The 71,824-nt window shown below is 38.0% G+C and overlaps 4 protein-coding genes and 1 non-coding gene across 5 annotated transcripts; 2 read left to right on the top strand and 3 right to left on the bottom strand.

Annotated features, from left to right (window-relative positions):
- Positions 1 to 29,757: 29,757 nt before the first annotated feature.
- Positions 29,758 to 29,865, top strand: LOC112788504 (small nucleolar RNA R71). The gene has a single exon (XR_003195864.1). It is a non-coding gene; the product is annotated as a small nucleolar RNA R71 (small nucleolar RNA).
- Positions 29,866 to 45,958: 16,093 nt separating this feature from the next.
- On the top strand, positions 45,959 to 51,217 carry LOC112783842 (protein ENHANCER OF LHP1 1). Its single transcript, XM_025826911.3, has 12 exons — positions 45,959 to 46,708; positions 46,941 to 48,052; positions 48,183 to 48,359; positions 48,533 to 48,646; positions 48,833 to 48,937; positions 49,255 to 49,389; positions 49,495 to 49,550; positions 49,647 to 49,746; positions 49,921 to 50,037; positions 50,148 to 50,274; positions 50,383 to 50,513; positions 50,608 to 51,217. Exons 1-12 carry the CDS (start codon positions 46,429 to 46,431, stop codon positions 51,013 to 51,015), a joined length of 2,862 nt encoding a protein of 953 aa, XP_025682696.1. The 5' UTR covers positions 45,959 to 46,428; the 3' UTR covers positions 51,016 to 51,217.
- On the bottom strand, positions 51,157 to 54,012 carry LOC140183223 (uncharacterized). Its single transcript, XM_072231249.1, has 3 exons — positions 53,488 to 54,012; positions 51,336 to 53,361; positions 51,157 to 51,218 (listed from the first exon to the last, which is right to left on the bottom strand). Exons 1-3 carry the CDS (start codon positions 54,010 to 54,012, stop codon positions 51,157 to 51,159), a joined length of 2,613 nt encoding a protein of 870 aa, XP_072087350.1.
- Positions 54,013 to 55,079: 1,067 nt separating this feature from the next.
- Positions 55,080 to 58,173, bottom strand: LOC112784650 (uncharacterized). Its single transcript, XM_025827940.3, has 5 exons — positions 57,807 to 58,173; positions 57,637 to 57,707; positions 56,431 to 56,534; positions 55,651 to 55,708; positions 55,080 to 55,574 (listed from the first exon to the last, which is right to left on the bottom strand). The coding sequence occupies exons 1-5, from the start codon at positions 57,900 to 57,902 to the stop codon at positions 55,466 to 55,468; spliced, it is 438 nt and encodes a 145-aa protein (XP_025683725.1). The 5' UTR covers positions 57,903 to 58,173; the 3' UTR covers positions 55,080 to 55,465.
- A 6,681-nt stretch (positions 58,174 to 64,854) lies between these two features.
- Positions 64,855 to 68,251, bottom strand: LOC112784674 (pentatricopeptide repeat-containing protein At1g18485-like). Its single transcript, XM_025827965.3, has one exon. The coding sequence runs from the start codon at positions 68,136 to 68,138 to the stop codon at positions 65,280 to 65,282; it is 2,859 nt and encodes a 952-aa protein (XP_025683750.1). The 5' UTR covers positions 68,139 to 68,251; the 3' UTR covers positions 64,855 to 65,279.
- Between the last annotated feature and the right edge of the window lie 3,573 nt (positions 68,252 to 71,824).

Genomic DNA, 71,824 nt, shown 5'->3' with positions numbered 1-71,824 from the left:
ATCCAGTGAGATGCATATTAGAAGTAGAGGAGAAGAAGAGACCAGTTGCAGGTTGGCCTTTTAAATATCGGAGTACACGAAAAGCAGCCTGTAGGTGAGAAGTGGTTGCACAATCCAAAAATTGGCTCAAACGTCCCACAGCATAAGAGATATCGGGTCTAGTGTTTGTGAGGTAAAGGAGTCGGCCGATGAGCTGTCTGTAAACAGTATTGTCTGTTAAAATGGTACCTGATTCCTTTGAGAGTTTCTGACTATAATCAAATGGAGTAGAGAGAGGCTTGCAATCTAGATAACCAAAATCTCTGAGAAGGTCCATGGTGTACTTCCGCTGATAAATGTGAATTCCAGAGTTAGAGCGTGCTACTTCCATTCCCAAGAAGTATTTGAGATCACCAAGATCCTTTATTTTGAATTTGTCATCCAAATCTTGCTTGATGGAATTGATTTCACCAATGTCATTCCTAGTTAAAACCAAGTCATCAACATATACTAGAATGGCGGTGAAGCTTTCAGATTGTTTCTTGATGAAGAGTGAATGATCATCAAAAAACTGCTTATAACCAGCATCCACAAGAGTCTGAGTGAGCTTAATGTTCCATTGCCTGCTTGCTTGCTTAAGCCCATATAGAGATTTTTGCAATTTACAAACCAAACCTGGTTGTGATATAGCCAAACCGGGTGGTATCTTCATATAAACTTCCTTGTCCAAATCTCCATGAAGGAAGGCAGTGTTGACGTCCAGCTGTTTCAAATGCCATTTCTTTGCCGCTGCTAATGCTAACATTACTCGTAGGGTAGTCATTTTGACAACTGGACTAAAAGTATCACCATAATCTACTCCTTGCACTTGAGTGAATCCTTTTGCAACTAGCCTCGCTTTGTGCCTCTCTATGGTGCCATCGGGATTGAATTTTACCCAAAAAATCCATTTGCAACCCACAGCCTTCTTGTCTTTTGGGAGTTCAGTGAGACACCACGTTCTGTTCTGATCTAGAGCTGTCAATTCATCTTGTATTGCCTTTCTCTAACATTCATGTGTAGCCGCTTCCTCATAAGTGCTAGGTTCTTGATTTGAGGTGATGGCTAGAGAAAGTGACTTATATTTTGGGGTTAGTTTATCATATGACAAGTGTTGTGAGATAGGATATAAAGAGTTAGAGTTGGCAACGTTGCTAGAGTGAGCTGTGTGAGTTGTCATACAATGATAGTCCTTCAAATAAGCAGGCGGTTTCTTGACTCTTTTAGACTTTCTAGTAATGCAGTCATGTGTGATGTCAGAGTGTTGTGATGCAGGTGCATTATTAGTGTGTGGTGCGGTAATGGGTGCAATGGTGTGTGAGGAAATTGGTGAGTGCATTGAGCTTGAGAAATGTTCATTTGAATCTATGAGTGTGGTATGTGTGGGTGATTGCAAATGATGTGTGGATGGTGTATCATATTGAAAAAGATCAATGCATTGTGGAGTACGAATGGGTACCACAGAAATGTCAGTGCTAGTGGAATGTAAAAATGGAAAATGAGTTTCATAAAAAATTACATTTCTGGATATGAAAATTTCCTTTGATTTTAAATCAATAAGTCGAAAACCCTTTGTTCCTAATTTAAAACCAAGAAAAGCTATTTTTCTGGCTCTTGGGTCTAATTTTGTTCTTGAATTTGTTAATGTAGAGGCATATGCAAGAGAACCAAATACTCTTAAATATGAAAGGTCAGGTAAGTTACCATACAAAAGCTTATAAGGACTAGCATTATCCAGGTTAGTGCTGGGCAGCCTATTAATTAGGTGAATGGCGTGAGCAACTGCGTATTGCCAAAAACAATGTGGAATTCCTGATTGAAATAGCAGTGCTCTAGCAACACCTAAAATATGCTGGTGTTTTCTCTCTACAATCCCGTTTTGCTCTGGTGTTTCTACACAAGAAGTTTGGTGTAAAATTCCAATTGATGCAAAAAAGGATTTTAGAGTGAACTCTGGCCCATTGTCAGTCCTTATACACTTAACTTGTTTTTCAAATTGTACTCTGACAAAATTCACAAAATTAATAACCAATTGTGATGCTTCAGATTTGGTTTTCATAAAAAAAATCCAAGTGAATTTGCTCTTGCCATCCACCACAGTCAAAAAATACCTATGTCCTTCATTGGAAGGGACAGAAATAGGACCCCAGATATCCATATGAACTAAGTCAAAACAATCTTTTATTTTAGTTGTACTAAGATTAAAAGATAATTTCTTTTGTTTTGCAAAATGACATGAATCACAAGGAAATTTTGAAGCAATACAATCTATAAAAGGATAATACTTCTTCAGAAAAATCAATTTATGCATGGTTATGTGTCCTAATCTAAGATGCCAAATGTTGTTGTGCTCACTGTGTGAAGGTGTGGTGGGATGAGTAGTAGTCGTAGTTGCCGCCAATGAAGCTTGCTTTGTTGGAAGAGGGGGAAAGTGAGAGAATTCTGGTTCTCTACTCATTGTATATAACCCTTTTATACACTCAGCAATGCCAATCATTTTTGATGTGGATCTATCTTGTATCTCACAACACTTATCATTGATTAACAGTTGACAATGTAAGTTTGAGGTTAACTTTGACACAGATATCAGTTTAAAATCAAAAGAAGGAATGTATAAAACATTTTTGAGAAAAAAATTTTTAGAGAATGTGATTGTGCCAATGATGGTGCTAACAGTTTTGGTCCCATTTGGCAATATCACATTGATTGGATCAATATTTTGAAAACTTGCAAAATCTTTTAAGTCAAAAGTCACATGATCTGTTGCACCGGAATCAATGACCCATAGTGCAAATTTTGGAGTGATAATGCTCATAATTCTCGCATTAAAATATAATGCAATGGTTTTACCTGGAGTGGAAATTTGAATGGAATTAGTCAAAATTTGATTTGCATTATGAGGTTGTTGCTGCACACTTTTGTCTTTGATCAACTCTAACAAGGCAAATCTTTGCTCTGGAGTGAATCCAGATCTTGATATTCCAGTGTTCTCTTGGAGACAATTGAGCTGGAATTATTTGTCACTGAGTATATCATCATGCCCCTCAGTGATCACGTGATTGATGGTGGTGTTATGTTGTTGCCATTGATAGAAATGGGAGGAGTACCCATGCTTCTTATAGCATACATCTTCTGTATGGCCTTGCTTGTTGCAATGAGAGCAAGCCAATGTAGCTCCACGACCTCTGCAATGGGAGGATCTGTTTGCCATGTTTGCCATTTTGAGAAATCAATGAATCACAGAGTAATAGAGATTCAGATCTTCTTCCTTCCAACTCGTTGATCGGAACAGCTATGTTCACCAAGAAAGAATCTTGCGAAATAGCCTCTCATCAAACTCTATTGGATGAGTTTGAAGGAAGAGGTAAGAATGGGAGAAAGAAAATGTCGAAAGAAAAATTAGGGATAGAAAGAAAATGGCAAAATTGGATTGATCTCAATTCACAACTTTATTTTTTTTTTTAATAATTTCATTCACAGCTTGGTTGCTCTCCACGCTCACCGCACCATAAAGAAAATCTCATGCCCTAAGCTGTTCAAGCTGTGATGTTGATGGTTTGATGAACCAGAAGGGATTAAGAGAGGGAGAGAAATAATTTCTTCTCATTGTTGGAGAGAATGAAAATCCCCTTAGAAAATATTTGTTGAGTTATTACACCTTATATACTATGTACTTTTTATGTACTTTCACTAAAATAATTACAATGGTAAACCTATTATTGATAAAGAAATAATCTAGGTAACACTTTGTTAATTAATAATGTTATACAATTATATAAGAAAAGTGAAAAATAGAATGAATACTTTTGCCTTAATTGATATGATTGAAGACTTCAGTGAGATCGTGACAGTGAGGGCCACAGGGGTGGATCTCCAGTACTTCAGGATGACAACGAGACAATGCATCGTTTTCTTATCCCAATCACTCTTTCTAGTCATTATAACGAGTGAGATCAAATGGTCCGAGCAAAACTTAGCATTATAACATTGAGTCCTTTTTCCACTATGAGAAATTCCCGTGGATCTGATCCATGCCATTTTCTGATGAGCAGGGTCCTCCTAAAGAGGCAAGCTCAGAGCATACTTTTATGGCACTGGATTGAGGAAGAAGGAAATAACACTAGCTAAGCTTTCAGAGAGAGAAAGAGAATTCAGAACATTTTGAGAGATAGGAAAAGTGGATATATTACAATGTTCCTTGAGATCTGATTACAACTGAGGTGAGCACCTCCTTATATAGAGGCCTCTAGATAGAAGTGAAATCTAAACAAACCTATTATACAATGCCAACTGGAGGATAAGGATAAGCCTTATCTTTTTTGGCATTTTCTAAGCATGTGACTGAGGTCACTTTATTCTAGCACACTCATAATTATACATAGTGGGAACAACAGTGTTCTAATAAAGAGACGGTTTGAAGTAGTCTTCTGGTAGGGTCCCATCACCGTCTGAGAAGGATGAGTCAGAAGCTAGATTGACAGCTCTGAAATCTGTATCTGGGACTTGGAGGTAGAGAAATGGGTCTTCAGTGTTTTCTTCATTTGGATCTTGGGCATCTTGCAGATATGGGTCATATGGGTCTGATTTTGGACCTTCAGCATCATCGGGTATTCCTGCATCAATTCTAGTTGGGCTTGGTGGTAAAGCATACACTCTTCCACCTGGATCTTCAGAATTCAGATCTTCTTCAGAATTTCTGCTTGGAACCTGTGTGGACGTACCGGGCTGGTCTCTTGGAGTATAAAAAGAGTATTGTCCAAATTGATTGATTATTCCTAAAGTTATGAATCTGGACTGAAATTCTTGGAGAGTTATCGGTGGAACATCTTATTGAAATGGGAGTCCTTCAACTACATCTTTTTCTCCATATAGTCCAGGCTGCCAAAGTTGACAAAGGTATTTGGCCAAGGCATTTAGGACTGTCTTTTCATCTGTGGGCCATATGGTAGAATATCCAACAATATCAACCTTGTTCATGGTATGTGCATTCACAGTATGTGCCTTACATCCAGTAAAATAATCTCTCTGTAGGGTGACAAAACAACAGAATTTCCGCTTTATCTTGGAAGGTTTATCCCATAATTGGTGCTGCTCGATCATGTTATATAACATTCCTCTCTATGCCCCAAGTGGTGCATACATAGCAAATAACCGGGCTAGATGAGACTGGGCTTCAGTGCGGTTACACAGGATATGATATACAGGGAAGAGTCGTATTATGATAGCACATGGATATAGAGAAGACAGAGCCCAGATATACCACATCATTTCCTCTGGTATAGGTCCTTGGATTATTGGTATAGTGCAAAAAGGGGTATCCACGTCAAAGTACTTCGGATTTGGATGTATTTGGGTTATGGTAAGTAGCTGGTGTAGCCAGTAGAACAAAGTTTGCCTGGCTAGACAGACTATTTGAAACACCGTCTGGGGTCTTGCTTTGAAAGAAAATGGACCAATTTTTCTTCTATATGGGTTATTGTGAAGTGGACAATCAGGAAATGGAATGGTGTATGAAGGGTTGTAGGTGCTCATGGTGCAATTGTAATGGATTGGTTTAGGGAGTGATTCTACTGGTTTGGGGGGTGGTTCTTTGGTTGGCCTGGATAGGAAATCTGCAAGTGTGTTTTGGTGTCCTTTGATGTGCCTTACCTCGAATTTATAGCGAGAGAACCAGTCCTTCCATCTTAGCAATTGAGAGTCTGGCAGGATTTTTTTCTTGATTTCCAGCATTGATGGGAAAGAGGTGTTATCCATTTCCACAGTGAAATGATAAGAACTGAGGTGGAAATTGAATTTTTCTATCCCTCTTTTGACAGCAAGAATCTCTTTGTAAGTGGCATGGTAGTGTCTTTCAGATTCTTTGAACTTTCCGCTAGCATGCGCACAGTAGTGTCTCGTCCCATCAATCTCTTCAAGTAGCACAACTCCCCAAAATTCATCACTAGCATCTGTCTGTAATATTCTTTTTCCTGTGCTGGGAATCTTTAAAGGAGGGGGGTCCTGTGCTATCTTCTTCAGGGTTTTGACAGCTGTGGTTTGCTCTGGTCCCCATGGTGGGGGCTTCTTTTTCAAGAGCTTTGACAGCTGACTGGTGTGTTTAGTCACATCTGGGATAAAGTCTCTGATGTAGTTGACGATTCCCAAGAATTGTTAGACTTGTTTGACTGTCATGTTCTCATCTGGGAAGTTGAGCAACTCTTTGGCAATATGTTCTCCTGGTTGGAAAAATCCATCCTCAAAAACCATCCCAAGGAATTCAATTTTTGTCCTAGCAATAGAACTCTTTTTTGAGGATAGCATGATTCCTTGATCTTTGATGATTTGAGTAAATTGGGCCAGGAGTGCTTTGTGGGCTTCACTGTCTTTTGAGAACAGTAAGATATCATCAATGTAGATGAGCGTGGAGTGTAATATGGGCTCAAAGATTTTGGTCATTGCCTTTTGGAAAAGAGATGGGGCTACTTTGAGTCCAAATGGCATTACCGTCCACTGGTATTGGACTTCAGGTATACAGAATGCTGTTTTGTACCTATCCTCAGGATGGAGCCCAATTTGCCAAAATCCAGCTTTTAAGTCAAACTTGCTGAATATCTTTGCTCCACTTAATCTCTGTGTAATAACTGAGATTCTTGGTAGAGGAAACTTGTCGTCTTGTAAGAAGACATTAAGTGGCTTATAATCAATGACAAGCCTCTTTTTTCCTCTATTTTGCTCAGCTCTTTTTTCAACATAGAATGCTTGACATGCCCAGTTGGAGTTGTTTGGTTCAATGAGTCCTTGAACAAGAAGGGCTGCACATTCAGCTCTTGCCAACTTAAGATCTTCAGGATTCATCCCTGAATGTGTGGCCTTTGTAGGATTGATGTCTTCATTCTTTTTGAAGGGGAGTCGAACATAAAATTCTAGATTTTTCCATAAAGGAGCAGGGTGGTTGAATTGATCATGACTATCACAGCAAGTACTGAGGAGTAACTGTTGGATCTCCTTATATTCTTCTGGAGCTTCTTGAATTTCGAGGATACTTTGTATCCCTGTAAAAGGCAAAAACTGCCCTTTGTAACTCAGACCAGTGGGTTTGATATGTAGCCCATGAGTTCGGAAGAAAGCATCAAACCCAAACAAAACATCTTTGTCTGGGAGATAACTTCCCAGTACTCTGAGCCAAGTGGTCTGGCCTGCAAATATCTCCAATCCAACTGGTTTTTTGGAGATGAGAATAATGGTGAAGACCTCACTGTTAGCTGCTGCGAATTTCTTGGAAAAAGGTGCCCACATTTCTTTTGGTAAGACATGTGGTTTTATGACAGTGGCACAGGATCCAGTGTCTATTAATGCAACAGCTTTTATTGGTTTATCATAGACAGACGTCTTGACTTTTAAGTCGAAATGAGGTCGAGGAGTACCATCAATCTGTTTTACTCCTAAAGATCCAAGGTATCCAAGTTCTTCTTCTGGCATATTAGATCCTTTAGGAATTCTTGTGGTGATGGAAGCAATGGATGATATAGTAAAGATAGACCTTTTTGGTGGGAGGTCTTCTTCTGAACTATACTCTTCTGAGTCAGAGTTTTGGAAAACGTATTCAGTTTCATCATCTTTGCTTCTTTGTTCCTCAAGTACTGACTCCAGAGCTTCCTCATCACCAATAGAAGCAGCATCCATTAAAGACTGGAGCATTTTTATTTCCTTCTTTGTCTTGTGAGGGCATGACTTAGCAAAGTGTCCTTGTTTTCCACAAATGAAGCATTTGTTTGACTTGGTATGGGGTTTCCTCCTTTTGAAGTAACGATACTTTTGCTTGCTTTTTTTCCTTCTGAATGCTTTCTGATGAAATATTTTGGCTGGTGATTGCCAATGCGTCTTTTTCTTTGGCTTGCATTCACACGTACTTGACTCTTTGCACTTTATTTTCAGATGGGATTTGCTGCATGCTCCTTTGAGTTTGCCTGAGTTTTTGTTAAGTTGTTTGAACATTTGTTGTTGTTCGCACAACTTGTCTAAGGCGGCTAGAGCCAACTGGTATATTTCTCCAATGGTTGTGGTGGCCACTTCTTTGCGAAGAGTCATCATCATTCGCTGTATCTCTGGCTGAAGCTCATCTGGCAAGGATGCTATAAAGACTTGTTTAAGTGGCGGATTATTATTTCCTCCAAGAGGATAATATTTAACAGCCATCTTCTTGTAGTGTTTCTCCAAGTCCTTTCTGTTGAGTGAACAACACTTCATCTCAAAATATTCTTGAGAATTTCTTTTTTGATAATTGCAATGTCTCCTAGAAATTCTTGATGTATTATTCCCAGAAACTGTGAAGAGGTACCATTGATGAGCTGGAGTCTTTCATACTCAGAAAGGTTAGTCGCCCATTCTCGGAGATTGCCAGTCATCCGATTTATAAAATCTGCAAGGACTTGTCTGCTTGTGAGATTTGGGTTGGCCATGTTGGTCTGGATCCAAGCACTAAATTCATTTAACCTTTCCTTGTATCTTGCTGGTGGGATATCATCAAAAGTGAACCATTTGTTAGGAGTTTTAACTTCAACCGAGCTTATATGGTCGTGATTAGCTGAAGTTTCTGGTTCATCCCTTTCAGAGGTTATCTCTTCTTCTTCTTCTACAGGGTTGACCATGGCTATTGCTGAAAGATCTGCTTCATAGTCTCCTTCAGACTCCTCATCTTCTTGTTCACTGATTTCAGTAGACTCATCTCCTGATTCTTCAGTAATTTCTTCACTGTGTGATTGAGTATCCAGAGTAAGGGTATAAATTGATCGTCCTGGAGCAGGTGACCCTTCTTTGATACCTTTATCTTTTGTAGAAACATTTTCTTCTCTGAAAAAACTTCCTGGTTTCCATGAAGGGTGAGACTTGGGTTGACTAGAGGGCTGAGACTGGGATGAATGACTCCGTCCTTGGGGAGAGATGGATTTTTGGCGTTTGCTTGTCTGGCTAAATGGTAGGTGGATTTGAAAATGGAATCATAATCTGGGGTTTCTGGTGGTGAATATGTTGGAGGGAACAAAACAGGTGAGTATGAAGGATATGGTTTAGGATATATGGATAATGGGTCTATAGCCAGTGTTTGGGGTACAGTCATTTTATTTTTGTCCATCTCGATTTGTCTAAGTTGAGCCTTGACTTGATCCAGTTCTCTGTTTTTCTTTTGGAATTCTGGGCCAAAGTAGCGGTTGTCAATGTAGGCTTTGAGTTCTTGATCAAGTTGAAAAGCTTGTGCCGAGAGTCGATCTCTGAGTTCAGCTACTTGTTCTGCCACAGAATTTAATTGTACTGAGAGACCCTCAGTCTTCTCTACAAGGGTATCAAGAGTGTGATCTATCCGGAGCAGTACTTTATTTTGGCTGACTGCATTATCTGTATGCCAATTGAGCACTTCTTCTTGAGGAGTTGTTGCTTAATGTCCATGTGGAGTGATTCCTTGAGGTATCACATAAGATCTCCTTGTGATTTTCTTTTCATCAGTTTGGGTCACTAAAGGTGGGAATTCTTCCTCATAAGATCTGAGGGTGGCGATACATGGGATTGTATCGACTGGCTGAAAAGGATAATCTGCGAAACTTTTCCGAGACAGTTTCGTCCTCTTGAGCGTTGGTTTCTTTCTGAGCATTGGAGCTGATTCAGCATCATCAGGAGGCTCAGGTCTTTTAAAGGAGCATGGGCTTGCAACAACTTCTTCTTCTTTTTCTTGTTCCTCCGTCTTCTAGCATAATCTTCATCATCAGTGTCACTCCATTGATCAGCACAGTCACAGTCAGAATCGCACATAGAGGGATCAACATCCCAAATGAAGTGGCCATTTATGTGAGAGACGTAAACAGGTTTTCCATTCTCATAGAAATGCACTGGTGGATCATTTTGATCATGATTTGTTTGTACCTGAATAGGAGAGATCATATTGATCCTTCTGAAGGATGATCTTCGCAGTGAAATTTGTTTGGTCATTCCAAGTTTCTGGAAAACAGTCGTCACCGTACCATCACTATTATGAGTAATAGTTGGAGGTGCTGTAGTATGAACATCAACCTGTTCTTTTGGGAAGGCTTTCTCATAATCAGTAATCCATTCCAACGGAATGATAGAAGAAAGTTCTTCAGTAGTGATCATCCTTGGAATGTTTACGATTGCAGGTCCTCCAGCACTATCTGTAAACATGAATAATGCCTCTCCAGTGGTGTTTGGGAGATTAAGATCAAGAGCATGATCCTGGATTCTGTAGAGAACTTGGTGATGTAAGGTGGCTTGTTCAGCATTAGAGTCTTGAATTACTCCTACCAATTGTATTTGGATTTTCAACCTTTGACTTATCGTAGGATCTGATAATCTCATGGTGAAATTAGGAGCTATAGTAAGAATGACACTTCCATTTGAGAGTGTTGTTACTAATGCTCCGATCAAGGCATGTTGATATTCTTTGAAAGTAGTATCTAAAAAAGCAACTTTGGCTGTTACCGGAAGAGATCTCCTTCCATGAAGGGTAAGAATGAGCCTGACAGCCCCTAGATGCATATGAGTGTAGCCTTGGTTTTGGTAGTTTTGGATGAGTTCTTGTGGGATTTCTAAGGTTATGTATTGTTCAGCAGTAGTGGCTTTTAAACCACACTGTTGGAGATTAGAGAACTGGATGACTTCTTTGGGAGGAGGAGAAGGGTTTCTATGGATGAGATGGCGAATAGAAGTAAGGGTTGATTTCTTTTGTCTGTGGTAGAAAGAGTAAGGACTTATGAGAGGGTATTCAGTGGCCGGGGTTCGAGAGTCTTCTGGAACATGAGTGAATTCTACCAACTGATCAATCTTATTTCCAAGAGTTTTCTTTAAACTGGAGGGTAATCGGTCTATACTTAGAGGAGTAGAGTGATGTATAGGTTGAGAAGAACTTGATGAGTCTGTGAGATTCATGATTATGTTTAGTGATTCTCTCTTACTTGCTTTTACTAGTAATACCTTCTTCTTCCTCTTATCAACCTGAGGCTCTAATACCACAGGGGTGGATCTCCAGTACTTCAGGATGACAACGAGACAATGCATCGTTTGCTTATCCCAATCACTCTTTCTAGTCATTATAACGAGTGAGATCAAAGGGTCCGAGCAAAACTTAGCATTATAACATTGAGTCCCTTTTCCACTATGAGAAATTTCCGTGGATCTGATCCATGCCATTTTCTGATGAGCAGAGTCCTCCTAAAGAGGCAAGCTCAGAGCATACTTTTATGGCACTGGATTGAGGAAGAAGGAAATAACACTAGCTAAGCTTTCAGAGAGAGAAAAAGAATTCAGAACATTTTGAGAGATAGGAAAAGTGGATATATTACAATGTTCCTTGAGATCTGATTACAACTGAGGTGAGCACCTCCTTATATAGAGGCCTCTAGATAGAACTGAAATCTAAACAAACCTATTATACAATGCCAACTGGAGGATAAGGATAAGCCTTATCTTTTTTGGCATTTTCTAAGCATGTGACTGAGGTCACTTTATTCTAGCACACTCATAATTATACATAGTGGGAACAACAGTGTTCTAATAAAGAGACGGTTTGAAGTAGTCTTCTGGTAGGGTCCCATCACCGTCTGAGAAGGATGAGTCAGAAGCTAGATTGACAGCTCTGAAATCTGTATCTGGGTCTTGGAGGTAGAGAAACGGGTCTTCAGTATTTTCTTCATTTGGATCTTGGTCATCTTGCAGATATGGGACATATGGGTCTGATTTTGGGCCTTCAGCATCATTGGGTATTCCTGCATCAATTCTAGTTGGGCTTGGTGGTAAAGCATACACTCTTCCACCTGGATCTTCAAAATTCAGATCTTCTTCAGAATTTCTGCTTGGAACCTGTGTGGACGTACTGGGCTGGTCTCTTGGAGTATAAAAAGAGTATTGTCCAAATTGATTGATTATTCCTGAAGTTATGAATCTGGACTGAAATTCTTGGAGAGTTATCGGTGGAACATCTTATTGAAATGGGAGTCCTTCAACTACATCTTTTTCTCCATATAGTCCAGGCTGCCAAAGTTGACAAAGGTATTTGGCCAAGGCATTTAGGACTGTCTTTTCATCTGTGGGCCATATGGTAGAATATCCAACAATATCAACCTTGTTCATGGTATGTGCATTCACAGTATGTGCCTTACATCCAGTAAAATAATCTCTCTGTAGGGTGACAAAACAACAGAATTTCTGTTTTGTCTTGGAAGGTTTATCCCATAATTGGTGCTGCTCGATCATGTTATATAACATTCCTCTCCATGCCCCAAGTGGTGCATACATAGCAAATAACCGGGCTAGATCAGATTGGGCTTCAGTGCGGTTACACAGGATATGATATACAGGGAAGAGTGGTATTATGATAGCACATGGATATAGAGAAGACAGAGCCCAGATATACCACATCATTTCCTCTGGTATAGGTCCTTGGATTATTGGTATAGTGCAAAAAGGGGTATCCACGTCAAAGTACTTCGGATTTGGATGTATTTGGGTTATGGTAAGTAGCTGGTGTAGCCAGTAGACCAAAGTTTGCCTGGCTAGACAAACTATTTGAAACACTGTCTGGGGTCTTGCTTTGAAAGGAAATGGACCAATTTTTCTTCTGTATGGGTTATTGTGAAGTGGACAATCAGAAAATAGAATGGTGTATGAAGGGTTGTAGGTGCTCATGGTGCAAATTTAATGGATTGGTTTAGGGAGTGATTCTACTGGTTTGGGGGGTGGTTCTTTGGTTGGCCTGGATAGGAAACCTGCAAGTGTGTTTTGGTGTCCTTTGATGTGCCTTACCTCGAATTTATAGCGAGAGAACCAGTCCTTCCATCTTAGCAATTGAGAGTCTGGCAGGATTTTTTTCTTGATTTCCAGCATTGATGGGAAAGAGGTGTTATCCATTTCCACAGTGAAATGATAAGAACTGAGGTGAAAATTGAATTTTTCTATCCCTCTTTTGACAGCAAGAATCTCTTTGTAAGTGGCATGGTAGTGTCTTTCAGATTCTTTGAACTTTTCGCTAGCTTGCGCACAGTAGTGTCTCGTCCCATCAATCTCTTCAAGTAGCACAGCTCCCCAAAATTCATCACTAGCATCTGTCTGTAATATTCTTTTTCCTGTGCTGGGAATCTTTAAAGGAGGGGGGTCCTGTTTTATCTTCTTCAGGGTTTTGACAGCTGTGGTTTGCTCTGGTCCCCATGGTGGGGGCTTCTTTTTCAAGAGCTTTGACAGCTGACTGGTGTGTTTAGTCACATCTGGGATAAAGTCTCTGATGTAGTTGACGATTCCCAAGAATTGTTGGACTTGTTTGACTGTCATGTTCTCATCTGGGAAGTTGAGCAACTCTTTGGCAATATGTTCTCCTGGTTGGAAAAATCCATCCTCGAAAACCATCCCAAGGAATTCAATTTTTGTCCTAGCAATAGAACTCTTTTTTGAGGATAGCATGATTCCTTGATCTTTGATGATTTGAGTAAATTGGGCCATAAGTGCTTTGTGGGCTTCACTGTCTTTTGAGAACAGTAAGATATCATCAATGTAGATGAGCGTGGAGTGTAATATGGGCTCAAAGATTTTGGTCATTGCCTTTTGGAAAAGAGATGGGGCTACTTTGAGTCCAAATGGCATTACCGTCCACTGGTATTGGGCTTCAGGTATACAGAATGCTGTTTTGTACCTATCCTCAAGATGGAGCCCAATTTGCCAAAATCCAGCTTTTAAGTCAAACTTGCTGAATATCTTTGCTCCACTTAATCTCTGTGTAATAACTGAGATTCTTGGTAGAGGAAACTTGTCGTCTTGTAAGAAGACATTAAGTGGCTTATAATCAATGACAAGCCTATTTTTTCCTCTATTTTGCTCAGCTCTTTTTTCAACATAGAATGCTTGATATGCCCAGATGGAGTTGGTTGGTTCAATGAGTCCTTGAACAAGAAGGGCTGCACATTCAGCTCTTGCCAACTTAAGATCTTCAGGATTCATCCCTGAATGCGTGGCCTTTGTAGGGTTGATGTCTTCATTCTTTTTTAAGGGGAGTCGAACATAAAATTCTAGATTTTTCCATAAAGGAGCAGGGTGGTTGAATTGATCATGACTATCACAGCAAGCACTGAGGAGTAACTGTTGGATCTCCTTATATTCTTCTGGAGCTTCTTGAATTTCGAGGATACTTTGTATCCCTGTAAAAGGCAAAAACTGCCCTTTGTAACTCAGACCAGTGGGTTTGATATGTAGCCCATGAGTTCGGAAGAAAGCATCAAACCCAAACAAAACATCTTTGTCTGGGAGATAACTTCCCAGTACTCTGAGCCAAGTGGTCTGGCCTGCAAATATCTCCAATCCAACTGGTTTTTTGGAGATGAGATTAATGGTGAAGACCTCACTGTTAGCTGCTGCGAATTTCTTGGAAAAAGGTGCCCACATTTCTTTTGGTAAGACATGTGGTTTTATGACAGTGGCACAGGATCCAGTGTCCATTAATGCAACAGCTTTTATTGGTTTATCATAGACAGATGTCTTGACTTTTAAGTCGAAATGAGGTCGAGGAGTACCATCAATCTGTTTTACTCCTAAAGATCCAAGGTATCCAAGTTCTTCTTCTGGCATATTAGATCCTTTAGGAATTCTTGTGGTGATGGAAACAATGGATGATATAGTAAAGATAGACCTTTTTGGTGGGAGGTCTTCTTCTGAACTATACTCTTCTGAGTTAGAGTTTTGGAAAACGTATTCAGTTTCATCATCTTTGCTTCTTTGTTCCTCAAGTACTGACTCTAGATCTTCTTCATCACCAATAGAAGCAGCATCCATTAAAGACTGGAGCATTTTTATTTCCTTCTTTGTCTTGTGAGGGCATGACTTAGCAAAGTATCCTTGTTTTCCACAAATGAAGCATTTGTTTGACTTGGTATGGGGTTTCCTCCTTTTGAAGTAACGATACTTTTGCTTGCTTCTTTTCCTTCTGAATGCTTTCTGATGAAATGTTTTGGCTGGTGATTGCCAATGCGTCTTTTTCTTTGGCTTGCATTCACACGTACTTGACTCTTTGCACTTTATTTTCAGATGGGATTTGCTGCATGCTCCTTTGAGTTTGCTTGAGTTTTTGTTAAGTTGTTTGAACATTTGTTGTTGTTCGCACAACTTGTCCAAGGCGGCTAGAGCCAACTGGTATATTTCTCCAATGGTTGTGGTGGCCACTTCTTTGCGAAGAGTCATCATCATTCGCTGTATCTCTGGCTGAAGCTCATCTGGCAAGGATGCTATAAAGACTTGTTTAAGTGGCGGATTATTATTTCCTCTAAGAGGATAATATTTAACAGCCATCTTCTTGTAGTGTTTCTCCAAGTCCTTTCTGTTGAGTGAACAACACTTCATCTCAAAATATTCTTGAGAATTTCTTTTTTTGATAATTGCAATGTCTCCTAGAAATTCTTGATGTATTATTCCCAGAAACTGTGAAGAGGTACCATTGATGAGCTTGAGTCTTTCATACTCAGAAAGGTTAGTCGCCCATTCTCGGAGATTGCCAGTCATCCGATTTATAAAATCTGCAAAGACTTGTCTGCTTGTGAGATTTGGGTTGGCCATGTTGGTCTGGATCCAAGCACTAAATTCATTTAACCTTTCCTTGTATCTTGCTGGTGGGATATCATCAAAAGTGAACCATTTGTTAGGAGTTTTAACTTCAACCGAGCTTATATGGTCGTGATTAGCTGAAGTTTCTGGTTCATCCCTTTCAGAGGTTATCTCTTCTTCTTCTTCTACAGGGTTGACCATGGCTATTGCTGAAAGATCTGCTTCATAGTCTCCTTCAGACTCCTCATCTTCTTGTTCACTGATTTCAGTAGACTCATCTCCTGATTCTTCAGTAATTTCTTCACTGTGTGATTGAGTATCCAGAGTAAGGGTATAAATTGATCGTCCTGGAGCAGGTGACCCTTCTTTGATACCTTTATCTTTTGTAGAAACATTTTCTTCTCTGAAAAAACTTCCTGGTTTCCATGAAGGGTGAGACTTGGGTTGACTAGAGGTCTGAGACTGGGATGAATGACTCCGTCCTTGGGGAGAGATGGATTTTTGGCGTTTGCTTGTCTGGCTAAATGGTAGGTGGATTTGAAAATGGAATCATAATCTGGGGTTTCTGGTGGTGAATATGTTGGAGGGAACAAAACAGGTAAGTATGAAGGATATGGTTTAGGATATATGGATAATGGGTCTATAGCCAGTGTTTGGGGTACAGTCATTTTATTTTTGTCCATCTCGATTTGTCTAAGTTGAGCCTTGACTTGATCCAGTTCTCTGTTTTTCTTTTGGAATTCTGGGCCAAAGTAGCGGTTGTCAATGTAGGCTTTGAGTTCTTGATCAAGTTGAAAAGCTTGTGCCGAGAGTCGATCTCTGAGTTCAGCTACTTGTTCTGCCACAGAATTTAATTGTACTGAGAGACCCTCAGTCTTCTCTACAAGGGTATCAAGAGTGTGATCTATCCGGAGCATTACTTTATTTTGGCTGACTGCATTATCTGTATGCCAATTGAGCACTTCTTCTTGAGGAGTTGTTGCTTAATGTCCATGTGGAGTGATTCCTTGAGGTATCACATAAGATCTCCTTGTGATTTTCTTTTCATCAGTTTGGGTCACTAAAGGTGGGAATTCTTCCTCTTAAGATCTGAGGGTGGCAATACATGGGATTGTATCGACTGGCTGAAAAGGATAATCTGCGAAGCTTTTCCGAGACAGTTTCGTCCTCTTGAGCGTTGGTTTCTTTCTGAGCATTGGAGCTGATTCAGCATCATCAGGAGGCTCAGGTCTTTTAAAGGAGCATAGGGCTTGCAACAACTTCTTCTTTTTTTTCTTGTTCCTCCGTCTTCTAGCATAATCTTCATCATCAGTGTCACTCCATTGATCAGCACAGTCACAGTCAGAATCGCACATAAAGGGATCAACATCCCAAATGAAGTGGCCATTTATGTGAGAGACGTAAACAGGTTTTCCATTCTCATAGAAATGCACTGGTGGATCATTTTGATCATGAGTTGTTTGTACCTGAACAGGAGAGATCATATTGATCCTTCTGAAGGATGATCTTTGCAGTGAAATTTGTTTGGTCATTCCAGGTTTCTGGAAAACAGTCGTTACCGTACCATCACTATTATGAGTAATAGTTGGAGGTGCTGTAGTATGAACATCAACCTGTTCTTTTGGGAAGGCTTTCTCATAATCAGTAATCCATTCCAACGGAATGATAGAAGAAAGTTCTTCAGTAGTGATCATCCTTGGAATGTTTACGATTGCAGGTCCTCCAGCACTATCTGTAAACATGAATAATGCCTCTCCAGTGGTGTTTGGGAGATTAAGATCAAGAGCATGATCCTGGATTCTGTAGAGAACTTGGTGATGTAAGGTGGCCTGTTCAGCATTAGAGTCTTGAATTACTCCTACCAATTGTATTTGGATTTTCAACCTTTGACTTATCGTAGGATCTGATAATCTCATGGTGAAATTAGGAGCTATAGTAAGAATGACACTTCCATTTGAGAGTGTTGTTACTAATGCTCCGATCAAGGCATGTTGATATTCTTTGAAAGTAGTATCTAAAAGAGCAACTTTGGCTGTTACCGGAAGAGATCTCCTTCCATGAAGGGTAAGAATGAGCCTGACAGCCCCTAGATGCATATGAGTGTAGCCTTGGTTTTGGTAGTTTTGGATGAGTTCTTGTGGGATTTCTAAGGTTATGTATTGTTCAGCAGTAGTGGCTTTTAAACCACACTGTTGGAGATTAGAGAACTGGATGACTTCTTTGGGAGGAGGAGAAGGGTTTCTATGGATGAGATGGCGAATAGAAGTGAGGGTTGATTTCTTTTGTCTGTGGTAGAAAGAGTAAGGACTTATGAGAGGGTATTCAGTGGCCGGGGTTCGAGAGTCTTCTGGAACATGAGTGAATTCTATCAACTGATCAATCTTATTTCCAAGAGTTTTCTTTAAACTGGAGGGTAATCGGTCTATACTTAGAGGAGTAGAGTGATGTATAGGTTGAGAAGAACTTGATGAGTCTGTGAGATTTATGATTATGTTTAGTGATTCTCTCTTACTTGCTTTTACTAGTAATACCTTCTTCTTCCTCTTATCAACCTGAGGCTCTGATACCACAGGGGTGGATCTCCAGTACTTCAGGATGACAACGAGACAATGCATCGTTTGCTTATCCCAATCACTCTTTCTAGTCATTATAACGAGTGAGATCAAAGGGTCCGAGCAAAACTTAGCATTATAACATTGAGTCCCTTTTCCACTATGAGAAATTTTCGTGGATCTGATCCATGCCATTTTCTGATGAGCAGGGTCCTCCTAAAGAGGCAAGCTCAGAGCATACTTTTATGGCACTAGATTGAGGAAGAAGGAAATAACACTAGCTAAGCTTTCAGAGAGAGAAAGAGATTGGGTTAGTCTTTTTACTACTATTTTTTCTTTTTAAGTTGAGAAGCTAAGACCTCCACTTGCGCTATGTGTTCGTTCCTGTGTACATGTAGCATAATTATTAAAAAATATATAAGTAAATAGTTAATTTATTTTATATATTAAAAATTAAAAAACATCGCAAAAACATTTCAAAATTCTAGGAAGGAGAAAGAACAGAGGTATATGAATATCATCACTCATACTCTTTGCGGAAGAGAAAAGAAAGAAAAGTCGTCAAAGCGAAACCACATAAATTTGAAAGGGTAAAGTATATTTTTTGTCTCTGAAGTTTACTAAAAGTTTCAAAAATACCCCTAAGTTTTAATTTGTTTCAATTTTATCCTTAATATTTTCGATTTGCATCAATTTTATCCTTATCTTCAAATTTTTTGGTCAAACTATGGTCAACATTAATTTTTTCCAATAACACCCCCCAAACCCTATTCTCTTTCATCATCATCCCCAAACTCACTCAGCAACAGTCCCATCCGGCCATCCCTCACTCCCTCTCTGATTATTTCTTCTGCTGTGTAGTCTACCTCTAGAACAACTCCCTCTCCAGCCACCTCCCTCCGCCGCTCCTCAACCTCGCCAACCTAACCTCGCCAACCTCCAGCTACTCAATCTCGCTCACAACCTCTTCTCCGGCACGCTCTTCGGCCACATAACGAACTTCCTTTGGTACCTCGATTTGTCTTCCCACATATTTTCCGGCGATGTTCCAATGAACTTCTCCTCCAAATCTCAACGCCAGCTCATTAACTTGTCCTACAATGGCTTTTTCGGTGGGATTTCGGTCACCATCGGAGCTCTAAAGAAGCTCGAGCATTTCTGGCTTGACTCCAACAACTTCCATGGAACCTTACCTTCAACACTTGCAAACTGAAAGATATAACGCCCCATGAGAAGAGAAGGTTGTTGATTCCCAACATGATTCCAACGAAGATGATAAAGGTAGAATCTTTTTGTTGAAATCTTTGAGAACATGCTTGAAGATATATACAGTACCCACAAAGAGAAGAAAGTAATTGAGAATCAGAAGGGACATGTACCTCTTATTTGTTATGGAGTTTTGATCTGTTGTTGCATGGAGCTGTTGTTGTGTTTTGTTGTTGTTGATGTTGCTGTTGCCCATTTTTTATTTTGCTTCTTCTTTTTAAATGTTGATGGATTCGATTTCAAGTGCTTCGTAGTACTTATTGGTTGGAGCCATGGTCAGGGGTCAGTGGTGGAATGCTGGGTCTTGTAATGGAGTCTTCTCCATGAAAGAGAGAAGGAGGATTTGATATACATCACTTGCGGTGGCCGGAGTTGGGGCGCAAACGGCGGCGGGGATGTAGGCTAGTTGTTGTTCTTGATGATAATGAAAGAGAGTTCTTGATGATGATGAAAGAGAATAGGGTTTGGGGGGTGTTATTGGAAAAAATTAATGTTGACCATAGTTTGACCAAAAAATTTGAAGATAAGGATAAAATTGATGCAAATCGAAAACATTAAGGATAAAATTGAAACAAATTAAAACTTAGGGGTATTTTTGAAACTTTTAGTAAACTTCAGGGACAAAAAATATACTTTACCCAATTTGAAAATGAATAACAGACGGTTCTTTGGATACTTTTATAATGTAAAAAGTGGGGTGTTGTTTTGTTAATACTAGTTTTGTGAAAAAGTTTATTTAAATATCTCATAAATATAAGTTAATTTTTGACAAGTGTTCTAATAATATTTGATAGGAAATAAATAATTGACAAAAAAAATTAAGATTTTTTTATTTTTTTTTTAAATTTAAAGATTTATTAAAAAAAATTTAGAACGAAGAACATAACATTAAAAAACATCCTGATAAAATTTTTGGTAATAAAGTATTTTTAAATTAATATATTTTTTGATATATTAATTAAAGGATTAATGCTCAAATCCATGAAAGATAATTTATTTTTTAAATTGGTCTTTTAAATATTAAATTAGTCATATTAATTTTTAAAAAGTACAACCAAAAGTTAAATTGATTCTTTTGTCAGTCAAATAATGACGTGTCATATTAAGTGCCACATGACATGATAATATGACAGATTAATACCACATATTAAAAAATGATTGATTGACATATCATAAATTTATACGGAGTTAAATTAGTCTCTGAAAATAGGGCAATTCACTTAAATAAAGTGTTTAAAGAAATATTTTACCTGAATACAACTTTGTATAATGGAAGACGCAATTGCAACTTTCACTAATCTATAGAAATCACTACTGGTAGCAGCAGATTAGAACAATACATAAACCGCTACTGACAGTTGTGGTTTACGTGGAACAGCATGCAAGCAGAAACCGCTATAGGTAGCAGTGGTTTCTAAACGAATGAATTTGGTCATAAATAGCTAAAGGCAGTAGCAGTTTATGTGTTGTGTTGCTTGTTTGTAAACTATTGGAAGCAGCTACGGTTTACGTTCAAAAGGCCTATAAAACCGCGATAGCCAGCCACAGATTCTTTATTTGGTGTGGAGTGTCAATATTGTTAGATAGAAAAAATTCTATAGTGAGGGAGGAGGACTTTGGGAGCGGATTCGAGTTTTCTTAGCAGTGACCTTCAATTGGACATCATGGCAGACGAACAGAACTTGTACTAATTGAATGGCGTTGCCCACATTGCCGGTATTATTGTCGACGAGGTTAGCTTGTTTTTATTTTTCTGAGTGTTAGAATTTGTAAAACAGAATCTAGTATGTAGGGTATAGGAGTTAGAATTTATAATTTAATTTTTATAGTTGAGTATTAGACTTTAGAATTTAAGATCTAGAATATAAGGCATGGAAAATAGAATGTAGGACATAAATTAATATTTATAATTTAATATTAGACTTTAGAATATAGAATGTAGTATGTTGTAGTGTATAGGACATGAACAATATCATACTTTAAGATTTATAATTTAGGGTGTTAGATTTAATGCGGATGGAATGTTAGAATTTATTGTGATTTTGTAATTAGAGAGACCGTGGATGTTATTTAGTGTTTATGCATGTATGAAGTACAATAATTTTTAATTATTTAGTGTTAATGCGTTTAGGATTTTTTTTAATTATTTAATTGTTTAATTATATAATTTTAATTGGTTGGTGTAATTATTTAGTATTTATTCGTGTATCAAGTAGGATTTAATTGCGTTGTGGTTATTTTTATTACATGGTTGACGATCGGTTTTTTTCTATCGGTAAAGAATGAAAGTAATCGTGTTGTAAGTATAGTTTCTAAATCAACAAAAAAATTCTTTCGTACAAACGTTTTAGTTGTCATGAGTAACAAACCCAATAAAATTTATAAACCGAAGTATTCAAACCTCGGGTCGTCTTCTCAAGGAACTGCAGGGAGGTGTTCTTATTATTAGTTATGGAAAACAGTGTTTTGGGTTTTAAAAAGGGTTGAACAAGGAAAATAAATTGCAGAAATTAATAAATTAATATCTAATAAAACTCTTGGCAAGGTATGAAAATTCGGAAGTCCTATCCTAGTTATTCTTATCGATGGTGATGAGAATTGAGTTTAATCCCACTTAGTTAACCTTTGCGAAAGCAAGGGAAAGTTAAGTGGACTAATTAGTTAGATCCCAAAGTCCTAGCCAACTCCTAAGGAAAGACTAGAGTTAGTGGGATTCAATTCAATTAACAAAAATAACAATTAACAACCACGATAAGTTTGATAACTCGAGAGCCTCCAGTTAATCAATTAAAGCCAAGAATATAAAAAGCTAAATAAGAATCATAAATCTGAAATACCTCAATTTATATTAAATAAAGAAAATCCTAACATGAATGGTTCATAAGCCAATTTGGCAACATAAGTAATTAAATAAAAGCATCAAAGTATCTGAAAGTAAAAGAGAAATATAAAGTAAAAGGAATATTGAACCTGAGAGGAAGTTGAAATCCTAATTCCTTTAAGAGGAATCCTAATCCTAAAACCTAAGAGAGAGGAGAGAACCTCTCTCTCTCTAAAAACTACATCTAAAATTATGAATAGTGAATAATCGAATCCCCCGTATGAATGGATACATTCCCCCACTTTATAACCTCTAATCTGTGTTTTCTGGACTTGGATCTGGGCCAAAAAGGGGTTCAGAAATTGCTGGGGGCATTTTCTGCAGTTTCTGGTGCGTGGCGTCTGTCACGCGTCCGCGTGGATCACGCGGTCGCGTCATCTGGAGTTCTGATCTTTCACGCGGTCGCGTCAGTCGCTGCCTTTTCACGCTGGGCACGCGGCCGCTTCGTCCACGCGTTCGCGTCGCTGCCCTTTTCTTCAAAACTCCATTTTTGTGCTTTCCTTCCATTTTTGTATGTTTCCTTTCCATCCTTTAAGTCATTCCTGCCCTATAAAGCCTGAAAGCACTCAACACACAAATCACGGCATCGAATGGTAATAAAGGATGATTAATTTTAATATTTCTAAAGCATAGGAAACATGTTTTTCACATATATCACATAATAAGGAAGGGAAAGTAAAACCATGCAAATTACATGAATAAGTGGGTGAAGGATTGAATAAATCACTTAAATTGAGCACAAAATACATCATAAAATATGGGTTTATCAACCTCCCCACACTTAAACAATAGCATGTCCTCATGCTAAATCCAAGGTAAAGAATAAGGTAAGGTGGTGGAATTTCATGCAATGCAATTGGTGCACGAAATTGTGATCTCAGGCAACGGCGCTAAAAACTCTGTACGCACGTCTTAATAAATCGTTTTTCCTTCACAACTTCGATACAACTAACCAGCAAGTGCACTGGGTCGTCCAAGTAATAAAACCTTACGTGAGTAATGGTCGATCCCACGGAGATTGTCGGCTTGAAGCAAGCTATGGTCACCTTGTAAATCTCAATCAGGCGGATATCAAATAGTTATGGAGTTTTCAAATAAACAGAAAATAAAGATAGAAATACTTATGTATATCATTGGTGAGAATTTCAGATAAAGGTATAGAGATGCTTTCGTCCCTCTGAACTTCTGCTTTCCTGCTGTCTTCATCCAATCAATCCTACTCCTTTCCATGGCTGGCTTTATGTAAGGACATCACCGTTGTCAATGGCTACTTTGTATCATCTCTGGAAAATGGTCCGATGCGCTGTCACTGCATGGCTAATCGTCTGGAGGCATCACCGTTATCAATGGCTGCGTCCCATCCTCTTGTGAAAATGGTCCAAATGCTCTGTCACAGCACGGCTAATCATCTGAGGTTCTCGATCATGCTGGAATAGGATTTACCCTCCTTTTGCGTCTGTCACTACGCCCAACAATCGCGAGTTTGAAGTTCATCACAGTCATTCAATCCCAGAGTCCTACTCGGAATACCACAGACAAGGTTTAGACTTTCCGAACTCTCATGAATGCCCCCATCAATCTAGCTTATACCACGAAGATTCTGATTAAGAGATCCAAGAGATACTCATTCAATCTAAGGTAGAACGGAAGTGGTTGTCAGGCACGCGTTCATAGGAAATGATGATGATTGTCACGTTCATCACATTCAGGTTGAAGTGTGAATGAATATCTTAGAAGCGGAATAAGTTGATTGAATAGAAAAATAGTAGTACTTTGCATTAATCTTTGAGGAACAACAGAGCTCCACACCTTAATCTATGGAGTGTAGAAACTCTACCGTTGAAAATACATAAGTGAAAGGTTCAGGCATGGCCGAATGGCCAGCCCCCATGATCTAAGAACCAGACGTCCCAAGATGTCTAATACAATAGTAAAAAGTTCTATTTATAATAAACTAGCTACTAGGGTTTACAGAAGTGAGTAATTGATGCATAAATCCACTTCCGGGGCCCACTTGGTGTGTGCTTGGGCTGAGCTTGAATGTTACACGTGCAGAGGCTCTTTCTGGAGTTGAACGCCAGGTTGTAACGTATTTCTGGCGTTCAACTCTGGTTTGTGACATGTTTCTGGCGTTTAACTCCAGATAGCAGCGTAGAACTGGCGTTCAACGCCCTTTTACGTCATTTAAACTCGGCCAAAGTATGGACTATTATATATTGCTGAAAAGCCCTGGATGTCTACTTTCCAACGCAATTGGAAGCGCGCCATTTTGAGTTCTGTAGCTCCAGAAAATCTATTTTGAGTGCAGGGAGGTCAGAATCCAACAGCATCAGCAGTCCTTCTTCAACCTCTGAATATGATTTTTGCTCAAGTCCCTCAATTTCAGCCAGAAAATACCTGAAATTACAGAAAAATACACAAACTCATAGTAAAGTCCAAAAATGTGAATTTAACATAAAAAATAATGAAAACATCCCTAAAAGTAACCAGATTCTACTAAAAACATACTAAAAACAATGCCAAAAAGCGTATAAATTATCCGCTCATCACAACACCAAACTTAAATTGTTGCTTATCCCCAAGCAACTGAAAATCAAATAGGATAAAAAGAAGAGAATATACTATAAATTCCAAACTATCAATGAAACATAGCTCTAATTAAATGAGCGGCACTTGTAGCTTTTTGCCTCTTAAATAGTTTTGGCATCTCACTTTATCCATTGAAGTTCAGAATGATTGGCATCTATAGGAACTCAGAGTTCAGATAGTGTTATTGATTCTCCTAGTTCAGTATGATGATTATTGAACACAGCTATTTTATGAGTCTTGGCCGTGGCCCTAAGCACTTTGTTTTCCAGTATTACCACCGGATACATAAATGCCACAGACACATAATTGGGTGAACCTTTTCAGATTGTGACTCAGCTTTGCTAAAGTCCCCAATTAGAGGTGTCCATGGTTCTTAAGCACACTCTTTTTTTGCTTTGGACCTTGACTTTAACCGCTCAGTCTCAAGTTTTCACTTGACACCTACACACCACAAGCACATGGTTAGGGACAGCTTGGTTTAGCCGCTTAGGCCAGGATTTTATTCCTTTAGGCCCTCCTATCCACTGATGCTCAAAGCCTTGGGATCCTTTTTATTACCCTTGCCTTTTGGTTTTAAGGGCTATTGGCTTTTTGCTCTTGCCTCTTGGTTTTAAGAGCTTTGGCTTTTTCTGCTTGCTTTTTCTTTTTCTTTTTTTTTTTTCGCCTATATTTTTTTTTTCTGCAAGCTTTATTCTTTGCTGCTTTTTCTTGCTTCAAGAATCATTTTTATGATTTTTCAGATTATCAAATAACATGTCTCCTTGTCATCATTCTTTCAAGAGCCAACATATTTAACATTCTTAAACAACAACTTCAAAAGACATATGCACTGTTCAAGCATTCATTCAGAAAACAAGAAGCATTGTCACCACATCAATATAATTAAACTAAGTTCAAGGATAAATTCAAAACTCATGTACTTCTTGTTCTTTTGAATTAAAACATTTTTCATTTAAGAGAGGTGATGGATTCATAGGACGTTCATAACTTTAAAACATAGTTACTAACTACTAATGATCATGTAATGAAGACACAAACATGGATAAGCACTTAACATAGAAAACGAAAAACAGAGAATGTAAGAACAAGGAATGAGTCCACCTTAGTGATGGTGGCGTTTCCTTCTTGAGGAACCAATGATGTCCTTGAGCTCTTCTATGTCTCTTCCTTGTCTTTGTTGCTCCTCCCTCATTGCTTTTTGATCTTCTCTAATTTCATGAAGGATGATGGAGTGTTCTTGATGTTCCACCCTTAGTTGTCCCATGTTGGAACTTAATTCTCCTAGGGAGGTGTTGATTTGCTCCCAATAGTTTTGTGGAGGAAAATGCATTTGAGGCATCTCCGGGATCTCATGGTGATGAGCTTCATGCGTCTCTTGAGATCCATGAATAGGCTCTCTTGCTTGCTCCATCCTTTTTTTAGTGATGGGCTTCTCTTCCTTAATGGGAATGTCTCCTTCTATGAAAGCTCCAGCTGAGTAACATAGATGGCAAATAAGATGAGGAAAAGCTAGCCTTGCCCCAGGAGAGGGCTTTTCGGCTATTTTGTAGAGTTCAAGGGAGATGACTTCATGAACTTCTACTTCCTCTCCAATCATGATGCTATGAATCATGATGGCCCGATCCACAGTAACTTCAGATCGGTTGCTAGTGGGGATGATGGAGCGTTGGATGAACTCCAACCATCCTCTAGCTACAGGCTTGAGGTCCAGTTTTCTTAGTTGAACCAGCTTGCCTTTGGAGTCAATCTTCCATTGAGCTCCTTCCACACATATGTCCATGAGGACTTGGTCCAACCTTTGATTAAAGTTGACCCTTCTACTGTAGGGGTGTGCATCTCCTTGCATCATAGGCAAGTTGAACGCCAATCTCACATTCTCCGGACTAAAATCTAAGTATTTCCCCCGAACCATTGTAATATAATTCTTTGGGTTTGGGTTCTTACTTTGATCATGGTTCCTAGTGATCCATGCATTGGCATAGAACTCCTGAACCATTAGGATGCCGACTTGTTGGATGGGTTTTGTTAGAACTTCCCAACCTCTTCTTTGGAGTTCATATCGGATCTCCGGATACTCATTTCTTTTGAGCTTGAAAGGGACCTCGGGGATCACCTTCTTCTTGACCACAATATCATAGAAGTGGTCTTGATGAGCTTTGGAGATGAATCTTTCCATCTCCCATGACTCAGAGGTGGAAGCTTTTGTCTTTTCTTTCCCTTTTCTAGAGGATTCTCCGGTCTTAGGTGCCATCAATGGTAATGGAAAAACAAAAAGCTTATACTTTTACCACACCAAACTTAGAATATTGCTCGTCCTCGAGCAAGAAAAGAAAGAATAGATGAAGAAGAAGAAGAAAATATGGAGGAGAGGGGGAGGGGTGTATTCGGCCAAGAAGAGAAGAGAGGGTTGTGTTGTGTGAAAATGAGGAAGAATGGAGGGCTATATATAGGGAAGGGAGGGGGGGTAAGGTTCGGCCATATAGGGTGAGTTTGTGTGGGAAATTGATTTTGAATTTTGAAGGTAGGTGGGATTTATGAGATAGGTTTATGGGGAAGAGTGGATGGATGTGAGTGGTGAAGTGGTGATAGGGAAGAGAGATTGAGGTGATTGGTGAAGAGTGTTTATGGGATTGTGTGAAAGAGGGATAAGAAGAAGTGAGTGGAGGTAGGTGGGGATCCTGTGGGGTCCACAGATCCTGAGGTGATCCTGTGGGGTCCACAGATCCTGAGGTGATCCTGTGGGGTCCACAGATCCTGAGGTGTTCAAGGATTTACAACCTTGCACCAAATTAGGCATGCAAAATGCCCTTGCACACAACTCTGGGCGTTCAGCGCCAGATTGGTGCTTGTTCTGGGCGTTGAACGCCCATTTGTTGCCCATTTCTGGCGTTGAACGCCAGAACCATGCTTGTTCTGGGCGTTCAGCGCCAGCTCTTCTCCAGGGTGCAATTCTGGCGTTCAAACGCCCAGATGCTGCCCATTTTGGGCGTTCAGCGCCAGAACCATGCTCTGTTCTGGCGTTGAACGCCAGCCAGATGCTCCTTACTGGCGTTTAAACGCCAGTGAGATCCTCCTCCAGGGTGTGATTTTTCTTCTGCTGTTTTTGATTCTGTTTTCAATTTTTATATTTATTTTGTGACTCCACATGATCATGTACCTATAAAGACATATAACTAATAAAAATATAGTTAAATAAAAATTGGGTTGCCTCCCAACAAGCACTTCTTTAATGTCAATAGCTTGACAGTGGGCTCTCATGGAGCCTCACAGGTGTTCAGAGCATTGTTGAGACTTCCCAACACCAAACTTAGAGTTTGACTGTGGGGGCTCTGGTTGACTCTGTTTTGAGAGAAGCTTTTTATGCTTCCTCTCCATGTTTACAGAAGGATGACCTCGAGTTTTAAACACAAGGGAGTCCTCATTCAATTGAAGGACTAGTTCGCCTCTGTCAACATCAATCACAGCTCTTGCTGTGGCTAGGAAGGGTCTTCCAAGGATGATGGATTCATCCTCATCCTTCCCAGTATCTAGGATTATGAAATCAGCAGGGATGTAAAGGCCTTCAACCTTTACTAACACGTCCTCTACTTGTCCATAAGCCTGTTTTCTTGAATTGTCTGCCATCTCTAATGAGATTTTAGTAGCTTGCACCCCAAAGATTCCCAGTTTCTCTATTACAGAGAGGGGTATGAGGTTTATCCCTGACCCAAGGTCACATAGAGCCTTTTCAAAGATCATGGTGCCTATGGTACAAGGTATTACGAACTTTTCAGGATCCTGTTTCTTCTGAGGCAATGTTAGTTGATCCAGATCACTTAGTTCATTGGTGAACAAGGGAGGTTCATCTTCCCAAGTCTCAATACCAAATAATTTGGCATTCAGCTTCATGATTGCACCAGGGTACTTGGTAACTTGCTCTTCAGTAATATCCTCATTCTCTTCAGAAGATGAATACTCGTCAGAGCTCATGAAGGGCATAAGGAGGTTTAATGGAATCTCTATGGTCTCTAGTTGAGCCTCAGATTCCTTTGGTTCCTCAGAGGGAAGCTCCTTATTGATCACTGGACATCCCAGGAGGTCTTCCTCCTTGGGATTCACGTCCTCCTCCTCTATTTTGGGTTTGGCCATGGTAATTAATTCAATGGCCTTGCACTCTCCTTTTGGATTCTCTTCTGTATTGCTTGGGAGAGTACTAGGAGGGATTTCAGTGATCCTTTTACTCAGCTGGCCCACTTGTGCCTCCAAATTTCTAATGGATGACCTTGTTTCATTCATGAAACTTACAGTGGCCTTAGATAAATCAGAGACTAAGTTTACTAAATTAGAAGTATTTTGTTCAGAGTTCTCTGTCTGTTGCTGAGTGGATGATGGAAAAGGCTTGCTATTGCTAAACCTGTTTCTTCCACCATTATTAAAGCCTTGTTGAAGCTTTTGTTGATCCTTCCATGAGAAATTTGGATGATTTCTCCATGATGAATTGTAGGTGTTTCCATAAGATTCACCCATGTAATTTACCTCTGCAATTGCAGGGTTTTCAGGATCATAAGCTTCTTCTTCAGAAGATGCCTCTTGAGTACTGTTGGATGCAGCTTGCATTCCATTCAGACTCTGAGAAATCATATTGACTTGCTGAGTTAATATTTTGTCCTGAGCCAGTATGGCATTCAGAGTATCAATTCCAAGAACTCCCTTCTTCTGAGGCGTCCCATTACTCATAGGATTCCTCTCAGAAGTGTACATGAACTGGTTATTAGCAACCATGTCAATGAGTTCTTGAGCTTCTGCAGGCGTTTTCTTTAGGTGAATGGATCCACCTGCAGAAGTATCCAATGACATCTTAGATAACTCAGACAGACCATCATAGAATATATCCAGGATGGTCCATTCTGAAAGCATGTCAGAAGGACACTTTTTGGTCAGTTCCTTGTATCTCTCCCAAGCTTCATAGAGGGATTCACCTTCTTTCTGTCTGAAGGTCTGAACATCCACTCTAAGCTTGCTCAGCTTTTGAGAGGAAAGAACTTGGCTAGGAAAGCCTTGACCAGCTTATCCCAAGAGTTCAGGCTATCCTTAGGTTGAGAGTCCAACCAGATTCTAGCTCTGTCTCTTACAGCAAAAGGGAAAAGCATGAGCCTGTAGACTTCAGGATCTACTCCATTCAAGAATTCAGTTAAGAACTGAAAGGGATCTTCAGATGGAAGTCCATGAAACTTGCAGTTCTGCTGCATCAGAGAAACTAGCTGAGGTTTCAGCTCAAAATTGTTTGCTCCAATGGTAGGGATGGAGATGCTTCTTCCATGTAAATTGGAATTAGGTGCAGTAAAGTCACCAATCATCCTCCTTGCATTATTATTATTTTCGGCTGCCATCTCCTCTTCCTGTTCGAAAATTTCTGAAAGGTGCTTGCTGGATTGTTGTAATTTAGCTTCTCTTAGTTTCCTCTTCAGAGTCCTTTCAGGTTCTGGATCTGCTTCAACAAGAATATTCTTGTCCTTGCTCCTGCTCATATAAAAAAGAGAGAACAGAAAAATAATAATAATAGGGATCCTTTTTACCACAGTATAGAGGTCCCTGTGTGAGTAGAAGAAAAGAAGAAGAAAAGAATGTAATGTAAGGAAAGAAACACAAGGGTGAGGAGAGCAGAGATGTGAGATGAGAGAGAAAGAGAATTTTCGAAACTAATTTTTGAAAAAGAGTTAGTGATTTTCGAAAATAGTTTTTGAAAAAGGTTAGTAATTTTTGAAAATTAAAATAAAAAATTAAAACAATTAGTTAATTAAAAAGAAATTTTGAAAAAGGGGGAAGATATTTTTGAAAATTAGAGAGAGAGAGTTAGTTAGGTGGTTTTGAAAAAGATAAGAAACAAACAAAAAGTTAGTTAGTTAGTTGAAACAAATTTGAAAATCAATTTTGAAGAGATGAGAAGATAAGAAGTTAGAAAAGATATTTTAAAATCAAATTTTTTTGAAAAAGATATGATTTTGAAAAAGATAAGATAAAAAGATATTTTTGAAAAGATATGATTGAAATTAGTTTTGAAAAATATTTAATTTTTAAAATCACAATTAATGACTTGATTCACAAGAAATCACAAGATATGATTCTAGAACTTAAAGTTTGAATCTTTCTTAACAAGTAAGTAACAAACTTTAAATTTTTGAATCAAAACATTAATTGATGATGTTATTTTCGAAAATTATGTAATAAAGATAAGAAAAATATTTTTGAAAAATATTTTTAAAATTTTCGAAAATAACCAAGAAAAATGAAAAAGATTTGATTTTTGAAAAAGATTTTGAAAAAGATGAGATTTTTAAATTGAAAATTTGATTTGACTCATAAAAGTAACTAGAATTTTAAAAATTTTGAAAAAGTCAAATCTAATTTTCGAAATTTTAAGAGAGAAAAAGGGAAAGATATTTTTTTTTATTTTTGAATTTTTAATGATGAGAGAGAAAAACATGAAAATGATGCAATGCATGGGAATTTTGGATCAAAGTATGTGATGAATGCAAGAACACTATGAATGTCAAGATGAACACCAAGAACACTTTGAATGTCAAGATGAACATCAAGAACTTATTTTTAAAAATTTTTATATGCAAAGAAAACATGCAAGACACCAAACTTAGAAATCTTTCATGTTCAGACAATATGAATGCAAAAATTCATATGAAAAACAACAAAAGATACAAAACAAGAAAACATCAAGATCAAACAAGAAGACTTACCAAGAACAACTTGAAGATCATGAAGAACACCATGGATGCATGAATTTTCGAAAAATGCAAAATGAATATGCAGTTGACACCAAACTTACAATTTGACTCAAGACTCAAACAAGAAACATGAAATGTTTTTTATTTTTATGATTTTTTTATTTTTTTAGATTTTTGAAAATTATTTGAAAAAGAAAATAAGGATTCAAAATTTTTAATATGAATTCCAGGAATCTTGCAATCTTAGTCTAAAGCTCCAATCTGAGGGTCAGGCATGGCTTAATAGCCATCCAAGCTTTAGTATGCTATTACATGCATTGAAGTGATTAGTTGAAGACCAATCCCAAAGCAGTTTAGGTATGGCTTTACAGCCAGATAGGATTTAACATGTTACCATGAAACTCTAGAATTCATTCTTAAAAATTCTGAAGAAAAATATATTTTTTTTGAAAACATTTTTTTTAATAATTTTTTTTTTCGAAAACAGATGAGAAATTTTTGAAAGATTTTTGAAAAATTTTTGAAAATAAAACAAAAAGAAATTTACCTAATCTGAGCAACAAGATGAACCGTCAGTTGTCCAAACTCGAACAATCTCCGGCAACGGCGCCAAAAACTTGGTGCACGAAATTGTGATCTCAGGCAACGGCACTAAAAACTCTGTATGCATGTCTTAATATATCGTTTTTCATTCACAACTTCGATACAACTAACCAGCAAGTGCACTGGGTCATCCAAGTAATAAAACCTTACGTGAGTAATGGTCGATCCCACGGAGATTGTTGGCTTGAAGCAAGCTATGGTCACCTTGTAAATCTCAATCAGGCGGATATCAAATAGTTATGGAGTTTTCGAATAAACAGAAAATAAAGATAGAAATACTTATGTATATCATTGGTGAGAATTTCAGATAAAGGTATGGAGATGCTTTTGTCCCTCTGAACTTCTGCTTTCCTGCTGTCTTCATCCAATCAATCCTACTCCTTTCCATGGCTGGCTTTATGTAAGGACATCACCGTTGTCAATGGCTACTTTGTATCCTCTCTGGAAAATGGTCCGATGCGCTGTCACTGCATGGCTAATCGTCTGGAGGCATCACCGTTGTCAATGGCTGCGTCCCATCCTCTTGTGAAAATGGTCCAAATGCTCTGTCACAGCACGGCTAATCATCTGAGGTTCTCGATCATGCTGGAATAGGATTCACCCTCCTTTTGCGTCTGTCACTACGCCCAGCAATCGCGAGTTTGAAGTTCATCACAGTCATTCAATCCCAGAGTCCTACTCGGAATACCACAGACAACGTTTAGACTTTCCGGACTCTCATGAATGCCGCCATCAATCTAGCTTATACTACGAAGATTCTGATTAAGAGATCCAAGAGATACTCATTCAATCTAAGGTAGAACCGAAGTGGTTGTCAGGCACACGTTCATAGGGAATGATGATGATTGTCACGTTCATCACATTCAGGTTGAAGTGTGAATGAATATCTTAGAAGCGGAATAAGTTGAATTGAATAGAAAAACAGTAGTACTTTGCATTAATCTTTGAGGAACAGCAGGGCTCCACACCTTAATCTATGGAGTGTAGAAACTCTACCATTGAAAATACATAAGTGAAAGGTTTAGGCATGGCCGAATGGCCAGCCCCCATGATCTAAGAACCAGACGTCCCAAGATGTCTAATACAATAGTAAAAAGTTCTATTTATAATAAACTAGCTACTAGGGTTTACAGAAGTGAGTAATTGATGCATAAATCCACTTCCGGGGCCCACTTGGTGTGTGCTTGGGCTGAGCTTGAATGTTACACGTGCAGAGGCTCTTTCTGGAGTTGAACGCCAGGTTGTAACGTATTTCTGGCGTTCAACTCTGGTTTGTGACATGTTTTTGGCGTTTAACTCCAGATAGCAGCGTAGAACTGGCGTTCAACGCCCTTTTACGTCATCTAAACTCGGCCAAAGTATGAACTATTATATATTGCTGAAAAGCCCTGGATGTCTACTTTCCAACGCAATTGGAAGCGTGCCATTTTGAGTTCTGTAGCTCCAAAAAATCCATTTTGAGTGCAGGGAGATCAGAATCCAACAACATCAGCAGTCCTTCTTCAACCTCTGAATCTGATTTTTGCTCAAGTCCCTCAATTTCAGCCAGAAAATACCTGAAATCACAGAAAAATACACAAACTCATAGTAAAGTCCAGAAATGTGAATTTAACATAAAAACTAATGAAAACATCCCTAAAAGTAACTAGATTCTACTAAAAACATACTAAAAATAATGCCAAAAAGCGTATAAATTATCCGCTCATCAGCAATCTACTCTAAATGCAAGCTACCTAAATGAGTCATGCAATTCTAGTTTTTATTCACTTGTATATAAAACTTACATATAGTTAAATTAATTCATATCCTCAAGGAATTATATATGCATAGCCAAACCTTAGATATTGTTAAAGCACTTTTATAATTGAGATGGGTAAAAGTATTTCACAAACTTGCAAGACAATTAACAATTAAGCAGAGATATATGGTGATGAGCTATTGAACCCTCACTGGATTTTGTGTTTACTCTCTAGTCACTCAGTGTTTATTGGGTTATTCACTCTATTCTTTTTCTTTACTTGCTTTCTAAAACTTTGTTCTTCATCTAACCAATCAACAAATATGGAATACAGACATACAAAAATCATGAGGTCTTTTTCAAGGTTGTAATGGGGCCAAGGTAAAGGTAAGGGTATATGTATAAGGCTAAGTGAGCTAATAAGTGAATCCTTGATTAGTCTAAGATCTCACCTAACATACATACTTTATATAAATTAAAAGTTCCTTTATCTATTGACCCAAATTCTCCCACTTTGTATTGCAAGCTCATGCATTAATTTTAATTTTTGAAATTTTGTCCCATGTGCATTGATTTTTATTTTGCATTTGGAAAATTTTTTTTATCCCCTTATCTAAATACTGAATATATATATATATATATTTGTATCAATGCACATGGTAATTCAATTGTTTTGATTTCACGTGAGCATGCTTCCCAAATTTTGTTTTTGAAACAACTTATTCTTTTAAAATTCCTACTTTGTTTCTATCATCCCATGTTTCCATAAAATTTTCCACACTTAAATTGTACACAATATCTATCTTAAGCTAACCAAGGATTCAACTTGGGATTTTTATTTTGTTTTTCTGCTTAAGGCTAGTAATGTGGTTATAGAACAAGAGGGGATTAAAAAGCTCAAGGGGGCTAACAAGGGTGATGTAAAAGGTAGGCTAATTTGGGATAAGTGAGTAAAAATTCAAATGATGGCCTCAATCATCTCTTGGTATGTATCTATATTCTATACTGGACATATAGATTAAAGCAAAGTAAAGAACATCAGAATGAAAAAGAAGGGCAAAACACATAGGAATGAAATTTATGGTTTGAATGTAACCATACAATTAAGCTCAAAACTCACAGGCTGTGTGTTCTCCAGCTCAAAAATCATATATCAGTTATATATGTCATGCAAGTAGAAATCAAGAGTTCCCATTATTCTCAATGTAAATATTAGGGTGGCTTTTAAAATCTTAGTGTTCCTCCTTGATGGAATGTTGTTAACTAACTAACATGTAATGCTATATATACAAGGTGCGTGAATTGTTTTAATTTACTAAAGTTTCTAGTTTACTCCTTTTATTTTCAATTAAACCAACTATCATATGCTAAGAGGGTAAACTATACTAATTAATTCACATATTCTATAACTAATAAGTTTAGAATTGCAAACTAAACTAAATGTCAAAGATATAAACTAAAGTGCAAAATGCGAAAATAAAGTAAAAATATAGCAAAAGAACAATGTATAAGTACTGAAAAATAAAAATACAAAAAAATAAACAAAATAAGATAAAAAGAGTATGTAGTGGTTCACCAAAAAGATAGGCCAGGGATGGCGACCTCCCCACACTTAAAATATAGCATCGTCCCCGATGCTCACTCAAGCTGGGTGTGAAGAAGTGTCATCACCGGAAGAATGGGCTGCTGGTGTCTCTGTGGTGGTCTGAGGGTCTACAGACTGGATAAGTGTAGGAGGATCTGTCTGCTGCAAGGGAGGCGCTGACTGCATAGGAATCTCCAGATCTACGGCCTGTAGCTGGTGTGGCTCCTCATGCTGTAGCGCAGCCTGCTCTGGTCCTGCCTGCTCAGCCTGGGTAGGTGCCTCCTCCTCGTGATCATCCTCCTCCACCTCAGATGTATCAGAAGGGGTGTCAGGCTCGGAGGGGATGTCGCCGCCGGATCGGATCATCAACTTGAGGTGCTCATAGCGTCGCTTGTTGCGACTTTCAGATTTCTCATATCGCCGCCAGTTGCGGCACTCCATCTGGTCCAGCTGCTGAAATAAGCGGTGCACGAGGTGGTAAATGGGCTCTGAAGCAGGTGGAGGTGCAGTGGTGGTAGCTAGTGCAACAGTGGATGGAGAAGGGGTAGCTGAAGGTGTGGCGGTCTCATCAGAAGCGGTGAGGAATGGGGTTCTGTGGCCTAAAGCCTGAAACTTCCTGCTGTGAGGGATAATCTTCTTGCAGTCCGCAGTAGGTGGCTTCTCATCAGCAAGCTCCCAAGGCACGTCAGCTCGACGGGCCAGCTGGGTGATCAGATAAGGGAAGGGGAGAGTGCCTCTCACATGGACCCTGGCCATATAGTACCGGATGAAACGTGGAAGATACAGGTCCTTACCCTCCATCACACACTAGACGAGGGTGATCATGAGTGCTCGGCATCACATAGTTGCTCAGAATATGGTGCTAGAGTCGAGCCTCATCATTCAGATACATCAGCTTGATTCCCTTAGGCATCACTGTGTTCTTTCCCATGACCCATGGGACAATAGGATCAAGGGCTATTCTCTGTTTGACAGCATCCTAGTAAATCTCATAAAGCGCATATCCTCTTCAGCCTTTTGGTAACCGTCAGGTTGATCTGATTTAGGCTGAAGGTGGAGGATGTCCTCAATAGCTTCCTCAGTGACCAAAATCTGTTTCCCTCTGAGGTGCACTGCATCTAGGAAAGTCTTAAAATAGTTGCAGTAAAACTCTCTGACCCAGAAAGCATTGACCTCTGTCAAGTTTCTCTCCAAGAAGAACCAGCCTCTCTGTTTTATCTGTTCGGAGGTGTACTGCTGTAGTTCTTCTGGAATTTTCAGAGTTCTCTCCAGGTACAGGTTCCTAGAGGTGGCAAACACTGGATACTTCAGCTCATAGTATCTGTTTGCAAATTTAACTGGATCATTGGCAGTGAGGAGCTGGTCAGCCTTCTCCTGCGGGGTAAAGTGCTTTTCCCGCCAGGAGTCGTCATGCAAAACGTCGAGGATGGACATAGATGATTCACCTCTTTTCCTTTTACCAGTGGTTGCTTTGCACTTTCCTTTGCGCTGAGGGTCAGACATCCTGAAAAGCAAAAATTCCAGGATATAATTGAAGAACAAAAGCAGGAAAACAAGTAGGCAAATAGAATAATAGCAATAAAAGCACATAGTGGCAAAAGAGTAGTAGAATTATGAAATGAGTTAAGTATATGTGCATTATGGACTGTATTTGAGTTAAAAATCTGAGATAAAAAATCACAATCCAAAATATATTATAAGTAGAATTCATGTTAATTAGGAAAAACAATAATCATGCCTTGAGTTAGAAAGTTAAAGTAGTTAGTTAAAAATCGAAAAGAGAAGATCGAAGGATAATATGGTTAGGAGTGAAAAAGAGGTTAGAAAGTGGAAATCAGTGAGTTAGGAGAAAGAAAATTAAAGTGAGTGGCATGTAAAATGTTTCCTAGGTAACAATAAATTCACAAATTTAAAGAATAATCAACTCATATTCAAGCAAAAATATCAGGTTATTGATGATAGTTCAGAAGGATAGAAAAGTTGCAAAACTAACATGAAATCATCAATAGTGCAAGTTATTAACCAGGGAATCGAAAGGAATAAGAATGCGAGCCCGTGCATTCATGAATTGGTTTGGTTATAGCTAAGTAATGTAAAATGCGAAATTGCCAAGACCAATACATGAATGAAAATGAAACAATTTGCAGAAAATTGGGCAGCATTCCGGCTAAAATTGGACATTCCCGGGTAATAAACAACTAGAAAAAACAGTTCATATGAATTCAAATAAAGCTACAAATAGACACAAATAACATGAACATGAAAGAGCAGTGTAACAGCAACAAGAAACATGGAAGAACAATGTATGAACAATATGATCATCACAGCAAAATCAGAATTGCGAAATAGATAAAACAAGTAACAAGAACGGCGCAATTATCAGGCCTAAATCCACTAACCACATCCTAGCTACCTAACCACCTAAAAACCACTACAAACATGCATCTCTAACTATCCTATTCTGAACAAAAATTGAAAAACTAACTAAGGAATCGAAAAGAGGAATCGCAGTATGGCGGAACCTGGTGTGTAGAAAGGACAAATGTATGGAACAAAGATGAGGGCAGAGAGATGGTGGTGGGACGCGACAGCGCTGGGAGGAGCACGGCGGCGCGGTGGTGGAGCAGGGGCGGTGGCAGGGGGCTAAGGTAGGGTTTAATGGTGGAGGGGGTGGTACGAGGTTGAGAAGAAGGGGGGTGAGGGTTGTGGTGGTGGCCGGCAGAGGTGGGGGACGGCGGTACGAGGTTGGCCGCGGAGGGGGGGAGGGGGGCGGTGGCGGAAGAGAGTGGAAGGGAAGAAAGAAGAGAGAGGGGTGGGTGTCTTGGCGGGTTCGGGTGGTCGGGGGTGGTGCGGCGGTCGCAGTGGTCGGAGCTGGGTGGTTGGGTGTGGTGGTGGTGGTTGCAGAGGAGGGAGGAAGTTGCAGAGAAGAGAAGAAGAAAGGGGGTTATGGGGTGCGACGGGTAGGGTTTCACGTGAAAAGGGGGTTAGTGATTTTGAATCCACGCGAACGCGTGGGGGACGCGATCGCGTGGCTAGGGTGAAATGGGATTGACGCGGTCGCGTGATTGACGCGATCGTGTGGGTTGGGTAAAAGATGGATGACGCGGACGCGTGAGGCACGCGACCGCGTCGCTGTAAATTGTGCTAAACGCACAGTTCCAGCGTCGTTTCAGCGCAACTCTCTGTTTCCATTTAGGGGGCTATGATATCCACGCGACGCGGACGTGTCTCTCACGCTTTCGTGTGGGATGAGTGTTTTGCAAGTGACGCGTTCCCGTCAGGGACGCGAACGCGTGGGCCATTTTGTGCTAAACGCACACCAGTCGCACGATTCTAGCCCAGATTTTTGGGCGTTGGATCTTTACGCCGATTTCCAGGTCATGCATTCGCGTGAGTGACGCGGACGCGTGGAAGGTATTTTTTCGCAACTGATGCGAACGCGTTAGCGACGCGGTCGCGTGGACCAATTTGTGCCAAAGGCACGCCTCTAGCCACGCTTTCGCGTGACTTTCTGTTCACTTTCCTTTTCTTCCCAATGCTCTTGTGACGCGGACGCATCAGTGATGCTTACGCGTCGCGTACAAAATTTTTTTTATATGCAATTATGCAGTATACAATGCTAATGCAAATGCTACGAATAATATCCAGGTTCAATGAAAATAAAATAATATATATAAAAAATAAACAAAACGAAATAAAATTGAAACAGGGACGATCATACCATGGTGGGTTGTCTCCCACCTAGCACTTTTAGTTAACGTCCTTAAGTTGGACATTTGATGAGCTTCCTGTTATGGTGGCTTATGCTTAAATTCATCCAGAAATCTCCACCAATGTTTGGAATGCCAACAGCCTCCGGGATCCCAAACTAGGCATGTAAAGCTTTTGAGCAGCTTCAAACAGATTCTCAGGCTCCCGGGGTGACGAATGTCAGAATAGATTCCAGGATCCCAAACTTTGCTTTTAAATCCGCCTTTGTCTTGATCTATATTCTTCCATCCGGGCGGTTTGGAAATTGGATTCTCACTAAGATGACTAAACATCTTCCGAGACCCATTCAATTGAACTTGATACCAATCTGTGCACTTCGAATTGAAGCGTGGAACCTTATTGAATCTTGTACACCAGCTCTGAGTACGAGCCATTTTTCTCTTACTCTTAAAGCCACAGAGAGCTCTAAGCTGGCCATCTGTTTCAAGAAAACCATATTCAAGTGGAAAAGTAAAGATAAAGGTTAAGGATTGTACCCACTTGAAGCTTGTATTAGGTGGTAATGACCTTGGGATAGGTGTTTCCAGTGGTTCTGTAAGCTCTACTCCCTTGTATTCTTCTGTGAATTCCTCCACTTCTTTGCAAAATTCTTCAACTGCAACTGCGTCCTGATCAAAGTCTTCTATGTCTTCCTCGTCACTTAAGTCATAAGTTGGAGGTTGAGAAAAATCTACCTCGACATCATCTTCGTATTCACTTGGATGAGGTTCTTCAGGCTCAAGGAGTTCAGTTGCGGATGTAAGCTCGTGACTAGGAGAGCTTGATTCATGATCACCACTGCCTATAGAATCAACTTCTCGGTCTGTTTCGTCCAATTTTTCATAAGGTATATGCATTGGAGATTGTGCACTATCCTCCTTGGCATTAAATTCGAACGTCTCAGCGTAATCCTTTACAGTTCTCGATTCCCATGGAGGTTCAGCATCTCCTAAATCTTCAACCACTTCTTCCTCTACAACTATCATGGCTTCCTCCACTTGTTCCAATACAAAGCCATGCTCCTCATTGTCCACCGAAATTTCTAGTGTCTCCTTCATGCTTTGCTCTTTTTTTTTATTCTCCACATGTAGCCATAGGAGTACTTCGAGTGCTCAGATGTCGGGAGGCTATTATATTTACTACCTCGGTTAAGGCAGTAGTGAGTTCCAGTACGTCCCTTTGCATCTTCACTTGCCCTTGAAGAAGAACACGAAGGTTGTCATTCATTGGAGATTGGGGTGGATATGAGGGTTCATTGGTTGGGAGAGAGGGTTCATAATAAGAATGTGGTGGTTCTTGAGAGTAATTGGATTGGGATTGTGGTGGATAAGGGTCATACGGTGGTGAATAGTGAAAAGGAACTTGTGAGTATGGTGGCTCAAAGCTACGTCGAGAGGATGGTCTAGAAGCACAGGGTGGTGCCTGTTGGTAACTACAAGGTGGTCCACCATATCTATCAGCTTGGTATGCATTGTAGAGTGGTCCTTGCCCATGATATCTTGGAGGGTGTTGTTGCCTAAAGGGTTGATCAGATCCTCTTGGCTCCATCCATCTTTGATTGCTTAGACCTTGATGCATATTCCTGTTATAGCTTCCATTCCTTTCAACAAATTTAGAACCAAACTCAAAGCGAGAGGGGTGAGAATTCATAGTAGCTAATAGAAATAAAAGGGAAAAACAAAAACAAATAAACAAGTAAAAGAAAAATATTTACAATAACCAATAATAAAGCACACGTTTGCAATTCCCCGGCAACGGCGCCATTTTGGCGATCGATTTTTTTCTATCGGTAAAGAATGAAAGTAATCGCGTTGTAAGTATAGTTTCTAAACCAACAGAAAAATCCTTTCGTACAAACGTTTTGGTTGTCACGAGTAACAAACCCAATAAAATTTATAAACCGAAGTATTCAAACCTCGGATCGTCTTCTCAAGGAACTGCAGGGAGGTGTTCTTATTATTAGTTATGGAAAACAGTGTTTTGGGTTTTAAAAAGGGTTGAACAGGGAAAATAAATTGCAGGAATTAATAAATTAATATCTAATAAAACTCTTGGCAAGGTATGAAAATTCGGAAGTCCTATCCTAGTTATCCTTATCGATGGTGATGAGAATTGAGTTTAATCCCACTTAGTTAACCTTTGCGAAAGCAAGGGAAAGTTAAGTGGACTAATTAGTTAGATCCCCAAGTCCTAGCCAACTCCTAAGGAAAGACTAGAGTTAGTGGGATTCAATTCAATTAGCAAAAATAACAATTAACAACCACGATAAGTTTGATAACTCGAGAGCCTCCAGTTAATCAATTAAAGCCAAGAATATAAAAAGCTAAATAAGAATCATAAATCTGAAATACCTCAATTTATATTAAATAAAGAAAATCCTAACATGAATGGTTCATAAGCTAATTTGGCAACATAAGTAATTAAATAAAAGCATTAAAGCATCTGAAAGTAAAAGAGAAATATAAAGTAAAAGGAATATTGAACCTGAGAGGAAGTTGAAATCCTAATTCCTTTAAGAGGAATCCTAATCCTAAAACCTAAGAGAGAGGAGAGAACCTCTCTCTCTAAAAACTACATCTAAAATTATGAATAGTGAATAATCGAATCCCCCCGTATGCATGGATGCATTCCCCCACTTTATAACCTCTAATCTGTGTTTTTTGGACTTGAATCTGGGCCAAAAAGGGGTTCAGAAATCGTTGGGGGCGTTTTCTGCAATTTCTAGTGCATGGCGTCTGTCACGCGTCCGCGTGGATCACGCGGTCGCGTCATATGGAGTTCTGCTCTTTCACGCGGTCGCGTCAGGCACGTGTACGCGTCATTTGCGTTATGCTCAAGGCACGCGTCCGCGTCAGTCACGTGTTCGCGTCGCTGCCTTTTCGTGCTGGGCACGCAGCCGCTTCAACCACGCGTTCGCGTCGCTGCCCTTTTCTTTAAAACTCTATTTTTGTGCTTTTCTTCCATTTTTGTATGTTTTCTTTCCATCCTTTAAGTTATTCCTGCCCTATAAAGCCTGAAAGCACTCAACACACAAATCACGGCATCGAATGATAATAAAGGATGATTAATTTTAATATTTCTAAAGCATAGGAAACATGTTTTTCACATATATCACATAATAAGGAAGAGAAAGTAAAACCATGCAAATTACATGAATAAGTGGGTGAAGAATTGAATAAATCACTTAAATTGAGCACAAAATACATCATAAAATATGGGTTTATCAATGGTGCAGCTAAATAGGTGTATCTATAGCGTTCGGTGGCAAAGAATATGTCCATGCATGAACGGATCATATCTTATTTGAAGAGGGCTGGTTTGTACCACTTGGCCAGGCTGAACAGTCGTTGGTTCTAGTTGGATGAGCCTATGGTTAGTGCATTCATTGAGAGGTGGCGTCCCGAGACGCACACTTTTCATATGCCTTCGGAGAGTGCACCGTCACGCTGCAAGATGTGGCGTTTCAGCTTAGGCTGCCTGTCGATGGGAAAGCCATTAGTGGGTGCCTGGCTGAGTTTGAAAAATTCATGGAGGGTGGCTGACCAACTTGGGAATGGTTCCAGGAGTTATTTAGTGAGCTGCCATCGCCGAATAAAGTCAAGCAGATGACAGTCCACTTCACATGGTTCCATGAGAGATTTAGAGTGTTACCAGCTGATGCAACCGAGAATTCTATTCGCATATATGCCGGTACACCTTGAAGACCTCAGACATGCTGTAAATGTCATCAACATATGAGACCTAATCTATTCGCGACTGAGCACAGCATGCGATTGCATGGCAATAGGGGTAGTGCAGGGCGTGAAAATGACCACAGTCGCAGGTACGACCTCTAAGGAAAATTTGATATGTACCTAACAAGAAGTTACTTGTAAGAGTAGTCTCCGCCACGATATACTCAAACTGATGTCTGTCGAACAGTGTAACTGTGAAGCATCTGGAATCCCTCAAGTTCCGCTCAATGGCTTTCACAAACGCTGGCAAAACTGGTGCCCAGATCCTAGTTGCGCCTCTGCCATCTGACCTTGAACAACAAACAACTCTGCAAGCCATAGATATGTCGACTTGACCAACGAAGTGACTGGTAGATTCCTAGTGCCCTTCAAAACCGAGTTCACACACTCAGATATGTTGGTCGTCATGTGGCCAAATTGTCTACCGCCATCATTGTGTTGTGTCCACCTTTGTACTCCATTCTATTTGCCCAATCACACATAGCAAGATTTTCAGTTCTCATAATATCAAACCAATACTCAAACTCGGCCTCAGTCTTCGCATAAGCAGCATTCACAAGTAGCCTCCTCGCATCCTGCCCCTTGAAGCTGAGGGCAAAATTGGCCGCAACATGAAGAATGCTCTAGAGCTGTGAACGCCATCTTCCAACTTGGCAAACAACTCGGGTATTCTAACTTCAGGAAAACTTCGCCCACAGTGTAACAAGACCTGCATATCTTCATCGTACTCTATTACAAATGTCTCATACTTCACACCGGTTGACACAACAATAATAGGAATCGTGTAGAACAACTTTTTTACACACTTTATCCCACACACCCCCAACTTCTGTAATATGTTGCTTTTTATATCGGCCAACGTACTCGATGACCGGATAAAAAGGCTAAGCAGTTTTCTATCCGTAAATTTAACATCGTACCTTTTGCTTCTGAATTTTACCAGAGCAATGTACTAGAGTTAGTAAACTCTCTTCACCATCCATTTGTGAAAGATGGCACTCCACTACTATCTCGTTGCCTTGGAGAGGTATATAGAGACAAGAACTATATGTATACAACACACATAAACCGCTACTGCCTGTAGCGGTTTATGACTAAATCCATTCGTTCAGAAACTGCTGCTACCTATAACGGTTTCTACTTGCACGCTATTCCACATAAACTGCGTCTGTCAGTAGCAGTTTACATATTGCTCTAATCTGCTGCTACCAGTAGCGATTTCTATAGAGTAAATGAATATTGTAATTGCGTCTTTAGTTTTACAAAGTTGTATTCTAATAAAATGTTTCTCTAAATATTTTATTTAAGTGAATTGCTCCTAAAAATATATATGAGTCATTTTCATCTCTAAAATTTTAAAAATTGAGCAAATTAAGCATTAGTATTTTTTTTCATAATATTAAATTTTTAATATTTTTAATTCTACAGATTTTAGTCTCCTTTATTACACCTTATCAAATAAAAGTATCTTCACATAAAATAATACAAAGTTATTTTCTCATTATATTCTTAGATTTGACATTTTTTCAAATTTTAGTTTTTTGTAGTGAATTTTTTTTATTTAAATGATTGTATCAAATAATTGTTAAAATTTTACTCTTTCGAAAATTTCTCTTTGAATTATAAAACAACAATGTGCACTTTTATATATTATGGAATTTGCTAATATCTTTAAATTTAAACTAATAATATTTGTATAATTAAAAAAAGAGGAGTGCTACACATACAAGTCTTTTTGACTTACAAGTCTTACAAGTTACTAGGCCTTTTAATGCATTATTCAACGTTTCCTATTTTCAAAGCGCTACACTCAGAACGGTTCTTCTTCTTCTCTTCCTCTTCCTCTTCCTCTTCGTTTTTTTTTCCGATTTTCATAGTTTCTGAAATCAAGCTTTGAAATCGTTTTGAAGAAGCAGCAGAAGATGAGGAGAAAGAGAAAGAGTTCTGAATTATGCAACGAATTTTGGGTGTATTTCTTAAATACTTTGGGTGTATTTTTCGTAATCCTTTGGGTGTATTTCTGTAATCCTTTTGAAGATAATGGAACTTCAGAAATACACCCAAACGATTATAGAAGTACACCCAAAATGATTACAGAAATACACCCAAACGGTTACAGAAATTTACCCAAACGATTATAGAAATACACCCAAAGGATTACAGAAAATACACCCAAAGGATTTAAAGAAATACACCCAAAATTTGTTAAAATACATCTTATGCATAATTCAGAACTCTTTCTCTTTCTCCTCCTCATCTTCTACTGCTTCTTCTTCTTCAAAAACGATTTCACCATGAAAAATCGAAAAAAAAAAGATAAAACAGAGAGAAAGAACGTAAATGAAGAAGAAGAGGAAGACGATGAAGAAGAACGTGCAGAAACGAAAGAAAAGGAGAAGAAGAAGAGTAAGAGGAAGAAGAACGTGCAGCAAGAAGAAGAAGAAGAAGGAGAAAGAGAAGGCAAGAAACGAAAGAAAAGAAGAAGGAGAAGACGAAGAGGAAGAAGAATGGTTCGAAGCGTGTTTTGAGCGTTAGTTTTAATTGAACTTGTAAGGCTTACAAGCTTTAATCGCTTGTATGCCAAGAATTACTCTTAAAGAAATTATAAAAGATTAAAATTTTAAAATAATTACTATATTTATTTTGTGAAATTAAAAAAAAATACAAATAAATATAACAAGGCAAAAAATTATTCATTATTACTCACAAATAAATATAACAACGCAATATAAATATTCATCAGAGTTATACTTTAAAAAATATTAAACAAAAAAATATTCATTCATAAAAAAGATTTTTTTAAGGACTTTGAATGCCAATGTATAAAGTATAAACTACAAATAAAGAATGTAGGGCTACAAATCATGCTTGCTTGCCTTAATTATAAGAGACCCATTTGCTATTACAAAATATTTTCATTATTTTGGGTCATAATATAAACACACATAAATACTGTTTGGCTATAATACTAACCACAAGTTAAGAATTTTATCAATGGATTTTTAAAGAACCACAAAATTCTTTCTCCCCCATGGACAAATCCATGAATACGTTCATGCTTCAATGAAAGTTTGAATCAGCGGTGTTGAGAGGCTGAGGATGCAAGGCGTAGAATTCTGGTTTGCCTGTAGCCGAAGCATTATTTTCAACAAAGTTAGTATCCACTGTAAAATTAGTAATTTTTAAGGGTTAATGTGAAACATGTGAATAATTCTAGGGCTAATATGCAAAAACAAGAAATTAGAGTTAGTCCCGCTGTAAAATTATTTTGGATTTTGCATCCGTCCCGCCAATTCTTGAAAACACAAACCCCATATTGGCGCCAAGAAAAGAAAGCCCTTCCCCCATTTCAGATTTATTCATTATTACTCTCTTCATTCCCATTCTACAAAACCCAGAACTTAAAAAATCATAACATAACCCGAAGCCGCCATGAAGATCCGGTCGGTGAAGCTAAGGGAGGCTCACGCCAACAAGGGCGGCCGCCCTTCCTTCTGCTCCGTACTGTGGGACCAGCAGGCTCGCCACCTTGTCACCGCTGCCTCCTCCGACATCTGCGTCGCCCTCCACGACCCCCTCCTTCCCTCCTCCACTCCCCTCAGGACCCTCCGCCACCACCGTGACGGTGTCACCGCCCTCGCTCTTAGCCCCAATTCCACTTGCCTCGCTTCCGGATCCATCGATCATTCCGTCAAGCTCTACAAATTTCCCGGTATTTTCTATCAATCTTCACTTCTTGAAGTTGGATCTGATGCAATAATTTACTTTATTGGGAAGTTCAAGTGATAAATTGATGTTTTTCTTTAGTTTTTTTATCTTTATACGTAAAGTTTCCTCAATTCCTGAGTATGTTGTTTACTTTTCCAATTCATTGGGAAAATTTTGTCACAATTTCTAGGTTTCAATTAGATTTGTTTGGGATTGACCTATTGATACATTTTCAGCTGGAGAGTTCGAGACTAATATCACCAGGTTTACTCTTCCAATTCGTTCCTTAGCATTCAACAAATCTGGGAGCATGTTGGCAGCTGCTGGTGACGACGAAGGAATCAAGCTCATAAACACAATTGATGGAACCATAGCTAGAGTCCTCAAAGGCCACAAAGGTTCTGTTACTGGCTTAGCTTTTGACCCCAATGGCGAGTACTTAGCATCCTTGGACTCGTCTGGAACCGTTATTTTCTGGGAGCTTCACTCTGGGAGAATCCTTCATAACCTCAAAAACATTGCTCCTGATAACGGTTTAGATGTTTCGACTATGAATGTTCTCAGCTGGAGCCCTGATGGTGAGATGTTGGCTGTTCCAGGGTTGCGAAATGATGTGGTGATATATGATAGGGACACTGCTGAAAAGTTGTTTTCTTTGAGAGGGGATCACGCACAACCTATTTGTTACTTGGGTTGGTCGCCCAATGGAAAATACATGGCTACATCTAGTTTAGACAAGCAGGTTCTTATATGGGATGTTGATAGGAAGCAAGATATTGATAGACAAAAATTTGATGAGAGGATATGTTGCATGGCTTGGAAGCCAATTGGGAATGCCTTGGCTGTTATTGATGTTATGGGGAAGTATGGTATCTGGGAATCTGTTATCCCTTCATCTATGAAGTCTCCAACTGAAGATATACCTGAGAGCAAGAAAAGTAACGGGCTTCTTTTCTTTGAAGAGGATGATGAAGAAGTAAATAGTGCAGGTGGAAGCTTGAGTGATCTTGGTGAAAATAGTAATGGTGAGTCTGAGCCACCTAGCAGGAAAAGATTGCGAAAACAGACATTGAGTGAGGAGAATTTGGATATTGATGATATTGGTGGTGATGAGATTGATTTGTTTCCCAAGGTTGAATCTCATAAGAAACGAAACCGCTCTCAAAAGGAAAAATTGGATGATGTGAGTGTGGGTTATAGAAGCACAGTTGCTACATCTAAATCAAAGATGCAGGAGGCATTTCAACCGGGATCCACTCCTGTGCAGCCGGGAAAGAGGCGCTTCTTGTGCTACAACATGCTTGGAAGCGTAACCACTGTTGAACATGATGGATACTCCCATATTGAGGTAATGCACTTGAACTACAGACTTATAATTTAAGCTCAAAGTTTCAGCCTAAATTCCCACAATCTCCATGTGCATTCTTTGTGTTGATCATTTCTTCAAGCAATTTCAATAAGTTGGAATCTTGTTACAGATTGATTTTCATGATACTGGAAGTGCTCCACGAATTCCATCAATGACTGATCATTTTGGATTTACCATGGCTGCTTTGAATGAGAGTGGAAGCGTCTTTGCAAATCCTTGCAAGGGGGAGAACAACATGAGTACTCTCATGTATCGCCCATTTAGTAGCTGGGCAAATAATAGTGAGGTTAGATTATAGGCTTAATTAGTTAAAATCTGCAAGTTTACAGAAGATATTTGATTTACAAGAAGTGTGATTTAAACATCTCTCAACTCTAATAGTGTGTTTGTGTTAAAATTCTGTATGATATGAAAGTCTACTATATGCTCACTTTGTTTTAAATAATATAAATTGCACAGTGGTCCATGCGCTTTGAAGGGGAAGAAGTGAAGGTGGTTGCACTTGGTGATGCTTGGGTGGCTGCAGTAACTAGTTTTAACTATCTTCGCATCTTTACTGAGGGTGGTTTGCAGGTTTGTCACACATTCCTAGATAATTTAAATTCTTTTTCATGTTCAATAACTGAAGACTGGAGGCATGATACGCACTTAATGCAAAAGGAATTATGGGTTTAAAAGGGTAGACAAATAACAAAGACATCATAGTTGTTGGTAGTTACGCTCCAGCATTTGCTTAGTTTTGAAACGTTTTCACTGCAGAGGCATATTATTTCAATAGATGGGCCAGTGGTTACTGCATCAGGTTTCAGGGATAAGCTTGCAGTTGTTACCCATGCCTCTGCTTGCCTTCCCTCCAATGATCAGGTTGGTTTATTCTTCATGGTAGTTCTGTAAAGTGTTGCTTAAATTTATAATAGCATACTGTTACCAAGGTTATCAAACTGTCAATTAGCTTGTAAAATCCTATGTGCTTACCAGTTCAGGTCCCCGAATTGAGTTTACAAGTTTGCCTAAGCTCCACAAGTTTAGGTGAATTCTCAAGTTTGATAGCGTTGCCCATAGCTCTTCATTATGCTTTATCTATTCAGTATTTTGAAGAGACTGTCTTGGTGGCAGAGCATAGAACATAAAAACTTAACTAACTCTTTACAACAAAATAATATATATTGTCAAACATGCAGGTGCTAGAATTGAGAGTATTTAATCTACTTCAGGGGACTCAGCTTCTTCGGGGTCGATTGCCAATAACTCCTGGTTCTTCTCTAAGTTGGTTTGGGTTTAGTGAAGAAGGCCAATTGAGTTCCTATGATTCCAAGGTACTGGTTTTCGTTAGAAACAAATGGTAATATTTGATACTGTTTCTCTTTGCTTATGAAAGCATCTTGTTATAATAGCTCTGATTTGTTAAGTTTCTGATGTAGGGTGTGCTAAGATTATACACAAGCCAATTTGGTGGTAGCTGGCTCCCGCTCTTCAGGTTCAACATTTGTTTTATTAATTACATATACATGTTTAATATGTTTTTATGCATGACATTTGGTGATTGATTAATCTTGTAAATATTTCAATGCAGTGCTGCTAAGGAGAAGATTGATGAAAACTATTGGGTTGTGGGGTTGAATACAAGCAAGTTATATTGTGTAACGTGCAAAAAGCCTGAAACCTTCCCACAGGTATGAGTATGGCAGCTTGATGTATTCTGTGTCTGAGTAAATCTTGTATGAGCACAATCCTAAGAATTTATTCGTAGATACTCTACAAAAATGTGTGTCTACACAAGAATATCTCCACTTTTTTTTTTTTGTGTAAATGACTAAATGGCCATTGGATTTTGACCTGCTTTTCAGGTGTTGCCAAAGCCAATCTTCAATGTACTAAATCTTTCATTTCCTCTTGCTTCCTCTGATTTGGGATCTGAAGCCCTTGAAAATGAGTTCATATTGAACAACATGCATCTGTTTGAGGTTTGTACTTATACCCTTTTTGATTTTAATGGTCATTATTCTTAGCCTTTTGTATTTGTTTCTTTATCAGTGCTTTTCAGTAGCTGAAATAGTAAATATGTAACCTGCAGATTCAGAAAAGAATAGAAGACATGGCTAGTGCTGGCTTGGATACTAGTTCACTTGATGATGAAGCCTTCAATTATGAAGCAGCACAAGATAGATGTATCCTTAGGCTTATAGCATCCTGCTGTTATGGTGAGTTCTTGTAACATCATGCTTGTGTTGCCATATCTGTGGCTGTCTCTCTCAAACCTGAACAGTAAAATTGAAAAAGTAGTCATCTCATGTATTTGGATGTTTCAGGTGATAAACTTGTGCGTGCGACTGAACTTGTAAAGCTTTTGACACTAGAAAAATCAATGAATGGCGCAATAAAACTTGTCACTGCTCTGAAGCTTCCAAACTTGGCTGAGAGGTTCAGCAGCATATTGGAGGTAAGCCTTCCTGTACTCTAACAACATACAGTGGAAAAGGACAATCAATATACTATGTCATCTTTACGCTGTGGTTCCTGCATTTTTTAAACAGGAAAGGCTACTCAATGAGATGAAGAACACTACAGAAACAAAACCCTTTGAAAACCATGTTGCACCCGTCACAGCTGATGCTTCCTTTAGCAGAAGCAAGATGCCAATTCAAACTGAAGCTTCCAAAACAGTAACTATGTCATTATCACCACCAGGATTATCTGCTCCATCATTCACCAAGACAGACAAAACACAAGTAGCAAATACACGTGAAAAAACAATGTTAAAGGAAACTGTGAAGGCAAAGCATGTAGAAGATGAAACAAGTAACAAAGCAGTGAAAGTGGATGCTCCTTCTCGTTCTCATTCACATGACCAATCTATAAAGCAGTCAAATAACAAGTCAGAGGCCAGTTTGGTGAAACCAACTCGGCCTTCTAATCCATTTTTGAAGTCTTCTGTTAAGTAGAGAAATTCATCTTTTACTTTAATGAATGATAAACAATGAAGAGGGTTCAGGTAGTTTATGGTTGACAAAGTTATTACAAAAGCATAAAGTGGCAGAGAAGATTTAAGATCCTGTGTACATTACGCTGAAATCTTATTGTAATTATTGTTTGAATTCATAATTCTTTAGGACTCTTAGATTGCATGCATAGCCTCGTTCAGCACCTGGAATATAGTTACATACATATTCAAGTTGAAAGCATTTATATCCTCTTTTTCTTTTTTTGAAACTAGGGTGTTCAGTAGATTTGCCCGGTGGCAGTGGAACAAGATCCCAAGTACCAGTAGAATGTAAGGCAGACATCTCCTCAATCATAGCCTGGCGCCACCCTGGATGTGAAAGAGCTTCTGCTGTTGTTTTGGGTATAGAAACAGAAGACAAAGAGGAGGTAAAAGCATAGTGCGAAGATGATAAACGATGGTAACTGAGAAAATTATAAATAGGATTAGGATTACGGGTGGAACGAGTACCTTGTCTGAGAGCAATAGGAGGACTACTGCTAACTCCCGAAGAAGGATCCAAGGACGGTTCAGCCACGGGTTCAGGAGATGAGTTATCTTGGACTGCAGGCCGTGGGCGGCGATGATAAACTTGGAGAGGCTTTGTGGGAATAGGAGGCCCATCTAAGTAAGGAACAGGAAGCACCTCCGTAATGGAAGGTGAAGTGATGTCGGGTGCAGAGAAAAAATGGGTATTCTCAAGAAAAGTGACATCGGCAGACACGAAGAAACGATTAAGAGCTGGAGAATAACAACGATAACCCTTTTGAAATCGAGTGTACCCTAAGAAAACACATTTGATAGAGCGAGCAGTTAACTTGTCTTTGCCTGGGGTAAGATCATGGATGAAACAAGTACAACCAAAGACTCGTAGTGGAAGAGAAAAAATGTGCTCATGAGGAAATAAAATGGAATGAGGAACTTGATTTTGCAAAACAGAAGAAGGCATACGATTAATTAAATAACATGCAGTCAGAACAGCCTCACCCCAAAATTTAAGGGGAACATGAGTATGGAGAAGAGTGCGAGCAGTTTCAATCAAGTGACGATGTTTACGCTCAGCCACACCATTCTGTTGAGGGGTATGAGGACAAGATGACTGATGTAGAATGACTTTGGAGGACAAGTAAGACGAAAAGGGTGCTGAAAAATACTCACGAGCATTATCACTTCGTAAAATTTTAATTGAAGTTTTGAATTGGTTTTGAATTTCAGAACAGAAAGACTTGAAATGTACAAATAATTCAGATCTGTCCTTCATTAAATATAGCCAAGTGCAACGAGAAAAGTCATCAATAAAGGTGACAAAATAACGAAAACCTGAATGAGAAGTAACTCGACTAGGTCCCCATACATCAGAATGAATAACAGAAAAGGGAGACGCAGCCCGTGTATTGACACGACTTGAAAAAGAACTACGAACATGTTTACCTAAATGACAAGTTTGACACTCTAAGGTAGTAAGACGAGATAAACTCGGGACCATAGCTTGTAACTTCGAGAGGCTGGTATGTCCCAGGCGACAATGGACCACGTCCGGAGACTCAACAGCAGCAACAGAAGACACAGTAGTAGTGGGTAAGGCAAGCCGATACAGTCCTTGAGACTCACATCCTGTACCAATCGTCTGTCCCGTCCCTCGATCCTGCACAATGACGGAGTCAGCAAAAAAGGTAACAGAACAATTGAGAGAACGAGTAAGTTGGCTAATAGAAATCAAATTGAAAGGACAATTGGGCATGTAAAGAACATATTTCAAAGGTATTGTAGGAAGAGGAGTAGCTTGACCTATTCCCTTAGCACCAATTTTAGAACCATCAGCCAAAGTGATAGAAGGAAGAAATGCAGGGTGTTCAAGTTTAGAGAGGACAGAAGAAGTACCAGAAATGTGATCAGAAGCACCTGAGTCAAGGACCCATGGTCCAAGAGAAGAGGAATGAGAGATACAAGCAACAGAATTACCAGAGTGGGCCACCGAAGCAACGGGAGTAGATGCCTGCTTTGAAGCTTGGTACTTGAGAAACTCATCATAATCATTGCCAGAGACAAATATCCCTTGTGGTTGTGCGGCGGAGTGAACGTCAGATGGCTCATTAGTTTGGACAACATTAGCTACCTTAGTAGGACGACCATGGAGAGCATAACATTTATCCTGAGTATGACCAATCCTATGGCAATGGGTACAACTAGGGCGAGTACGATTACCACGACCATTACCACGACCCCCACGGCCGCCGCGAGTGGGCACTTGAAAGGACACTTGAGAAGAAGATTGGGATGCCAATGCAGTTTGGTCGAAAGTATGGGTCTCAAGAGAGGGGCCGGATTGCAAGAGTCATGCAAATACGTCTTGAAGGGAAGGAACGGGTGAGGTGCCCAATATTTGTTGCCGAAGAGATTCAAGTTCAGCTGGCAACCCAAGTAACGTAAGTACCAAAAACAGCTTTCCCTGTTGAGCATGATGTTCATCAGCATTAGACACATAGGGAAGGAGAGTCGAAAACTCTTCCTTGACAGCTTCCACAGCCCCAACATAAGATTCCATATCAGTTCCTTGAAGCTGTAAACTACACAGCTTCTTAGCAACATGGTAAAGTCTTGCAATGTCATTAGTGTATAAAGCTTTAGCACGATCCCACACCTTTTTACAAGTTTTGTAAGCCCGAAACATAGTCAGCTTTGGTGGATCAATGGTCTGCCACATAAGGTTACATAGCTGGGCATCAATCTTCTTCCAAGTGGTTTTGTCAGCGGCGCGAACATCATCAACAGATTTAGTAAGGTGGTCTTCATAGCCTTGGCCCATGAACCAAAGTTCTACAGAATCAGCCCAAGAAAGGTAATTTTTGGCACCCATCAATTTTTCAGAGGTCATTGTAGCGGTTCTAGAAACGACAGTTGTTAGAACAGCCGGTTTACCACCATTGGAGTTGGTGTCGGGGATTACCTCAGAAGACATGATGGCAAACACTCAGAAACGGCCGGAAAACACCTGCAGAAGGGAAACGAGGGCCGGAAAAAGCCTAGGCAGCGGAGAAATTTTGGGGACAGGCCGAAAAAACAATTTCTGACGAAGAGACACAGCTGATAGTGTCAGCTGGTGGGAAAAGGGAACACGGCTGAGAGATTGCAGCCGAAAAAGAAGAAAAAAAAAATAGAAACCAGAGCCGGGTCGGAACCCGCTCTGATACCAACTTGAAATATACGAATGGAGTGAGACAAGGATTGTGTTTTGGATGAATTCCCTTGAGAGAATTATCTCCCAGCGTCAATATATATATATACATAGGTACAGAAATAAAATCCCTTAATACTAGGAGATATGATAGAATCAGATCCCTTAATACTAGGAGATAGAATCAGATCCCTTAATACTAGGAGATCCAACAGAATTAGATATCTAAAGATGGAAACTATATCAAAACAGATCTAATCTGATATTCAACAACCGTCAAAACTAATAATCATCCAAGGATAAAGCTCCATTTTAGGTCAGAGTGGTGGCCACAAGGTTTTTCTTTTCATGCTCAATGTTGTGATTTGAAAGATTACCATTTTGTTTAGGAACTACTAGACAGCTGTAACTCCTTCCAAATTCCAATTCTTGATAAGAGAGATCTCTTTTATTGAGATAGCTTCTTGTCAAGTTGATGTTTTTATGAGATCTGAAAGTTCCAGACATTGAGAAACCAATATCACGCTACATATGCACTATATAGACATTTAATTGCTAATTTAAAGATGAAACTGCCTAAACTAGTTATAGGTAAAGATGCTAATTAAATTAAAAACTAGTTAAGCACAAACTAATCCTTATTCTTTATCTCTATTAGGACAAAATATTGTCTTGCCAATTTTCTAAACTTATTGAATTAAACTGAGACAATTATCTAACCGAACTACTTGAGTAATTAATCGGTATACTTCTTTCATAAAACAAAATACAGCTTCAAACTTTAGCTTCAAACCATACCCATAATAAGTGGCCAGAGTCAAAATAGCACATTTTAGAAAGTCAACTGAGTCTTCAGACAATAAGGCTCCTTATGTTAGGAACTGACTTATCTTTTTCTTTTAACTGAGATAGGAACATCATATAATAATAAACATAACAAAGACAAATTAATAGTGAATAAAAATGCAACATTGAAAAAAAAGAAAAAAGAAAAAAGGGCTTATTTACTTTGATCAGTATATTGAATCATATGAATGGTAGTAGCCCTTTACACATAATTATAACGTCACAAAAACCATGGCCCAGAAACCTTGTTATGGGCATGGAAATTGATGGTTTTGAGGCCATAACCATCTTTTCAGGGTCACAAGATCCATAACTTTCCTTTTCACGATGCCTTGATTTGCATGATGTTCACTGTGACAGCATATTCCTTGTCATGCTTCTGCATCAAAATTCAATTCTTCTTCGGCAAGTGCTTCCCATTCGGGATGGTAGTAGATCCATTGCTGCTTTGCTCTTCAACACCTACAACAGGATCCGTATATGACCGGAAACAAGGCAACCTAAACAAACATTTCATTAGCAAAGATCAATTTCTTGAACATTGAACATGTTCTGGTGCATAGCACATGCTTTTACCTGCTTGACTTTATAATTTCATCCCCTATTGTTATTTGCTCATCAAATATGTTGTTCCCTGCAAACAAATATATTTACTATCACCTGAAACTGGATTATTGCGCAAGTTATGGCTTATATTTCAGCATATAAAATAATAAAAGCCTTATGAAGCAAATTTGGCTAGAAATGAAGCACAAAGTCTTGTCTTGTTTTTGCTTTTACCCTACCTTAAGATGAAAATGATCATACGATAACATAAACTTGGTTGGACCTTGTATAGATTATCAGTTCAAATATGAATTAAGGAACGATAAGATATTCTGATTCCTGTATAACATTACAACATGCTGCTGTTTTCATACAATACTACAGTGTTTCATCTAGTTAGTCTAGTAAGACATCAATAATACTTGTAATTTCTTTTTTTACTTTCACTACTTTATATTCATCACAACATTATAGACAAAAACAAAAACTCTCTTAAGTTTCTTTCTTTCTTTTTTTTTTTTTTCAAGACAAATTATCTACTTAACTACAGGTAATTAGGAATAAGCATATATACAGACGAAGTTGAGATTATGCACTGCTGGATCATATTCAAATACAGGTTACTTATGAAGTGATGGTAAAATAAAACCACAACTTAAAACAATAGAAATTATATGAACTGCTTCAAAATACTCAGCAGCACAAATGCACAATGGATTCTGAATGGTTAAATATTATGAATCTGTCATGCTAGTCAGTAATCTAGAAGGGAAAGCAAGTATCTCATGTTGCACAAAAAGAGAGTGATACCTCCAAATACTGTTTTCCCAGAGAAGTACTTTGCCATCAAACGACGAGTGTATTCGGCATCATATTTTCTGAACCTTTCAATGCACTCTGTGCTGTCCAAATGACTGAAAATGAGGAATAGAACACATTATCTTCATCTGAACAAAGATCTTGCAATAAACAAAAGAGGGCCTTTCAAAGCTCTATGACTGCTAAAATATAAGGGACATATTTTGAGGGCCTTCTATGCCCCAAACAAATAAAGGGTGATGCAGAATCAACTCTGACAATATAAGTAGCACATTGGCAAAATTGATCTCTTTTAGATAACTTCATACGGAAGGAGTTTTTGTAATCTTAGAGATCGGGCAAAGTACTAGCTCTGTAACTGAATAGATGTATGCAATCTTATCCCTACAACTAGAGAGATTGTCTCTAGGATAGAAAGCTATAACCCACGACCCAAGGCAACAAGCCAACAACCTAACCTGTCGCACTAAGGCTCACCCTCTATCTTCCAAGATAAACCATGTGAAATTTAGCCCAGCATGTTTTCTAGTGTTGTGCATAGCTAGCTAGGTATTTCCAAAAAAGTCGACGTCACCACATAAAATAACTAAAAGTCAACATACTCATGCTCTATATTTCATCCCTGAGGGGAACTTAATTATTTAGCACAATAGCTCCTTGGACCAGACCAACTTCAAATACAGGCCATGGCAACCCCAAGCTCGGTCGCTCCCATTGTGCTAGGAAAGATCTTCCTCAAGCATATTGGAGAATCCACTTTCCCACCAACCTATCAGCCCTAAGCTTAAGGCAAGAAGCCGGGAACATAGTTCTCATCATTATAAGTCCTGTTTCCCTTGTGTTAAAGAGACACAGATCCATCCATCCATCCATTAATTCTCTTATTTATTAGGTTGGGGAGCATACTATCTTTGATTTGAGGTGAGGCATGCACATCATCTACCTCAAAGAATTACATGCTAACAAATGCAAAGAATAACAGCAAACTTCAATATTCAATGTTGTCAATGATGATAAACACACACAGTCACTATGCTAAACAAGAAGCTCCTTGGACATTCCAACAGCTTTATAACATTTTTTTTAATTTTTCTTTTAAAAGAAAATTCACACTCCAATCCCCCCCGCCCAAAATAAATAATAAATAAAACTATCTACAAAGCAATTCAAGAGTAGTGGGTTAAAAAAAGAACATACTCAAGTTCATCAGGCAAGTCAAGTTTTTTCTCTTCAGTATGAGAAACCCCATTGTTTGTGGCAGATTCCACCTTCAATTCACCAACCCAAAACCCTCAGATACTTATGGAAGAAATAATATGGAAGAGGCACGTGCATGGGACATGCGTAAAAAAGAAGCGGAGACTGACCTGGTTGCTCTTCGGAGAGTGAGGGTTGGAGTTACCGGAATCGGCGGCGGAAGGAGGCGTGCGTCTACCTGGGGAAGCTGAAGCTACGCTTGCCATTCCTCCTCCTCCTTCTGCTGCTTCTAATTTTTTTTGGGGGTTAATTAATTTTGTTCCTTATTTTCGCTTTGGATAATTTGCAAGCTTCTCCCCTTTGTGTTGAGTGTTTGACCCAATAAAATAAGACCTGATCTTTCAATTATTGAGTTCCCACTTTATTCAAAATAATGTTGAAATTCCATACAAATTATTAGTGGCGGTATATATGTCTGCTCTCTATGGTCGAATAAAGTCTTAGTCTAACATAGGATTCACCTGCTATTTTTTTCATATAAGAGTGTTTTCATTTTTAGTACTATAAAGTGAACTTGTTGCCATAAAAAGTTAACATGATTTATTTTTATTGTTTTTCAATTTTAATAAAATATAAAATAGTTAAAAAATTAATATATCATTTTATATTTCTTTTATATGTATATATTTAAGAATTTAATTTCAATACACCATTAGTATAAAATAATTTTGGGTAAAGTACCAAAAATATACTCGAATAATTTTTTCGTTGATAAAAATGTACCCGAATTTTACTATCGACAAAAATGCGCTCAAATAATTTATAAACGCACCAAAAATATCTAATATTAAACATATATTTCTCAAAAAATACCTTAGAGATTGAATTTTAATGCGATTCTTTACAAGCATGATTAGAAAAATGAGATATTATTATTCTTAAAATTTGATGATTTTTCGCTAAGTATATATGTTTTTGTGATTTTTTAAAAGTATTATTGGTTGTTGACAAAAAAAAATATACTTAGCAAAAAATACCAAATTTTAAGCATAAAAATATCTCCTTTTTTTTAACCATGCTTGCAAAAACTATATGAAAATTCAATATCTAAAGTATTTTTTGAGAATATATATTTAATGTTAGGCATTTTTGTTGCGTTTTTAAATTATTTGAGGGCATTTTTGTTGATAAAAAAATTTGAGTGCATTTTTTGTGGTTTACCCAATAATTTTACATATGCTATCAATTACGTTTTACCATGTAAGAAAAAATATATAGTTAAAAGGAATTAAATTTAAATTTTTTAAATAATTATTTTAAATATTTTATTTACGAATATAGATAATTTAGGCATAATTTATTTTTTTGTGTTCTGTTATTTATCTCATTTATTGTGTGAACGATTTGATTATGAATATATCTCGTTTATATTGTAAACGATTACACTGTAAACGAGATAAGACACAGAATTCAAACACGTAAGACGGGTGCACCCGTGATACGTGAAAAGTTACATGCTAAACTATCTCGTTCACAGTGTAAAAAAATCGAGCACAGTGTAAACATGATATGACCACAACTAAATTATTTACATTGTAAAAGAGATAGATGACGAAAAATTCAGATAAGCTATATAAGGAGCTGCAGGTGTTAGCATTCCTCATAAAACATATCAATTCTTCTTCTCCATTCTTTTAATAAGTTTAGTAAAAATATCTATTGGTGAATATATCTTTATGAGTGTATATCCTAATTATCACATAAGAAAAGTAATGATAAGGTTATATTTGAGTGTGATAATCATATCTTTTTGCATAGTCGTCGTTGAGATTCTCTGTCTAAGTTAAAGAGCCTAATCTTGACGAGCATGGATGCTAATGGGACAAAGGAGGTTGGAAAAGTTGGATATAGGTTGTTAGCACCGATGAAAAATAGAGTATTTTAATTTTGTATTTTTTTTCCTTGATGGTAATGAACATGTGCGGCTAGTATTTGATGTCCACGAGAGAATCATGTCCCAATAAGTGATGAAGCTTTCTGCAGAGATTAGTGATGTAGGAGATAGTGGTTCTGGGCATTTGAATTTTGTCCAAGATAACCCACCTCTTGCACCATGCCCTCTGCATTGCGCTAGTCTAGTGGATAACATAGACGTGGATATTGATAAGTCGGATGAAGAATACATTGCGGACAATAATGAAATTAGTTCTACTGAGGATGAGGAGAAATTTGTACCTGTAGGTGGATCAGTTCGATACCTTCTACCTGTCCCACAATCAGTTCCGGAGTTATCAATTATAGCTAGCCATTATCGCACGCTGAATCTTTGACATGATGCATGTGATAACTTTGTTTTCCAATATGGGAGGGGGAGGGGGATGATTACAACACAGATGACGGTGTGGAGTTTCGCATTGGTCATAGATTCAAGAGCAGAGAGGCCGTCATGTTAAGTGAAGAATTATAACATTCGGAGGAGTGCCAAGTATAGGTTTATGGAGTCTGATCGAGTAAGGTATCATGTTCATTGTAGACAATTTGCAAACGGATATCCTTGGAGTCTGCGGGTTGCATTACGACATAATCTTAGATATTTGTAAGCCAAATCTTGATGTCTCAAATAAATTTATTGTTGTTTATCATGATGATTGTCGAATAACATATAACAATCCCATTTTAATCCCATAGGGAGGTGCATAAGTTTCGAGGATGATAAATTCATATTTTACGATTATTTTTGTCTTGAAAAGAGTGAATTTTATCAACTTATCTTGCATTTATTCATTGAAATTGTATGCTTTTGTGAATTTATCCATAATTATGCTTAATTGTTAAAAACATGATTTTTATGCTTCAAATTGTCAAATTTAATTTACTTTTATGTTTTATCCCATTCGATGCCTTGATATGTTTGTTTGAGTGATTCAAGGGTTAGAAGACAATGATGGCTTGGAAGGATGAAGGAAAAACATGCAAAAATAGAGAATTCATGAAAAAAATAAAGATTGAATATTTTTTAAGTTGTGCATACGCATGGCTTGTGCGTACGCATCTCTTCCAATTCGTGCATACGTATGGCTTGTGCGTACGCACGACTCACAGTACGTGACTCACTTAAGTTAACACATGGATCGTGATTTCAGGTCCAATTTTGGCCCAATGCAACTCATTTCTGAAGGATTTGAAGCATGGACTAAGAGGGATCAACCAAGTAGTGTAGCAAGTAGTCTTAGTTTAGGTTTTATTATGATTTAGGTGATTCTAAAGAGAGGAGCTCCAAGTTCTCTCTAGAATTCTAGGATTTTTAGGGTTTTTAGTTTAATTTTCCTCTAATTTTAGATTTTGATATTGTTTTAGTTTAATTTTCTTTATATTTTCTTACTCTATTATCTTAATTTACTTAGTCTTTCTTGTTAGTTATTTTTGCTATTTTTAGTTTATGAACAATTGTTAAATTCTCATTTTCATTTAATACAATTTGATATTTTATGTTTGATTGTTGTTTAATTGAGTTGTTATTATTACTTTCTTTCATTTTGTAGTTATAGACTTTACTAATTCTTACAATTTAAGATCTTTTTCTTTTACACTTTCTAAGTATTTGATGAAATGTCTCACCTAGTTATAAAATAGAATTTTGCATTCTTGGCTTGGGATTGAAGACTTGGGTGACATTGAGTCATTGATGTCTAATATTGATTGGTGATATAGGATTGTTAATTAATTTTATTTCCACTAATGCTAGTCTTTCACTAAGCCTAATTAGTGAGTTGGTTAGAATTTGTGAATTAAGATCAATTATGCCTATTTGACTTTCTCCCGATGATTAGAGGTTGACTAAGTGGGATTAACTTTTCATAATCGCCATGTTTGTGGTCAATGACAAGGATAGTGATCCTTGACTTTTAACCCTTGCCAAAATCCTTTTTGCTTGAATTTCTTTTCCTTTGTTTTAATTGCTCTTAGTTTAATTTCTCTTATCATTTAGATATTGCTTACATTTAAATTTTTTGCTATTTATATTTCTTACTATTTACATTTCTTATTACTTGTGATCAATTCCCTCTCTCGTAGCCAATGATATGTACACCCGACTGTATTTTCGTAGAAGAATAACTCGGAATTAAACTCACGGTTATTGATTTGAATTTATGACATTTTTATTAAATTTTGATAGGGTTATTTGCCGGTTTAGAACTATATCTACAACAAATCTTGAGTTTTATAACCTTGTGAATTTTTAAACCGACATCTAGCCCTCATCAGAGGATCACACATTTGTCTAGCTCCACTATATCTCAAGACCACCGACAGTTAGACAACAACCTCATTTACAGTGTCATCATGCTCCTCATACAGTCCAACTCATCTGTATCTATTCCTATCTTACAAAGTGCAGTTAAGTAGAATTATCACTTTAAATAACATTATATAAATAACTTAATTCATTTACTATGAAATAAAAGAAAACTTTTTAACCTCTTCAAGCTCAATTGATCTAACCAAAGACACTAGCGAAAAAGTCTCCCGTCAAAATGGTCTTTATTCTTATGGGTCATACTTATCAACCTACCACCATGTACAACAATAACAAGTTATATATAACTCTATGCAAAAATAATATTAACTACTAAGAACGACGATGTGAGAAGCTAATAAATGTATATTTCACGGCCAATGAAAAGGTCGGTATCTGCTTGTCAGGTGGACACTATGCCAAAAAACGATGGTATATCTACGCAACCATAACGGATCCCCAAGACCAACTGCGATACTGATCAAAGTCGGCCAACAAGAAAAGTCAAAGGAGGCTTAGCACTGAGAAGCTCTTCTACTCAATTCTACGTCGGGTGCTAGTATCATATCTAAAAGTCTCTCAAAGATTCACCCACTGGCTCTCTATTGGTACGTAATCCAAGGTGGTACGCCACATCCTGCGGGATGATTGTTCACTCACCCAAAAATAGGTGGAAAGGATAGGTCTTCAAACACTAATGCTCTACGAATGCAGAAATCAGGGTATTGTCAAAACCAGCCTCCCTCAAATAAGGAAGAATGGTATCCAATAGTACAAGCCTACAAGAATGTGGCTAACTCGCCTAGGAAGTAGGAGACGAGACCTCTATTAAAATAAAAAAATAAATTAATCAATGACATTTAAAAATTGATTTTTTTATATGGTAAATTTACCATGACATTTATAAAATTTAATAATAAATTTAATTTTTTAAATTTTAAAATTTATTAATAGTAAATTTAATTTCTAAAAATAGGTAAAAACAAGTACAAAACTAAACTATAAAATAAAATTTCACCCTAAAATTAATTCCTAAATTCACCCTAACATACATATTAAAATAAAATTTATTAAAAAATTATTTTAAATTTATTAAATTCATTATCATATATTTATTTTCTAAATAAAACTTAAAAAAAATATTTTTTTTACAAAATTCTAATATTCAATAAAACAAATTCCTAAAAATAGGTAGCAACAACTACCAAAAACTAAACTAGCATCTAACCAAAATTATATTCTTAACACAACAGCTATTCTAATCATACATTTTATAATAAAACCAATCTCACTACCCTAAATATATGCTTCTTCGTTAAAGGAACAAAAGAACAACACTAACCTCGAAGTCGATCGCTCCGGTCAGTGACGAACCCAGAAAATTTATATTATGGAAAAAAAATATATATATTACTATCAAGATATATTAATCCAAATTTAAAAAAAAATGCACATTAATTATTTGAATAAAAAAATAAAAAATTACATATAATAAAATAGAATAAAAGATATTTTTTAAATATTTTTTTATTATTATTTCTATAAATAAAAAATATATTTTAAATTAGTAAATTGATCAATTAACTTTAGAAATTTATATGCAACATAATTACATATAATAAAATAGAACAAAAGATAAACAAATAAATAATAAGGATCACTAAATTGAAAATTAAATAAAATATATAAATGTATGAAAAGAATGAAAAATTAGATTAATACCTAAACTATAAATGTTTAAATTAAAATTTGTAATTGAAAATATCAAAAAGAGAAACAATGAAATTAAAAGATACATAGAGTCATAGAGAGTTATATAAAAAAATAGAGCATTTAAAATTTACCTTTTGATGAAGAGAAGATGACCACTAGAAAAGGAATAGAAAAAGAAGGTTGAAACTAATAAGAGGATTTAAGAGAATAAAGGAGTGATGAAGGCTGAAATTTGATGATGGAAAAAGATTAAATTTAATTAGGTTAATTAATAGTTAAAATGATAGAAAAAAAAGTAAATTTAGAACTTTAAATAATTAGACTAAGTTTATTTATAATGGGATCATTTAAAATTTAAAATAGAGGCATATTATATATGTATATTTAAAAAAAAAAAAAAAGTGGGGGCAAGTGCCCCTCATGCTACTACATGGGTCCGTCCCTGACTCCAGTGATATGTCATATCATGTTCAGCCTATTGATATCATTTGAACGTGCATCTGCGCGTGCCATAGTGTCCAACTAACTCAAATATCTCAAGAAAAAGTGAAAAAGTAGGGAAAATGACAAATAATCCGTACTCTGAACGGGTTATATATATAGGTCCCGTTGGAGCATATCTCGTTTACTGATTTGATTATTAACATATTTTATTTACAATGTACACGAGATATGTTTCGTGTCTTAACACATGTGCACACATAATACGTTAATAGATGTATGTGTTTTATCTCGTTTATGGTGTAAAACGATATAAAAGAGATACATTATAAACGAGATAAGTAAGGTGAATTGTGTCCAAATTATCTATACCCGCAAATTAAACATTTAAAATGTTATTTTAAAAAAAATTATCTAATTTTACCAATAATACTTTTTTATAAATTATGTATGATAAAAAATATTTTAAAAAAAATTATACATTATTAAACCTTTCTCATATCTGTATCTCCATTATGTACAGAGTACATATATAAATCTGGTAACCGGTAACCCTTTTTGGTGTTTACAATATCAAAATGCATAAGAGCCCCATTTTCTTGGTTAAACAGTTATATAGCTTGTGACGGTGACTCTTCTGTTTTACTTTGTTATTTTGTTGTGACCAAAACTTTATACCCTTGATGCATTCATCTCATCTGAAATTCTTCCCCTTCCTTTCTTTTTGAAAATTTATAGGTAGTAAGGTAAAAATAATGAATCATTAATGAAGTAATGGCTCATCTTTTTTTATATTATATGGACATAACTTAAACGTCACTTTCTCAACAGAGACTTCGCATAAATAAGTTTATGGCTACATCTGTGGCTAAGAAGCTGATATTAATAGAAATCTATACTTGACATGGTGGAGTGGAATTTTCAATTGAGATGATCAATTCCCAACTTAGAAGAGTACCTCAACAAGAGAAAATGGAGGCCAAAGCTCGATCAACACTCTTCTCCAAAGATTCCCCTTAAATGCCAAAGATTTGGAGAGGATAGGGGCTAACTTAAAAATAAGAACTTCAGTAGTTGTACAGTGTATAGATGTGGAATATATACAGAATCAGCACCAAGAAATCCAGTCATATTTTCTGCAGTTCTTCACTCAACCAAATTAATGACTTAAAAACCCAATTTAGGCCTTCAACTACCAATAATCTCCACAGGAACAAAGTCCACTTTTAAAATGATGAAAGCGCTTATTGTCCCTAACAATAATCTCCCTTTCAACAACCTTGGATACCAATTTTATTGCATTGTGACAATCTACACAAATGCGAAGATTTTTACAAACCCTCAGCGTTGTACCTTCAGCTGTATGTAACAAACCAAATGAAATTGCTAGCTTCTCACTATGGCTCTTAAGAATTTTAATCTTTTCCTCTTCTTCTAGTTCATGAAGCACACAACTTGTGTCGGGTTTATATCCAATTTTGCTTATTTTTTTCTCCAATTTAACCCAAGTCTTTTGAACTTGTTTTGATTCTAAAAAGCCTCCATCACCAACAAGAAATCTATAAACCTTTCCTCCGATTTCAATCCAACTGCAGCCTGCATCTTTCTGAAGGCCAATCTCCTTCATCTTCCGCCGCACCTGTCTCATGTCGTCCCATTTTCCTAGCCCAGCATATAAGTTCGATAGCAGTACATAATTCTCAACTTTTTCTGGCCCCAACTCTAATAACTTTTTGGAAGCTTTCTCCCCTATATCCAAATCACGATAATTCCTACAGGAACTAAGTAATGAACTCCATATCCCCGAATCTGGTTCATATGGCAGCTCATTTACAAGTTTTAGAGCTTCACTGAGTTGTCCTGCCCGACCAAGCATATCCACCACACATGAATAATGCTCTAATTTTGGCTTTATGCCATGCAAAGTCTGCATCTGATCAAGATATTTTAACCCTTCTGTCACCAAGCCAGTATGGTTACAGGCCATCAGAACTCCCATAAATGTATAAGAATCTGGTCTGCAGCCCGATCTTTGCATTAGTTCAAAAAGTTCTAATGCCTTCAATCCATTCCCATTAACTCCATGTCCTGCAATTATAACATTCCAAGATGCTTCATCTTTCTCAATTATCCTCTCAAAAATGTTTTGAGATTGTTCCATGCATCCACATTTTGCATACATGTCTATCAGTGAGCAAGTTACAAAGGTATCCTCTGTAAGATGAGCTTTCAGTGCAAAGGAATGAACTTCTTTTCCCAGCCGCAAGGCTGAAACTTGTGAACAAGCATCCATAACACCCATTAAGGCAATCTCTTGAGTGTGAGTTCCACTTGAAAGCATTTGCCGGAATGTATCAAGGGCCTCACAAGGAAGTCCATTCTGTGAAAAGCCAGTAATCATTGTATTCCAGCACACTGAACTTTTGTTTTCCATCTTATCGAAAAGGAGTTTTGCTGGCAACATTTCTCCACAGTTAATATAAAGCGACAGCAACGATATCCCAATAAACTCATCTGATTCTAAACCATTTCGCAACATGAAACTATGAATCTCCTTGCCAGAGCGTAGGAGTTTGAGTTGGGCACAAGCGAGTAGAATGGCTCCAATTGTAAACCAATCAGGATCCAACCCAGAAGCCGTCATCACAAGGTACAAGTCTAAAGCCTTTTCAGGAAATCCATTTTGCGCAAGGGCACCAATCAATGCATTCCAAGAGCTCACAGTTTTCCCCGCCATTCCATTAAACACACGCTCAGCACAATCCATTGAACCACACTTTGGGTACGCAGCAACAAAAGCATTGGCTACTAATTCATCATTCTGAAGCCCACGCCTAAGGGCATAACCGTGAATCTCTTTCAAGCTTAACAAGTGAATCTTTTCTAAACAAGCTGGCAGAACATTCAACACTGTCACCTCGTTTACCAATATTTTCTCTTCCATTGTCATCTTCCGTAGCAGCTCAAATGTTCCGCGAGAATCACCAGCCTTGGAGTACCCTCTAATCATAGAATTCCAAGACACAACATTCTTGTCACTGATCAAATCAAACACAACTCGCGCCTCACACAAGTAACCACATTTCGAATACATATCCATAAGTGAATTACTAACCTTCAAGTCACCACAAAGCCCCAGTTTCAAAGCCAAACCATGAAGCAGCATCCCCAATTTCACTTCACCCATTGCAGCAACCACAGGAACCATTGTGACCACACTAACAACATCAGGTACCGAACCTTCATCACCACCATCATTCAACAAAAGCCCCTTAAACAGACCACAAATCTCATCAAAAAGCCCGTTCTCCGAGCACACAAGCATAATTGAGTTCCAGGAAACCAAGTTTCTCCGAGGCATTTTCTCAAACACCTTGAACGCACTCTCAACAAACCCACACTTCCCATACATAGCAATAAGCGCATTCCCCACAAACGAATCAGAGCACAGTCCCAGCTTCAACGCAAGCGCGTGAAGCGCTTCCCCGAGTTCCACCTCGGTGAGCCCGGCGCAGGCCTTGACAGCACATGGCAGCGTGAAATTGTCCGGCAGAAGCCCTGCGACGGAGATCAATTCAACGAAGAGCAAAATGGCGTCACGGTAGAGCGCGTTGCGCGCGTAACCGCTGAGAAGCGCGTTGTAGAGGAATAGGTCTTTCTTGTTGGGAAAATTCTGGAACACTGAACGTGATTCGGAGGGTGAGGCGCATGCGGCGTACATGGTGATTAAGCGGGTAGTGAGAACGACGTCGTTGCGGAGCTGAGGGGACGTGGAGATGAGTGAATGAAGGGTCCGGCCAAGTTGGATGTTTTTGTGGAGAATGCATTGCTGGAGCAGCGCTGTAATGGATTGTGACGTTGAAACGGCGTCGTTGGAGTTGAAGTGGAGAGAGGTCACGGCGTCGTTAAAGTTGCCGGCGAGGCGGAGATTGTGGTTTCGGTGGATTGAGGGAGTGAGGGATGATTTTGGGATTTGAGTGGATGAGTCAAGAATGCGGCGGTTATGGAGGTGATGGGATGAGAGTGGCAGTTGTGGCGCCAAACAACCCATTGTTAACAACGGTCAACAGGAAAGGATAGGCTTCGGTTTCAGTCGTTACTCGTTACGCGCTTGCATTCTGACAACATAATCATAAAGAAAACAAAAATGCAAAAATTCGTGTTTACATTAAATTCATCTGGTGAATCAAAATTTATATTAAAATATAAAATATATACTAAAAAAATTAAATTATATATATATATATATATATATATTTATATTAAAATATATAATTAATTAATTTTGATGTTTAATTTTAATATAAAAATAGTACTTTTGAATTACCTATTATCTATTATTGTATATAAAAAAATGAGAAAGTTAAGGATACATTTGATGATTGGGACGTGCTACACATATAAGCAATTAAAGCCTACAAGCCTTACAAGTTGGTTCAACCCAAAAACAATTCACGCGCACTCAAGCCTTTAGAATGGAGCGTCAATCCCACGCGCCTACACAACGGTTACGCTCTCCAAAATCCGCTGATTATGGCGCACACTTCCTCTTCTCCCTCAAAGAAAACGCAAAGCGTCAAGTTTCAAGGAAGATTCGAAACAAATTACAATTCGAAAGAGGCGTTCGAACTCGTCGCGAAGATTAGAAGAAATCAAGAACAAAAGATAGAACTCTCCATCAAAAATCGCCGGAAAAAACGAAGAAATATTATTCAAGGTAAGTTACTGTTTTACTGATCTTGTAGATTTTCCTCATTTCGAAATCGAAGAATTAGGTTTTACTGTTCTTCTACGTTCTTCTAGGTTTTACTGTTCTTCTTGTTCTAGCTCTCATTTTACTATTTTTAATGTTCTTCTAAGTTCTTCTAGGTTTTACTGTTCTTCTAAGTTGTTCAAGGTTTTACTGTTCTTCTTGTTCTAGTTCTTCTCCTAACGGATTTTTGGGAGTATATTGCGTAATTTAGTGGGTGTATATGGAGTAATTTGTTGATTGTATATAGTTGATTGTTGGGTGTATATGAAGTAATTTGTTGGGTGTATATTTCTGAACTGATATAATGTAATATAATCAACTGTTGCAACTGTTCTAATATTGCTTGTCCTTGGGTGTATATTGCTTGACCTTGTAATGTTGCTTGACCTTGTATATTTATGCATGTTTGAGTGAATTGAACATTATTTTGAACTGATCTAATTAAATACTTATGAGAATCCTTATAGGTGTATGTGGCTGATCTATGGGTGTATTTTTCATTTCAGAAAAAATGACAAGCAAAAATCAAGCTGAAAAAAATGTAAGCACAAATATATGTCTTAGATCAAATCAGTTTTTCATAATAGAAATATATCTGACTCTAATTTTGCTTTGTTTACAGCAAACCAAAGACCTTAAGTGTGCAACCCATTTGTTGTGCGAGAAATTCAGAAATATGAGTGAGGAGAAGAAAACAATTGTTAGGGATTTGGGATTTGGTGGTCTGATGCACATCCCGCCGCTAAGGGTGGATCACAAGTTATTAAAGGAGTTGGCTAACTCCTTTAAATTAGGGAAAAACACACTCGAAACCGGCTACGGTTCGTTTAGAGTAAGACAAACCATAATAGGGGCTGCACTTGGCCTTAACACGTCAGGTAACTCATTACAAACATAGGTGTATTTCAAATGATTTTCATACTATGTTATTTTCCTTTTTGTAGGAGATCTATTTCCTCAGAAAATCAATTATAAGGATCTTTCTGAAGACAACAAACAAATTTTTAAAAGATTCCAGGGGAAGACCCTAAAAAGTCTCACATATGAGATGATGACTATTGCTGTTGATAATGAACAGGATCGCCTCATGTTCAAGAGGATTTTCATCCTCTATATACAAATGGCGTTCTTCTTACCAACAACAATTAACAAAATCTCCCCTGTCTACCTGGCACCAATTTTCAAGATGGACATAATAAAAGAGAGAAACTGGAGAGCACATGTTCTGAATTTCATCATCAAGGGCATAACAGATTACAATCTAAAAAAGAAAAAGGCAATTGACGATTGTTTGTTTGCCCTGATGATAGTTTACTTCCATCTATAAAAAAATAAAGACAAGAAAGGAGAAGAAAGACATCCAAAACCCTGGATTGCCAACTGGACTAGAGAGCAGTTGGTTGAAAGAATAAAGCAGAAGTGGATGAACATATGGTAAGTGAAAAGAATATCTTGGGTGTATTTTATTTACCTGAATGCTGCTAACTAAAATTTCTAATGTTTCAGAGGATTGTAAAGATGGCTGAAACAAAGGAGAAGTTAAAACAAATGAAGAAAAAAGATAAGAAAGAAAAAAAGAAAAAAAAAACAAAAAAGGAAAGCAAGTTCATCATCATCGGAGATTGAAACATCTGAAGCTGAAGTCTATTCTACCTCTAAGTCTGAGACTGAAGAAGACTCAGAGGAACCAACAAGGAAACAACCCACCCGAACATCCAAAAAGTAAGTAATATACTTGGGTGTATTTTGTGTATTCAGTTGGGTGTGTTTGTGTATTCATTTGGGTGTATTTTTATGTTCAGTTGGTTGTATTTTGTGTATTCATTTGGGTGTATTTTGTCCTTTTTAGTATGTTTATAAATAATGATTGTTTGCCTTCCAGAATGGAAACCAAAAAAAGGAAGAAGATTTAGGAGGATTCTGATTCAGAATTTGAATAAAATGATGTGTAATGTTCTGAAATTATTACTGCTTTCCTTTGGGTTTATTATCAAGATTTCATGTATTAACAGAGCGTCTCTTATTAACTTTTAGAAGTGAAGAATCATCACCAATAGAGAAGTAAAAAACAAATAAAAAGACTCAGAGAACACCACAAAAGTAAGCACTTTTTTGGATAGTATTTTCTGATCAATTTAATTTTGTATTTCTGATTCATACTTGTTTTTACCCCCCAGGACACAATCCAAAAAGAAAAAGGTCATTGTTGAGGATTCATCTCCTGAGTAAGCTCAATCCTATCATGGGTACAGTACTATGTAAGCTATATTACCGTCTATCATCAAAATTATATTTGTTAACATGTTCTTTTATGCATGTACTGTCAGATCTGAAATTAGAACTGAAGAATTAGATGAATTCTTAAGGGAAAAGAATGAAAAATCTGCTGCACAGGGGTATGTCTTGTTGGGGTGTATATTTCAGATTTTATGGTGTTTTCTTTGCTAATAATTGTTTCTTGTTTGCCAGGGAGAAGGAAGCTGACCTGCAATCGACGGAAGGTCACTATGTCTCATCTGAAACGTAAGAAGCTTTATTTGATAAAATCTTGTTATCCTGATTTAATAGTATGGTATTTTTTATGAATAATATGTACTCTATTATGTTTAGAATACCGGACGTAAACTTAGGAAGTGATGATCCTTCATTTCAAGGACACACAGATCAAAGTAGCGTAAACGAACCGGCAGAGAGCATGTAATTTCTCTTTCTAATAACCGTTGCTTTTATTCTTTTATTACCTTCTACTTCTAATTCTGTATATATATTTTTTTTAGAAAAAAAGCCCTTTGATGTTTTATTCGAGATAAAAAAGGCAGGAAAAAAAAGCAAATACTGGAAGTATGTAAGTTCTCAAAAAACAAAGTCTGTCTTTCTTTTGAATGCTTCGGGTGTATTTTTGACTTTCTTAGGGTGTATTTTAGGTTGAGTCTGGTTGAAGAGTCAGCCAGTGAGCCAGCTGAAGAGAACATGATGGTTGTGCG

This window comes from Arachis hypogaea, chromosome 20 (genome assembly GCF_003086295.3).
Source record: "Arachis hypogaea cultivar Tifrunner chromosome 20, arahy.Tifrunner.gnm2.J5K5, whole genome shotgun sequence".
NCBI lineage: Eukaryota > Viridiplantae > Streptophyta > Magnoliopsida > Fabales > Fabaceae > Arachis > Arachis hypogaea.
The sequence above is the reverse complement of the archived record's forward strand: the minus strand, read 5'-3'. Positions and strand labels throughout refer to the sequence as shown.

Coding starts and splice junctions, on each gene's coding strand:
- LOC112783842 (XM_025826911.3), top strand. CDS start 46,429: ATGAAGATCCGGTCGGTGAAGCTAAGGGAGGCTCACGCCAACAAGGGC. Junction 48,053..48,182: donor ATGGATACTCCCATATTGAG/GTAATGCACTTG, acceptor ATCTTGTTACAG/ATTGATTTTCATGATACTGG. Junction 49,390..49,494: donor TGAGTTCCTATGATTCCAAG/GTACTGGTTTTC, acceptor TTTCTGATGTAG/GGTGTGCTAAGATTATACAC.
- LOC140183223 (XM_072231249.1), bottom strand. CDS start 54,012: ATGTCTTCTGAGGTAATCCCCGACACCAACTCCAATGGTGGTAAACCG. Junction 53,362..53,487: donor AACAGGGAAAGCTGTTTTTG/GTACTTACGTTA, acceptor CCCTCTCTTGAG/ACCCATACTTTCGACCAAAC. Junction 51,219..51,335: donor GTCTGCCTTACATTCTACTG/GTACTTGGGATC, acceptor ACTATATTCCAG/GTGCTGAACGAGGCTATGCA.
- LOC112784650 (XM_025827940.3), bottom strand. CDS start 57,902: ATGGCAAGCGTAGCTTCAGCTTCCCCAGGTAGACGCACGCCTCCTTCC. Junction 57,708..57,806: donor ACTCTCCGAAGAGCAACCAG/GTCAGTCTCCGC, acceptor GGTGAATTGAAG/GTGGAATCTGCCACAAACAA. Junction 56,535..57,636: donor GACTTGCCTGATGAACTTGA/GTATGTTCTTTT, acceptor CCTCATTTTCAG/TCATTTGGACAGCACAGAGT.
- LOC112784674 (XM_025827965.3), bottom strand. CDS start 68,138: ATGGGTTGTTTGGCGCCACAACTGCCACTCTCATCCCATCACCTCCAT.